This window comes from Manihot esculenta, chromosome 14 (assembly GCF_001659605.2).
Source record: "Manihot esculenta cultivar AM560-2 chromosome 14, M.esculenta_v8, whole genome shotgun sequence".
Classification (NCBI taxonomy): domain Eukaryota; kingdom Viridiplantae; phylum Streptophyta; class Magnoliopsida; order Malpighiales; family Euphorbiaceae; genus Manihot; species Manihot esculenta.
This window is the reverse complement of record NC_035174.2, coordinates 2,540,367-2,607,437: the sequence shown is the minus strand read 5'-3', so window position 1 is coordinate 2,607,437 and position 67,071 is coordinate 2,540,367. Positions and strand designations below refer to the sequence as shown.

Here is a 67,071-nt window from a genome sequence, read left to right as displayed (position 1 = left end):
GAAGACGTGGAGCTGAGTCAGCTGAAGCGCTGTCCACATATTTATTCCGTAGACATCTATAACACTTATGAGCCATAATCCAAATACTAAATAACTACAGGAGGGAACAATTCTTCAAAGATGTAGTTTGGTGGGACACAGAGTTGATAAATCATTATAGTATGCGAAAATACCTTTCAGATGGGAAGGCCCCCGCCAGTTGGGTTCAAATTTAATGTACACAAAACTGCAACAGATCCAACAAGCTAGATAAACTGATGGTACCCTTATCCATAAAATAACATAGACATTTTCCCTTTCAGAATGGGGGGATCTTATACCATTTGTCTGCTTGAATTGTCGCATATTTGTCATAATAATTGTATTATTTGGGAGGCTATCTTTGCCAAATTTTTGTAAAGACAGATTCTCTTGAAGTTTTTTTTTTATCAGAATTAAAAAACATATGAATTCAAATCAAAACCAAAGTACTCATTTGATTGCTTCTCGTGAGATTACTTGTATTCTTTTTCTTTCTTTTTTTTTTTTTCTTGAAAAAAATAAAAGGAAATGCAGGGGTCACTCGTTAATCGTCATCTCTTGATTGTTGTAGTTTTAAATAATCGCACGCTTCTAGCAACGACGTGAAAATGTTGTTGCCCGTCATAGCGTGCGTGAGATGAATTTTACCGCAAATTCTCTAATTCATAAAAACTAATCTCTCATAGAAATTTATAATTAAACATATTAAGTATCTCTTTAATAATTTATGTTGATATATTTATTTAAAATAATATCATACTGATGCAGCCTTAATGCTGTTGACTTCAGCCAGCGTTAACCAGGATAAAATACAGTAGCAATTGTACTGTGCTTCATGTTCCAAGGGACTAGCAGAAAGTTACGGACCATATAACTGGAAGCATGTGGATGGTTAAACGACGGTGTTTTACATAACAGTTCTGAAGATACGGCCATACATCACATAACGCATTTACAAGCCATCTTTGCAACGACCAAAGGACAGACTGCAACGGTAAAATGCCAGTTGATCAATCACCTCCAACTTGCCTCTTCCACGAGTCTTCCACAATCAGTTCATCTACTCCCCAGTCCTCGTAACTGGAAATTGAAAAATAAAACAGATAAGAGTCCGACCCAAGCAAGGGAAAATTATATTACATGAGCACCTCACATTCTAGAAAATACAAGTTTTAACTTTTTTACATTAAAAGATGACAACAGTTTATAACTAAGAATATTACCTTCCACCAGGGAGGTAGCGACGGATGGTGAAAGGTATTTTCCGCTGCCGGAGTTCCTTCATAGCAATCTAGACAAAATAAGAAATTAGGCATAAAAAGACACCATTCGATAATTTACATTGAGAAAAAGAAAGGATACGATAGAACTTTTATGGTCTAAGATGCACATATGGAAGGAGTTGAGCCAAATTGATAATGGCACATGTGTTGCAGAACAAAAGGCTGTCACATACACAGTCGAAGATTAATGCATTTTTCAACCAAAAAACATGGACCAAAAAAGACACAGGTGCAGGTTCCAGTGTTCTACTGCACTTCAGCATTCTATCCTTACCCTCTATTATTGCTACAGTAATTTGGGTTTTTCTCTACAGCTACAAGAAGACCAGCAATCTCTCTCCTTCTCTCTCCCTAATCAGCTCTAGTTCAAAATCTTAACGCTAGCTTCCAGCCTCCCTCGATCAGAATCCTAGAAATAAAAGATTGCTTTCAATTTGACACCATAAAAGCATCAGTAGGCTAGTATCTCAACGTATCCTACATCACAACAGTGACACATTGCGCAATGTAGGACACTAATTAAACTATTTAATAAAGATGCTTCCTTGAAGACAAGATGAGCTATGCAATATGAAGTTCCAGAATCTAAGAAAACGTAAAAAGACTTATAATAAAGCAATTTCTGCAGCATATGACTTGTCGTCAGTTAAATACACATGTCCACTAGTAATGCTCTCAACAATCTCACCTCAAGTGGGTCTGTCTCACCCTCCAATTCAACCATTACTGGTGCATTCATGCTGCAAAGCCAAAGAGGGAAAATTTCTGAACCCGTCAATTCAATTCAATCAGCATAGTTATAAAATGATAAGGTTTATATACAGAAAATTGAGGAAAAAAATAACCTAATCTGCAGAGCGCGTGTCCCCAAAATTCTGGCACGCTCATATTTTGTCATATATTTTGATGTTTTACGAGGATGTTCCACAGGTTCCTGTTCTTCTTTATCCTCAGTTTCAATGGGTTCCCCAGGAACATCCTCATTATTATTGTTATCAACATCATCCTCTGCTCCTTCCTATCCAATCATTCCAAGGACATTGAGATAATATTAAAGAATTTTCAGCCATATCACACAAATCAAATGCAATTACTGACTTCTTACTTCGATCTCAGGCTCTGGCGGCTCATCCTCGTATCTGTGGCAATAATCTAGGGAATCTTAGATAGGTTACTGAGCAACAAAAATAAATAAATAAACGAAGTAAAATAAATTTATAATGCAGAAACTGAAACCTACTTACACAAAGGCACACCCATACCTGGTACCGTTTATGAAAAAAATTCAGACCAAGTATGACAACAACACGGTATCATTATGGAATATACATTCGAGTGATTTACAGAATCTACAAGATCTATGATCCACATCAGTGAGGGAATGTATACTTCCAGAACCTAATGTTTTATCTCAGGAAACTAGGACACCTTTAAGGAAATTTCCAATTCAGAGCTTTTGATTTTGATTACGAAATAAACCATATGCTTGAAATATCAAATAAACTTGTTAGATGTGTAGGCCTTATCAGTTGTTGAGAAGCAAAAACTTAAAATTTCCCACTGTATCGTTCCATTAAATTAATTTTCTCAGCAAATCAGAAGAATGTCACAAAATATAAGATTATCTTAAAAACTTAAAAGATAAACCCTAAACTCGTCTGTGGTATCGAGCATGGACGTCTACGAGTGCAACGCACACAGAAACACACACACACACACACACACACAGATCAAACTAACCCCATATCCATATCATTGAAATCGTCGTCCGCCATAGTTGATCGTTGAAGACGAATAAAGCTTTATTCCTTTCACTCGGTCTGAGTCCAAAGCCCTAAGCAGGGAAAGTGTAGCAAAAAAAAAAAACCTTCTCTAATTTATCCCGCTTTGATTTAGTTGGAACGCCGCCGTTCACTATCGGTTCATCACAGACGTCCGCACCGGTAACCCTCCTGCGCAATGTTCTTATAAGATTGGGCTTTCGGGCTCAATAACTTTATTTCTTCGGTGCTGGAACTTCATCACCCGTGGCCTAATCTTTTGTCGTGGGCTCGTGCACATACTTTGAAGTCATGGCCCTCTAATTTCATGGAGGCTCGGCACTCAAGTCCTTCTTGATGGGTCTTTTCCAATAGCAGCTGAAATTCTCAAAAGCAAATCAACATTGATGGAGATGGAGGGACAGTCGATTACAATGAGTTTTAGTGAACATATAGATTAGTTTCAATGTTTTTTCAAAAATCATCTATTTAATTATTATAATTTAAAAAATTAATACATTAGTCCCTACAATTATTTATTTCATTCGCAATTTAATTTTTACAATTTTATATATTTTAATATTTTATTCTAGTTTAAATACACCTAAAAATAAAGTATTCAGAATTCACTCATATATAATTATACACAATCAATTCATACGTGATATTCTGAGATTCAGATAATAGAATTTTAGTGTGTGTGTAAGTCTCTCCTTTTCTTTTTGGGGTCCTCCATTCCTTTTATTCTTTTCTTTTCGCTTGTCAGTGACGCTCGATAGCTTTTCTAATACAGGACGTCTATCTTTGTCAGGTGGGCCCGTACCATCAGGTGCCATACCTATGTCAGACGGCCATTTAATTTCTCCCAGTGCGCATGCGGATAGGGCTGCGAAAGGATGGGACCTGTCCATTTCTCTCTGTCTCCTTCTTGGGCCAGTCTCCTCCTTACTGGGCTTGGACCTGCGAACGACCCGGCCTATCGTTCACGCTGGATCCTGGATCGAAATTACTGGGTAGGCCGGCTTAGGGACACTCCGAGCTCAGGGCCTGGTCTATTCCCGTGGGCCTTGATTTAGCCCAAAGGGGGGCGCGAGACCCGTCAGTTATCAAATGCCCCTTTACCTCCTCAGCAGTTATTGCATGAGTGATGAGAGGGTAAATACCGAGGACCCATTATGAATGCTTGGCCCGAGGACAGTTCCCATCAAAACGTCTCTTCTTCACCTTACTATTCTCAAAATTCAAATCTTCCTTATCTTCACAGAACCCTTAGTCTCCTTCTGCTTTCTGCGTGCTCCGTTCGTCCTGCCTTTTTGCCCCAATCATCTTTAAGGTATGCTTCTTATATTGCTATGGATAGTCCAAAGCTTCCTAATGTAATAAACCTTGAGTCTAATGTCACCCCTTCTATCTTGAGAAATTTCTTCTCCCGAGAGTACCTGGATACTCCTCTTTTCCGTATCCGGGCTCCCTTCGCGATGAGAGGATCGTTCTTCCCGATTCTCCTCCTTCTGGTTTAATCGACCCTCAAAAAGATCGTAGTTTAGTTTTTTTTGTCAAACAGCGCGAATATGGCTTAACCTTCCCCTTTTCACTTTTCTTCATCGAGGTTTTCCAGTATTTTGGAATAACTCCCCGGATGCTTGCTCTCAATTTAATTCTTTTTATGTGTTCCTTTGAGTCTGTCAGTCTGAGTTGGGGTATCTCACCCACAGCTCGTTTGTTCGTCACCTTCTTCTGGCTGGTTCGGGCGGTATAAGATTTTTACTATTTTGCCCCCCGATGAGGGTTGTATATTTTTTCGGGTCATAAGGACTCAATCAAAGGCTGGGCAAAGGGGTTCGCTGTGGTGGAGCTAAAAGGGGATCCCGAGCTGTCTTGGCAGGTGGACCTCCCTTAGAGGGAGGTTCCTCTGGGTTGTCATGACCTTCCCCAACTGAGCCTCTCTGAACAGATCAGCTTTCTTCGACTGACTTTCGTTGATCAGAAGTATGATGTCGAGAAATGTATATTCGTGTCCAGTCTTCAAGACTTCAAGAACGCTAGTATTTTACTCTGTTTTGGCTGTCTTGTGTTTTCTTTCTTTTTCTTTTTTAATTTTTGTTAAATACCTTTCTCACTTTATTGATATTTGCTTCTTGTAGCTTCGGAGATTCCCATGGACAAGATCAAGCCCCCGAAGAACTTTGTTTTGTCTCGAGAGAGCATGAGGGCCACTCTAGATGCTTTCCGGGCTGGGCGGCCAGTTGCTGACATGACTCGGGAGGTCGCCCAAATCATTTCTCCTAGGTCGGTGAACTGTACTGTTCCTCTTGCTCCAGTCTCCTCCCATGCTTCCACACCGAGCTCCAAAGATTGTAGAGCTTCCAAAGCTTTCGGCCGCAGCAGGTCTAGCTCCTCTCCTCAATCTCCCAAAGTTTCTAAATCCAAACAGGCCCCCGCTCCGACTTTTTAGGGTTTCAAGGCTATTGAGGAGTCAGTCGAGGACGTGCAGCTTGCGAGGGCTGAAGCTGCTCCTATTTTCGAGGGTGCTTCTGAGGGGAGAATCGAGGTCGTTCCAGCCGAAGAGGGGGCTCCTGAGGGTGGAGATGAAGTCGTCTTGGTGTGCAAAGGGGCCCTAGAAGTTGGAGTTGAGGTCGTTCCTATTGTTAAGGGTGCCTCTATGGAGGGGGCTAAGCCCAAGTCTGTTGCCGCTGCTCCTTGCAGGAAGAAGACCTCAGAGGGTAGTGACATTACTGTCAAGGGAGTTACTGGAAAATGAGCTCCCTCCTCAGAAGCTCCCGCGGTGGCTCCAGCTCCCAAGAGGGTTCATACTTCCAAGTAGTTGGCCCCAGCGCTGCCTCCCCTCGAGAAAGCAAAGACTTATGTGGAGCCACTGTTCTCTGCCCCTAATAATGAGGTCTTGAACGCAGAAGACATCACCCCCATCAGTCTTCAGCGAGCATTGTTGCTGAATTATTGCAGAAGAGAATGTTTGGTGGGATCACCGAGGCTTCAGACCCACGTCTGCTTGCTCTTACTGGCCTTTTAGCCAACTCTACTAGGGAGCAAGTAGCGTTCTGCTCTCGGACTCGGGCGGAGCTCGGAGACACAATCAGGGAGATGCTCCTCATGGTGAGTTGTCATTTTTATTTTTCAGGTTGCACTTTATGTTCGTTGCTTTTTATTTCGACAATTTCTCTCTTCTTGCTAGGTGATGGGTCTCTTTATGGAGATTGATACCAGTGGCCAGTCTCTTCTGAGCTCGATGGACAGCCGGATTGAGGAGGCTCGCCATGAAGAGAACCTTGCAGCCACTAGTGATGCCCGGGGTCATCTTGCTGCAGCCCAAGAACATTTAAAGACTCTGTAAGAGGAGCTGGCTTGGACCCGGGATGCTGTCAAGAGGGCCAGTGAGAGGGCAGCTACCGCGGAGGCTCATCGTGACAAAGTTTTGGAGCAACTGTCGTCCCTGGAGGAAGCCAGGCGGGAGAGGAACGAAGCCGTGGGTCAAAGGGATGAGGTCTGGCGTGAATGTGAAGTAGTTAGGGCAGATCGCGACAACGCCCAGGCCCATTTTGAGACAATGAAGTCCCAAAGGGAAGAGGCCCTAGCTCGGGTTGTTGTCCTCGAGTAGGAGCTTGGCAAGCGCACTGAAAGTTTAAAGGACCTGACCTTGGCAGCAGAGGAGTCAAAACTTCAAAATCAGCAGCTCTGCCAAGAAGTCAAGGCTCTGGAAAGAAGATGTTCTGCCCTGCTTGAGGACGCTAAACTCACTGAATGTAATACCTGGCTAGACCCCGGTATCGAAATTCATACCTTCCGGCGGAATCTCTATTGGAATCCGGAATTCCTCGGATATTGGAAGCCTTCTAGAAGGGTAAAATAAAAGTTTTCTAAAATGTTTTTACATGTTTTTATGGTTTGATCAAGAAAGAAAATTGAGTTTTGAAAGAAAAGAAAGTTTTGAGGGAAATGCCAGGTTCGGCCGCCGAAGGTGGCTCCCTTTTGCTGCCGCCGAACCTCAAGTTCAACCGCCGAACATGCTGGAGTTGTGGAAGCACCTTTGGCCTCCGAAGGTGGTCTGGCCAGCCACCTATAAAAGGCCCCATGTCCGAAAATGGGCGTCTCCATTTTCGGGCAAAGGTGAGTTCTTGACCCTCAATGGTTGATTTTATGTTTTTCTTCAAATCTCCCAGAGTTTTTATGAGTTTTTACCATGTTTTGAAGATTTTAAGCTAAGATCAAGGTTTTAGAAGCTTGGAGACCTTCAGAGTTCGTTTCCTCCACATCTCCAAGTTTGGGATCGCATCTCCTCTCGATCTTCAAGAGGTAAGTGTAGATCCTCCTTTTCTTTCATGTTTTAAGTTTTAAGAAGGGGTTAAGGGTTTTAATGCATGTTTAGAGTAGATCTAAAATGTTAGGGTTTATGTACCCTTTATGTTAAATGTATGCTTAATGTGATGTTTGTTGGGGTATAGGCTAATTTTAAGCCCCTAAATGCTTGAAAATATGTTTATGCATGCTTTTGTGTGAGTTGGTATGAGTTGAGAGGCTTTGGGGTGGCTGGATGTGCAGGTGAGGCTCGGGTTCTGCCCTTTGGGAGAGCCCAGGTACGGCTGCCGAAGCTAGTTTCGGCTGCCGAACCTGCCTGGAGGCAGTTTAGGCCGCCTAAACTCGCCCTCGAAAGTTTGGACTTTCGGCTCTGGAGGGGAGTTTCGGCCGCCGAACCTGCCCCCAAAAGTGGGTGACTTTCGGCTCTGGAAGGACTTTCGGCCGCCGAACCCTGCCCCTGAAAGTGCCTGACTTTCGGCCACCGAACCTGCCGCCGAAAGTGCCCTGTCCAGTCTTCCTTTGCATGTATTCTAAGAATGTTTTGTGATGTTTTAGGGGGTTTTTGGGGAGATGTTTAGAGTTATGTTAGAGTATGTTTGGTCCCTCATTTGAGTCCACCTGTGTAGGATCGGACCTGAGAGACCGAGGAGGTCAGCTGTAATACCCGGCTAGATTCCGGCATCGGAATCCCTACCTTCCGGCGGAAGCTCCGTTGGAACTTGGAATTTTTGAAGATGCCAGAGTCTTCTAGAGGGGTAAAATGTGTTTCTAAAATGTTTTCATATGATTTTATAGTTTTAATACAAAAGAAACTGATTTTTAAAAAGAAAAGACCAAGGAGGCATTTGCCAGGTTCAGCCGCCGAACATGGGGTTGTTTCGGGAGTGCTTTAGGCTTCCGAAGGCTTTGAGTGAAGTAAACCAAGTTTGGCCGCCGAAAGTCAAGTTCAGCCGCCGAATATGGGATAGTTTAGGAGGCACGTTAGGCTTCCGAAGGTGGCTTCCTTTCGGCCACCGAACCCTAGGTTCGGCCGCTGAACGTGGTGAAGTTTTGGCAGCAGCTTTGGCTGCCGAAAGAGGTTTAGCCGGCCACCTATAAAAGGCCCCGTGTCCGAAAAATGGGCGAGTTTTCTCTCTCTTTTCGGGCATAGGTGAGTTCATGCTCTCCTTTGGTTGTTTTTATGCTTTTTCTTCAGATCCCTCAAGTTTTCATGAGTTGTATCTTTGCTTTGAAGAGTTTTAAGCTTTGATCAAGGTTTTGAGAGCTTGGAGACTTTTGGAGCTTGGACTCTCCATACCTTCAAGCTTGGGTCGCACCAACCCTCAATCTTCAAGAGGTAAGTGTAGATCCTTATCTTTTGTGATGTTTTAAGTGAGTTTTATGAAGGGTTATAGGTTAGGAATGCATGGGTAGTATGGATGTGCATGTTAAGGGTTTTGATACCCTTTTATGATAAAAGTATGTTAATGCATGTTTATGTGATGTTTGTTGGGAGTTTAGGCTAGCTTGAGACCCCTATATGCTTGTTGTATGAGTTGTGCATGTTTTGGAAGTGTTGGATGTGAGTGAGGGAGGTTTTGGAGGCGGATTTCATGAGGCGGAAACGGGTTCTGCCTTGCTGGGGAACCCAGGTTCGGCCGCCGAAAGTGGTTTCGGTTCCCGAACCTGCCTGTGGACGCAATCTTTGGCCGCCAAACCTTGCCCCCGAAAATGGACTTTCGGCTCTGGAAAGGACTTTCGGCCGCCGAAAGTGCCTGACTTTCATCTCTGGAGGAGACTTTCGGTTGCCGAACCTGCCGCAGAAAGTGTCTGACTTTCGGATCTGTGGGAGCATTCGGCTGCCGAATGTGCCGCCGAAGGTGCCCTGTCCAGCCTTCCTTTGCCTATTTTGCATGCATGTTTTGAGGTGTTTTAGAGGGGTTTTTGGGGAGATGTTTAGTGTTATGTTAGAGTTGTTTGGTCCCTCATTTGAGTCCACCTGTGTAGGATCGGACCTGAGGAACCGAGGTGGTCAGTAGTGTTAGCTGCTTTAGAGTTATTTCAGAGCTAGCCAGAGGTGAGTAGGACTGAACTTTATGTTTTAAAGTAAATTAAATGTTTTAAGCATGTTCATGCATCATGAATGCCATGTTATGTAATAGGTTGTTTGCATTAGAATTCACGAATATGGTGCATTGCATAATACGATGAAAATGATGTGGATGAATATTGAATGATCCTCTAGCCCGCAGTACGATATGATATGACATGATGTGACATGAGATAGAAAGACCAGGTGTAATACCCGGCTAGACACCGGCATCAAAATTCTGACTTTCCGACGGTATCTCCATTGGAATCTGGAATTCGAGGATGTCGGAGGTTCTTTGAAGGGTACGAGGAAGGTTTTCAAAATGTTTTTAAGTGTTTTATGGGTTTGAATGCAAAGGAATTGGGTTTTGAAAGGGAAAAGACCAAGGGGAAAAATTGCAGGTTCGACCGCCGAAGGATAAGTTCGGCCACCGAACATTGCTTGGTTTCGCCCGCCGAAGGTGAAGTTCGGCTGCCGAATGTTGCATGGTTTTCCATGCAGCTTAGGCCGCCGAAGGAGAGGTGGTTGGGCCACCTATAAAAGCCCCGTTGACCAGAAATGGAGTGTGTTTCACTCTCTTTTCGTGCAAGGGTAGGTTCATGCTCTCCTTGGGTTGTTTTCATGATGTTTCTTCAAATCTTTCAAGGTTTTCATGAGTTTTCTCCTTGTTTGAAGAGGTGTGAGCTTTGAGCAAGATTTTGAAGCTTGGAGACTTGTGGAGCTTGGATCTCCATATCTTCACGTTTGGGGTCACACCAACTCTTGTTCTTCAAGAGGTAAGTGTAGATCCTTAGGTTTTATGAAGTTTTAAGTGAGTTTTATGGAGGTTTATGGGTAGAGATGCATGTTTAGGGTAAAGTGGGTTTTTGGTTGATTTGTGGTCAAAGCATGCTTATGTGTTGTTTGTTGGGGTTGTAAGTTAGTTTTGGACCCCTTTGTGCCTATACTTGAGTATATGCAGGTTGTGGAATTGTGGTTTGCATGTTTTGGGTGTTGGAAGGTTTGGGTGGCTTATTGGTGCATGAAGCTGAGTTCTGGATGAACTCAGGTTCGGCCGCCGATGCAAGGTTCGGCCGCCGAACCCCTTAGGAAGGCTGTGATGGCCGCCTAACCTTGCCCCCGAAAGTTGAGTTTTGGCTTGAAAGCAGACTTTCGGCCGCCGAAGGAAGGTTCGGCCGCCGAAAGTGCCTGACTTTTGTCTCTGGAAAGGGACTTTCGGCTGCCGAAGGTGCCGCCGAAAGTACCCGAGTTTCGTCTCTGGAAAGGGGGTTCGGCCGCCGAAAGTGCCGCCGAAGGTGCCCTGTCCAGCTTTTCTTTGCTTGTTTTTCCATGCATGCTTAAGGAGGTTTTAAGGGGTTTTTGGGGAGTTGTTTATGAGTTGTTTAGAGTGTGTTTGGCACCTCATTCGAGTCCACCTGTGTAGGATCGGACCCGAGGGACCGAGGGGGCCATCAGTGTTAGCTGTTGCAGAGTCCGTCCAGCGTCTATCAGAGGTGAGTAGAACTAAACTTAATGTTTTAAATTGAGAAAGTAAATGCTTTTAGCATGTTTCATGCACCATGAGTATGCAATAGGTTGATTGCATTAGTAGTCACGAATATGATGCATTGTATTATTTATTAATGATGTGGATGGACCAAGGCGACCTCAATAGCCCACGATCTGTTAAGTAAGGAAAGACCTGTGTGAGCTCCCAGGGGGGCCGGGCGCTAACGGAGGGAGTTTTGAGGTCATGTCCAATCCGAGATGTGAAATGTTTGTGTTGTGACGCATTTCATGAAAGCATGTTATTAATGAATTGTTTTCATTGTTTCTACTCACTGGGCTTTTTAACTCACCCCTCTCCCCTAACCCCAGTTTTGCAGGGCCAGAGTTAGCTATGGAGAGTCAGAGTCAGCAAAGTGTTGAGTATGAGTTGGTTATGTAATAGCATAGTGGACATGATGTAAATTAAAGGATTAGTATGTAATGTATCGAGATATAATGTCATGTAACGGATAGAGTTGTGCTTTGCCCTAGTGTATGATTTATCCCTTATTATGCATGATCTTTATTGCATGTTTTATGTTTTAAGATGAGAAATGTGTTGCACCAAGGCTGACTTGTGATATGCTGACCCTATGAGAGTGGGTTCTATGTTTTCAGACATAGTGCATGCAGGTCAAGCTTGGCAAGGGAAAGGAAAGTGTTTTCAGTTTTTATGTTAATGTTTGATCATGTATGGAATTTATCAGGTACACAGAGTTCAGGATAGGCTTGCTACGGGTCCCGGCGGCCTTAGGCCGATCTGGATCCGAGCGCCGGTAGCGGTCCGGGCCGTTACAGAGGGGTATCGGATTTCGGGCTGTTACACCAGGTGTGGCCTAATCGTCCCTGGCAATATGTTATAAGTAAGAAAAGACCAGGCGTGGCCTAATCGCCCCTGGCATAGTTGGACATGTTATGATATGAGCTATGTAAGAGGAGACTAGGCGTGGCCTTATCGCCCCTGGCACAGTTGGACATGTTACGATAGGTAGAGGGCTATTGGTGACAAGTTCATCCTTGATGTGATATGTTTGTGATGTGATGCATTTCATGAAAGCATATGTTTAAATGATTTTATTATTGTTCTGCTCACTGGGCTTTATAGCTCACCCTTCTCTCCTAACCCCAGGCTTGCAGGGTCAGAGATAGTCCAGGAGGTCAGCAGGTTATGGCTATGGTTATGTTATGTAATAGAATAGTAGTGGACATGATGTAATGTAAAATTATGTAATGATGTAAAAGAGATGTATTGTAAACTAATGTATTGAGGTTTAGTATTGTGCTTAGCCCTAATGTTTATGGTTTGTCCCTGGTATACATGATCTTTATGTATGTTTAAAATGAGATATGATGAACCAAGCTTGACGTATGATATGTGGACCTAACTGGAGCATTTGATGAGGGCTCCAATAAGGGGGTTTTATGTTTTCAGCTTTTATGCATGTTCAGGTTAAGCTTGGTAGATGTGAAAAATTAAAGTTTTATGCTATGTTTGATCATGTATGGGATTATACCAGCTGTACAGGATGTATGTTAGGCTTGCTACAGGTCCCGGCGGCCTTATGCCGATCTGGATCCTAGCGCCGGTAGCGGTTCGGTTTCCGGATCATTACAGATTGGTATTAGAGCCTGGGCCTCATGAATACGGTGTGCTGAGCGAGGACGCTCAGGCCTGTAAGGGGGGTAGAAGCCCTATGCAGGTGGGTCAAAGGTATCCCACATCGGAAAGAGGTAAGAAGGGGGGGAAGCCTTATAAGGGCAAGCCCCAGAAGACCCAGTGGACGCGTTTTGGGAAGACAGGGTATCAAATCCCTTGACCCAGAAACAAAACCGTGAGGGGAAGGACGCTGGGCGTGAACCCAAAGCGGACAATATTCACTGGTGTGGGCCCAGAGGATGTTACAGATTGGTATCAAAGCCCTAGGTTCATATGGTCGGACCTATAGTGTGTCGGGCTCATAGAGGTTATAGAAGGGCAAGCACAATAGGAAAAATCATGTCCACTAGGATAGGATGTGGAGTCCTGTCTTGTATGATGACGTGAAATGCCATAATGAGATGCATGTGCATGAATGATATGTTATGTATGTGATGGGGATTCATGTGTTCCCACATGGATCATATGATGTTATGTTTAAATGTATGCGTTGTGCTTTCAGATAGCAGGATGAGAGGAACTCATCGATCTGCTAGATTGACTGGAGCTCCACCAGAGAATGAGGGCATGGATGCCCATTCCCTTGTTCTGCAAAGGGCAAGATCTTGTAGGACAAGCAGAGAAGGAACATCAAGGGACCCTAGGAGGTCTTTTGATGCAAGCAGGAGGAGATCAGTTCTGGGCAGAATGTCAGATGATGTGAGGGAATCAACAGAGGAGGATCAGAGAAGAGATAGTAGTCTGGACATGAGTATGTCAGTAGAGGGTATGGAAGTGTCCCAAAGAGGCGCTCAGGCCTTGGGTTTTGTTTACCCACCCCAGTACCAACCCTATCCTCAGGGCCCAGGGTATCCGATGGGGAGTACATCGGATTACTCCAGTTACCACCCATACCCTACCTTCATGCCCTATCCTCCCTTTTACCCACAGTATTCACAGTACCCCATGTTTCCACCCTCATCATTTTACCCAGGTCCAGCAAACCCTAACCCAGGGAATGCTGCACCTCCTCCACCACCATCAGAACCAATAGTCCCTAATGTCCAAACACCCAGATCTAGCTCATCAGTTGGGGGTAAGGTAAAGATGACCGATTACCTAAAGTTGGATGCTCCCAAGTTTGAAACAGGCGATGACCCTTTTGAGTATCTCAGAACGGTAAAGATGATAACTGATGAGTTGGGAGCAAGTGACAGTAGAGCCATTCAGATGGCAGGGTTCACATTGAAATGCAAGAAGGCAAGGGAATGGTTCAAAAACTATGTGGACCCAAGGTTGGAAAGCTTATCCTGGGAGCAGTTTGCCAATGAGTTTGCAGGATGGGCTTTTCCAGACAGTTCAAGGGAGCTTAAGATGATTGAGTTTGAACAATTGAGGCAGACAGAAAAGATGAGTGTGGATGAGTTTACAGATAAGTTTCTGGAGCTGTTACCGTTTGCAGGACAAGTTTTTGATACAGACCAGAAGAAGGCTAGGAGGTATACCATGAGGCTCCAATCCAGGTATTCCTCCTTGATACAATCAGCAGAAAGGGAGAGTTTCCATGCTATAGTGGATATGGCTTGGAAGATGGAGGCTAGTGCCATCATCCAAGGGACAGTTAAGCAGTACGTGGCACAGTCTTCGAGTGCCAAAATCCCGGGGACAAGTGATGTTAATCTCTCCCCTCTGAGCGAGGCTGTCACAAAGAGTAAGAAGGGAGGCAAAGGCCTCAGAAGATCGAAGAAGAACAAGTTCTAGAGCCGGATAAAGTCTGGTCTGGGAATAGGTGATGGTTCGAGCTCTGGTTTGGATGACTCCAGATGTACGAGGTGTGGTAGGCCGCACAAGGGAGTCTGTCTGGTGGGGACAACGACATGTTTTAGGTGCGAACAGGAGGGGCACATGGCACGTGAATGTCCCACTGCGACCTTAGTGATGCAGTCCCAACAGACAGCTTCAGGTAGAGTGGCTCAACCAGGAGCTTCAGCCATGGCGCAAGGCAGAGGCGGAGGGAGAGGGATAGCTCCTTCTTCAGCAGGTTCCCCAAGTGAAGGTCCATCAGCTCCAGCATGGATCTTCACTATGACTCAGCAAGAGGCTGACACGTCAGACATGGTGGTGACAGGTAATTTTCACTCCCTTATGTTTTGATATGTATGCTTTTATGAACCCTGATGTTTCTCTTTCCTCGCTGCTTAGAGAGCCGTAGAGAGTTTGGGTTTGATAGCTTCTGGGATTAGAGTGTCCTCTTTGGGTCAATGGACCCAAGTGTGATCCATCAGTGGTAGAGTCAGTCTGCCAATATAGTTCAGAGTATGTTGAGAGTAGATACCTTCCAGCCGACCTCATGGTTCTAGATTGGACTAAGTCTGATGTCATTCTAGGGGTGGATTGGCTATCTGCTCATAGTACTGCTTTGGATAGTAGAGACAAGGTAGTCATGTTCAGAGATTAGGATGGATCAAGGTAGTCTTTTGAGGGGACAGAGTAGAGATACCTAGAGGTTTGATATCAGCCCTACAGGCTCATGAGCTATTCAGGAAAGGTTGTCAGGGGTTTCTTGCTCGTGTTAGGGAGCGTAGTAGTCAGATCGGGGGAACCAGCTTCAGTGCCTGCAGTCAGAGAGTTCTTAGATGTTCTCCCAGACAAACTGCCAGGTTTACCACCGGCTAGGGAGATAGAGTTTGGAATTGAAGTGATGATGGGAACCAGACCCGTCTTTATCACTCCCTACAGGATGGCACTTGCAGAGTTAAAGAAGTAGGAAGAGTAGCTGCAAGAGTTGGTAGACAAGGGTTTCATTCGACCGGGTACCTCACCTTGGAGTGCTCTAGAGTTGTTAATGAGAATAAAGGATGAATCCTTAAGGCTTTGTATCGACCGCAAGTCGTTGGACAAAGTCACTACCAAGAGTAAGTATCTGTTACGATCTATTTTAGACCAGCTAGTAGTAGTCGGTTGTCTTTCCAAGATGGATCTGAGATCCAGGTACTATCAGTTAAGAATGAGGGTAGAGGATGTGCCGAAGACGGCGTTCAGGACCAGATGTGGCACTATAGGTTCTTAGTAAGGCTGTTCGGGTTAATAAATGCCCCTACAGCATTCGTGGATCTCATAAGCAGAGTTTTGAGTGAGTTCCTGGACCACTTCGGTATTGACAATACCGTGGTGAGTTCCAGAAACTCAGAGGAGAGTGCCCATTATCTGAAGATAGTGTTGCAGACCTTGAGAGAACATGGCGTGCATGCCAAGTTCTTCAGGTGTGAAAGCTGTAGCAACTGGCCTAGACCCACTACAGTGACAAAGATTAGCAGTTTTCAGGGTTTGGCAAGTTACTACAGGGGGTCAGTCCAAGACATCTATAGAAATTGCATCTCCTATGACCAGATTGACCAAGAAGGACCAGAGGTTGTATGGTCTGATCAGTGTAAAAAGAGTTTTGAAGAACTGAAGAGAAGGTTGACGTTAGCACCAATGGTAGCTCTGCCTACCAGTAATGAAGATTTCACAGTGTCCTATAATGCGTCCCTTGTGGGACTAAATTGTGTGTTAATGCAAAGTGGCAGGGTAATTGCTTATGTTTCTAAGCAGCTGAAGAAGCATGAGTTGAATTATCCTACACATGATCTAGAGATGGCAGTTGTAATCTTTGTGCTCAAGATGTGGAGGCAATACCCGTTTGGGGTAAGATGTGAGATCCTTATAGATCAAAGGAGCTTGATGTACATCTTGAGTCAAAAGAGATGAATCTGAGGCAGAGGAAATGGGTAGAACTGCTTAGTGACTATGATTTCAAGCTTCAGTATCTTCCGGGTGAGGCAAATATGATGTTTGCTGCCCTCAGCAGGAAGTCGCTTGGCAGTTTATCCTGTATTACAGTAGAGACAAGGTCGGTTGTAACAGCCCGGCCCCGTATGACCGGCCCTGTTACCGCTCACAGCCCGTGACCTTCCTCTGGGCCCAGCCACTGTGAGCAGCTCTTAACATCCCTTCACCCTCACGGGTTCCAGGCAGGATTTGTCCCTCGGGGGAGCCATTACGGCCCGCCCTAGCCCGAGTGGATTTGGCCCAATTCCTTCCTCTGGGAATTAGGTCGCCTCCCCCACTGCTCGAACCCTTGACCTCCCACTTTAAGGGAATACTCCAGTGATACCGTGTTTCTTTTTAGGCTAGAATTATGTGTTATTATGTGTATGTTTATGTTATGTGTATGCATGTGCTAGTTGAGGAACATTCGGGGATAAATGTTCTTAAGGGGGGAAGAATGTAATACCCGGCTAGATTCCAGCATCGGAATCCCTACCTTCCGACGGAAGCTCCGTTGGAACTTGGAATTTCTGAAGATTCCAGAGTCTTCTACAGGGATAAAATGTGTTTCTAAAATGTTTTCATATGATTTTATAGTTTTAATGCAAAAGAAACTGAGTTTTGAAAAGAAAAGACCAAGGAGGCATTTGCCAGGTTCGGCCGCCGAAAGTCAAGTTCGGCCGCCGAACATGGAGTTGTTTCGGGAGTGCTTTAGGCTTCCGAAGGCTTTGAGTGAAGTAAACCAAGTTCGGCCGCCGAAAGTCAAGTTCGGCCGCCGAACATGGGATAGTTTAGGAGGCACGTTAGGCTTCCGAAGGTGGCTTCCTTTCGGCCGCCGAACGTGGTGAAGTTTTGGCAGCAGCTTTGGCTGCCGAAAGAGGTTTAGCCGGCCACTTATAAAAGGCCCCGTGTCTGAAAAATCGGTGAGTTTTCTCTCTCTTTTCGGGCATAGGTGAGTTCATGCTCTCCTTTGGTTGTTTTTATGCTTTTTCTTCAGATCCCTCAAGTTTTCATGAGTTGTATCTTTGCTTTGAAGAGTTTTAAGCTTTGATCAAGGTTTTAAGAGCTTGGAGACTTTTGGAGCTTGGACTCTCCATACCTTCAAGCTTGGGTCGCACCAACCCTCAATCTTCAAGAGGTAAGTGTAGATCCTTATCTTTTGTGATGTTTTAAGTGAGTTTTATGAAGGGTTATGGGTTAGGAATGCATGGGTAGTATGGATGTGCATGTTAAGGGTTTTGATACCTTTTTATGATAAAAGTATGTTAATGCATGTTTATGTGATGTTTGTTGGGGGTTTAGGCTAGCTTGAGACCCCTATATGCTTGTTGTATGAGTTGTGCATGTTTTGGAAGTGTTGGATGTGAGTGAGGGAGGTTTTGGAGGTGGATTGCATGAGGCAAAAACGGGTTCTGCCTTACTGGGAACCCAGGTTCGGCCGCCGAAAGTGGTTTCGGCTTCCGAACCTGCCTATGGACGCAATCTTTGGCCGCCAAACCTTGCCCCCGAAAATGGACTTTCGGCTCTGGAAAGGACTTTCGGCCGCCGAAGGTGCCGCCGAAAGTGCCTGACTTTCGTCTCTGGAGGAGACTTTTTGCTGCCGAACTTGCCGCCGAAAGTGCCTGACTTTCGGATCTGTGGGAGCATTCGGCCGCCGAATGTGCCGTCGAAAGTGCCATGTCCAGCCTTCCTTTGCCTGTTTTGCATGCATGTTTTGAGGTGTTTTAGAGGGATTTTTGGGGAGATGTTTAGTGTTATGTTAGAGTTGTTTGGTCCCTCATTTGAGTCCACCTGTGTGGGATCGGATCTGAGGAACCGAGGTGATCAGCAGTGTTAGCTGCTTCAGAGTTAGTTTAGAGCTAGCCAGAGGTGAGTAGGACTGAACTTTATGTTTTAAAGTAAATTAAATGTTTTAAGCATGTTCATGCATCATGAATACCATGTTATGTAATAGGTTGTTTGCATTAAAATTCACGAATATGGTGCATTGCATAATACGATGAAAATGATGTGGATGAATATTGAATGATCCTCTAGCCCACAGTACGATATGATATGACATGATGTGACATGAGATAGAAAGACCAGGTGTGGCCTAATCGCCCCTGGCAATATGTTATAAGTAAGAAAATACCAGGCGTGGCCTAATCGCCCCTGGCATAGTTGGACATGTTATGATATGAGCTATGTAAGAGGAGACCAGGCATGGCCTTATCGCCCCTGGCACAGTTGGACATGTTACGATAGGTAGAGGGCTATTGGTGACAAGTTCATCCTTGATGTGATATGTTTGTGATGTGATGCATTTCATGAAAGCATATGTTTAAATGATTTTATTATTGTTCTGCTCACTGAGCTTTATAGCTCACCCTTCTCCCCTAACCCCATGCTTGCAGGGTCAGAGATAGTCCAGGAGGTCAGCAGGTTATGGCTATGGTTATGTTATGTAATAGAATAGTAGTGGACATGATGTAATGTAAAATTATGTAATGATGTAAAAGAGATGTATTGTAAACTAATGTATTGAGGTTTAGTATTGTGCTTAGCCCTAATGTTTATGGTTTGTCCCTGGTATACATGATCTTTATGTATGTTTAAAATGAGATATGATGAACCAAGCTTGACGTATGATATGTGGACCTAACTGGAGCATTTGATGAGAGCTCCAGTAAGGGGGTTTTATGTTTTCAGCTTTTATGCATGTTCAGGTCAAGCTTGGTAGATGTGAAAAGTTAAAGTTTTATGCTATGTTTGATCATGTATGGGATTATACCAGCTGTACAGGATGTATGTTAGGCTTGCTACGGGTCCCGGCGGCCTTATGCCGATCTGGATCCTAGCGCCGGTAGCGGTCCAGTTTTCGGGTCATTACATCAGCAGTGAGCTAGCTGCTACAGAGTCAGTAAAGCGTCAGCCAGAGGTGAGTAGAACTGAACTATGTTTTAAAGTAAATGAAATTTTTTAGCATGTTCATGCATCATGAATGCCATGTATATGTATTAGGCTGTTTGCATTAGAGTTCACGAATATGGTGCATTGCATAATATGATGTTGATGTGGATGGATATTAGATGACCCACTGGCCCTTGATATGATATGTTATGATACGATATGGAAGTCCAGTGAGGCCTATTCTACGCCCCTGGCACGATGTGAGAGAAAGACCAGTGAGGCCCATTCTACGCCCCTGGCACAATTAGACTATGTAGAGGGTTAGTGGTGACAAATCCGTCCGTGATGTGAATTGTTTGTGATGTGATGCATTTCATGAAAGCATGTGTTTAATTAACTGTTTTACCGTTCTGCTCACTGGGCTTTAGTAGCTCACCCCTTCCCCTAACTCTCAGGTTTGCAGGACCAGAGTTAGCATAGGGAGTCAACAAGGGTAATGGCCATGGTTATGTCATGTAATAGAGTGTTAGTGGACATGTAATGTAATGAAATGTAAAATGATGCAATGTAAAGTAATGTAATGAGGATTAGTATTGTGCTTGGCCCTAGTGTTTATTGTAAATCCCTGTTGTACATGATATTGATGTAAATGTTTAATGATGAGACATGTTGAACCAGGCTTGACATATGAGATGTTGACCCAACTGGAGCATTTGATGAGGGCTCCAGTAAGGGGTTTTACGTTTACAGTTATGGTGCATGCACAGGTCAAGCTTAGTATATGTGAAAAGTTTAAAGTTTTTATGAATATGTATGATCATGTATGGGATTTGACAGGATGTATAGTAGGCTTGCTATGGGTCCCGGTGACCTTAAGTCGATCTGGATCCTAGCGCCGGTGGCGGTCCAGTTTTCGGGTCGTTACACTGAGGACAGGGTCCGATTGGCGTGCAAGGAGCGCCTGCGGGAGTACAAAGAGTCTGCTGAGCTGAAAGTAGAGATCAATCAGGCCTGCCATAAGTTCTTGCAGGAATATAAGGGCTATATAACGACCCGAAAATCGGACCGCTACCGGCGCTAGGATCCAGGTCGGCTTAAGGCCGCCGGGACCCGTAGCAAGCCTGACATAACCTGATAAACCTGTTTAATCCCATACATGATCAACAACATACATAAAAATTTAAAACTTTTCTTTTATTCATTCATTCATACACCAAACTCAACCTGTGCATGCACTGAACAAAGTCATAATCATAAACTTGACCCCTCTGTGGGATCTCATCAATGCCCCCAATGGGTGGCATAACATGTGTTGAGTTGGTTTACCTCTACATCATAAAACATCTAAGATCATGTAATAAAAGGGATAACAACATCCATAGGGTCAAGCACAACTTCTATTCCTCAATATCATAATACATAACATGACTATTCAAACTTTACATCATTTTACAATTTATTATGTCCACTTTCTATCTATTACAAACACACGACTTTACTCTTCTTGACTTCTCAACCTAGTCCGTACCTGCAATCCTGGGGGATTAGGGAAAAGGGGTGAGCTACTAGAGCCCAGTGAGCAGAATAATTAAAACATTTAAAATATATGATAACATGAAATGCATCACATCACAGCTAATCACATCGAGGATGAATTTGTCACCAATAGTCCTCTACATAGTCCAACTGTGCCAGGGGCGTAGAATGGACCTCACTGGTCTTTCTCTTACATAATCATAACATAGCATAACATAACATTCCAACTATGCCAGGGGCGTAGAATGGGCCTTACTGATCTTTCTCTTACATGGTGCCAGGGGCGTAGAATGGGCCTCACTGGTCTTCCGTACCGTATCATCATCATATCGTAACATATGAGGACTAAAGGATCATTCAACATTCATCCGCATCATCAACATATTATGCAATGCAACATATTCGTGAATTCTAATGCAAGCACCCTATTATATCTCATGGCATTCATGATGCGTGAATCATGCTAAAACTGATTTATTTATTTAAAAGTATAAGAGTTATTCCACTCACCTCTGGGTAGCTCTGACTAGACACTGGAGTAGCTGAACTCACTGCTGGGGTCCTCGGTTCCTCGGGTCCGAACCTACACAGGTGGACTCAAATGAGGGACCAAACAACTAGAACATAACTCTAAAAACATCCCCCAAAAACTCCCAAAAACATCTCAAAACAATCATGCAAAAACATGCAAAGGAAGGCTGAACAGGGCAGGTTCGGCGGCACCTTCGGCGGCCGAAAGTCCCTCCAGAGCCGAAACCTAGGCAAGTTCGGCGGCACCTTCGGCGGCCGAAAGTCCCAGACAGAGACGAAAGTCTCTTTTCGGGGGCAACTTCGGCAGCCGAAAGGCCTGCTTCCCAGGCAGGTTCGGCGGCCGAAAGTCCTTCGGCTGCCGAACCTGGTTTCTGCCAAAGGGCAGAAACTTGGTTCCCTTTGCACAAAAACCTCTCCTTCCCATTTCAACATGCATATAACTCATTCAAATCATGCAAATATACATACATTGGCTCCTAGGGGCTTCAAACTACCTTAAGCCCCAACTACAACACACAACAACAACACAAAACCAACATACATTTCCCATAATCCAACAAAACCCAAAAACTCATAAAATCCTACACATGCATTTCTACTTCGAGAATCAACTTAAAACTTGTTAAAAATATGTAGTGAGCTCAAGATCGGCCCTTACCTCTTGAAGATCGAGAGGAAAATGACCCTAGCTCGAAGATGGGAGAGATTTGAGTTCTTGAACCTCAAAGCTCCAAAACTTGCTTTAAACTCGAAAATCTTCAAAACAAGGTGAAAACTCATAAGAAAAACATGAAAACTCGAAGGGAGAAGCTCAAAACAGAGGAGGGGCGGTGGAGAACTCACCTTGGCCGAAAACGGGAAGAAAAGCTTGCCCGTTTCAGCCATGGGGTCCTTTTATAGGGCTGTCCTTGCCACCTTTCGGCGGCCTAACGTGCCCCCACAGCGCATGCAAGTTCGGCGGCCGAACATGAGGTTCGGTGGCCGAACCTTGGCTGATTTAAACAAGGCTTTCGGAGGCCTAAAGCGCTCCCAAAACCTCCCCACGTTCGGCGGCCGAACATGACTTTCGGCGGCCGAACCTGGCAAAGTCTCCAAAGCCTTCTCCACTCAAAGCTTGAATTTATTTTCATTAAAAACCATAAAATACATCAAAACATTTTAAGAAAACATGGTTTTACCCTTCTAGAGGTCTCCGACATCCGAGATTCCACCAGACGGTAGGAATTTCGATACCGGAGCGGGTATTATAGGCTCTGCGGAATTGAAGTCTGAAATCGAGTAGGCTTGTGAGGATCGTCTTCAATGTTATAAAAAATCTCCTGAGCTGAAAGCTAAAATTGAGGAGGCCTGTGAGGCGTGGATTGCGGACTTCGAATCTTCTAATGCAATGAAGCACGAAATATGGAATAGAGGCTTCTGCATGTTTGCCTCCGGGTTTAATTAAGGTCTGAAAGAAGCCAGGGATTCCCCCTCCACCCCACTAGCTCTGGTCCGAGCTCCTGAAGTGGACTCTGATGGCGAGGAGGTGTGCTACGGGGAGGATGACAAACCTTTGCCCAAAGGAGCTCCTCGTTCGACAATCGAACCCCAAGAAGAGGACGTTGGTTCTGAAGTAGAGGGTGTTGAGCCTCAGAGAGAAGGTGCTGGGCCTCGGGGAGGTGAGATTGTGCCCTTCGTGGGTGTTGAGGGACAGGAGCCTGAAGGCGTTGGGCTCCCAAGTAGTATAGGTAATAATGTAAATAATGATAACGATAATTTAATCACTAATGTCAATCCTTTAAGGACGGTCTTTCCTCCTGTAATTTTGGATGATTGAATAAAATAGCGTGTTGTTCCCCCTTTTAGCTTCTGTGACTGAGGTCTTACCTTTGTTTATATTTATACGTAGGTTATTCCTTGTTTCTTATCCGTGTTGTAGGTTTTATTGACTTATTATTACTCCTTTTAAGATTTATTTAGTTTCCTTCTTTCTGACTTGGCTTAATTTAAGCATAAGAGTTTTTAAGCTATATGTTTGTTCAACTTTTTGTCTTACAAGTTTTTCTAATTTTGTGAAGATGTTCTTGGTTTTTATTTTTATAGCTTTATCAACTCGAGCTTGGACATATATAGAAACGTCTTATTGGCTCCAGGCGCTTCCTTCTCTTTGAGAATGACCTTATAAGTATTAGAGTGGTTTGGATCACATGCCCTATTGAGAAAATGAGCTCGGACTTTTGATGTCTTTTCTACTTAGCTGATCTTATTTTGTTTTCACGCACTGGACATGGTCTAGACTGGGAGCTCGTCTCCCTGACCTCTTTTACTTCATCTCTTGTTTTTTCCAGACGTCTTGGGTTAGGTGACGAGGTCAGTCCCTTGACTTTATTTCTACTCATCCCTTTGGGTAAGGAGGAACTTATAGCTTTTACTTCGATATTTGGCTTCTCTTTTTTTTTTTTAAGCTCGATCCTTCTTTAATTCGATTTTTCCAAGCTCAGTCTCATGTAACTCCATTCGGGACTCAGCCTTTTCGGGCCTGCTTTATCCCCTTCCTGTTTCTTAGACTTGGTCAAGATTTGTGCCTTTAGACTTTACTGTCGTTTCATTATTCCAGCCGGTTTTGTGGTGCCGGGGTCACTTGGGGAGCCCGGTCACCTACCTTACTGAGGTCTTTAGTAAGATTCAGGCTCTTTGGCCTTACTGTCGCTTCATCATCATAGCCGGTTTTATGGTGCCGGGGTCACTTGGGGAGCTCGATCACCTACCTTACTAAGGTCTTGAGCAAGATTCAGGCTCTTTGGCCTTACTGTCGCTTCATCATCCTAACCGGTTTTGTGGTGCCGGGGTCACTTGTGGAGCCCGGTCACCTACCTCACTGAGGTCTTGAGCAAGATTCAGGCTCTTTGGCCTTATTGTCGCTTTATCATCCCAACTGGTTTTATGGTGCCGGGGTCACTTGGGGAGCCCGGTCACCTACCTCACTGAGGTCTTGAGCAAGATTAAGGCTCTTTTGCCTTACTGTTGCTTCATCATCCCAACCAGTTTTGTGGTGTCGGGGTTACTTGGAGAGCCCAGTCACCTACCTCACTGAGGTCTTGAGCAAGATTCATGCTCTTTGGCCTTACTGTAGCTTCATCATCCCAGCCGGTTTTGTGGTGCCGGGGTCACTTGGGGAGCCCAACCATCTACCTCATTGAGGTCTTGAGCAAGATTCAGGCTCTTTGGCCTTACTGTCGCTTCATCATCCCAGCCGGTTTTGTGGTGCCGGGGTCACTTGCAGAGCCCGGTCACCTACCTCACTGAGGTCTTGAACAAGATTCAGGCTCTCTGGCCTTACTGTCGCTTCATCATCCCAGCCGGTTTTGTGGTGCCGGGGTCACTTGCAGAGCCCGGTCACCTACCTCACTGAGGTCTTGAACAAGATTCAGGCTCTCTGGCCTTACTGTCGCTTCATCATCCCAGCCGGTTTTGTGGTGCCAGGGTCACTTGGGGAGCCCGGTCACCTACCTCACTGAGGTCTTGAGTAAGATTCAAATTCTTTGGCCTTACTGTCGCTTCATCATCCCAGCCGGTTTTGTGGTGCCAGGGTCACTTGGGGAGCCCGGCCACCTACCTCACTGAGGTCTTTGAGCAAGATCTGTTCTGTTTTTTCTTTTAAGGGAAAATAAGGCAAGCCATAAAACAACATTGTTCGATTTGAATTTGCATGGTCTACTTCATTCATATCGTTTCAGAATATAAGTGTTCGTATTTACATTATTTATATTTTAAAGAAAGTACCTCTTTAGGTGCTGAATGTTCCACGCGTGAGGCTCTAGATTCCCTTGCATGTCTTCAATTCGATATACGCCTGGTCTGACCACTTTGATTATTCTGAAGGGGCCCTCCCAGATAGGTGCTAACTTTCCTATCGCAGCTCTTTTTCCCGTGGCTTCCAGCTTTCTTAGCGCTAGGTCTCCTATCTTCAGGCTCCTTTATTTGACTCTTTAATTGTAGTAACGAGCTGTCCTCTGTTGATAAGCGGTGGTGCAGAGTTGAGCTTCTTCTCTGACTTCCTCTAAGGCATCCAGATTGCTCATCAGCTTATCATCGTTAGTGTTTCCGTTATTAAATTGAACTCGGTGAGTGGGAACTTGTAACTCGACGGGACCACGGCTTCAGTGTCAAATGCCAACGCAAAAGGTGTTTCTTTTGTGGGCGCTCGGGGAGTGGCTCGAAATGCCCACAAGATGCTATTAAGTTCATCTGCCCAATTCTTGTTTGCACCATCTAGTCGCTTTTTCAATCCCTGGAGAATGGCTCGGTTTGTTACCTCTGTTTGGCTGTTAGTTTGAGGATGGGCTACCGAGGAGAACTTGTGCCAGATGTCCATGTTTTTCGTGAACTCTTTAAATGTCTTGCAGTCAAATTGCTTGCCGTTGTCTGATATGAGTACCCTCGGTATTCCAAATCTGTAGATAATGTTCCTCCAGATGAAATCTATTATTTTTCTTGCTGTGATGGTGGGGACAGCTTCAGCTTCCGGCCACTTAGAGAAATATTCCACAGCTACTATTACGAACTTCTTCTGCCCCGTGGTTTTAGGAAAAGGTCCCAGAATGTCTATGCCCCATTGGGAGAATGGCCACGGGCTGGATATGCTGGATATGCTGGATTGAGGGGTGGCTGGAATGTTGATTGCATTGGCGAACCTTTAACACACATCACATCTTCTAACAAATTCTTCTGTCTCCTTCTTGACTAGAGGCCAGTAGTATCCTTGCTTGAAAATTTTATTCGCCAGCGTTCCTGCTCCTTCATGAGCCCCGCATATTCCCTGATGAATTTCTTCCATAACCCTGGTTGCTTCTTCTGGCCCTACACATCGGAGCCACGGGCTAGATTTCCCCCTTCTGTATAGCGTGCCTCTTATCGCTTGATAATTAGGAGCTCGGGTTGCTATTTTCTTTGGTTTAGCTTTGTCTTCTGGAAGCTTTCCTTTCTCTAAGTATTCCAGGTATGGGGTCATCCAACTTTGTCCTTCTTCAACCGGCATTATAGCATTCGTTTTGTCAAAGGCGGGAGTATTAATATGTTGTATGTATACCTCGTTTGGGAGTTGTTCCAACTCCTCTTCAGATAATCGGCTAAGCAGGTCTACTTCCTCATTTTCTTCTCGAGGTATTTTCTGATATTTTACAGTGACTCTCTGCTCGCTGAGTTCTGCTTTGATGGCTTTTACTTTCGTTAGGTATTTCTGCATAATGGGGTCTCTCGCCTGGTATGCCCCCGTTATTTGGTTGACCACCAACTGAGAATCACTGTTTATTTTGAGGTCGGTTGCCCCAATTTCCATTGCTATCAACATTTCGTTTATCAGGGCTTCGTACTCCGCTATATTATTGGAAGCACCGAACTCTAATCGCAGGGCATAACAAACTTTGAACCCTTCTGGTCCTTTCAACATTACTCCTGCACCACTACCTGCAGTGCTTGATGCTCCGTCACATATAGCTTCCAATTGAATTCTCACAAGGGCTGTTGTTCGCTCTTTTCCTCCGTTGCTTCTGTGGGTTTTTCGTTGAGCTCTGCCTGCTCTTTGTTAAAGGAGCATTCCGCTATAAAGTTGGCAAGGGCTTATGCTTTGATGGTTGTTCGAGGTCGGTATTCCAAACAATACAAGCCGATCTCAACAGACCAAGCCAGCATCCGTCCTGACGTTTCGGGCCTGTGGAGAATCTTCTTTAGAGGCTGGTCCGTCATCACTACTCCTTGATGGCTCTCGAGATATACTCTGAATTTCCTTACTGCTAATAATAAAGTATATGCTAACTTTTCTATGTTTAAATACCTGACCTCAGCATCTTTAAGTACTTTGCTCACGTAGAATATTGGCTTCTGCTCTCCCCCTTCTTCTCTTACTAACACGGCATTGACGGCTTGTTCTGAGGCGGGCAAATAGATCAAGAGTTCTTCCCCAGTTAGGGGACTGCTGAGTTGGTGTGGCGAACTAAGGTACTGCTTAAGCTCTTTGAAGGCTCTCTAGCAGTCCTTGGTTCACTCAAAGTTTGGGACTTTCCTTAGCTTCTTGAAGAATGGCAGGCACCTTTCTGCGGATTTTGACATAAATCTGTTAAGTGCTACCACTCTTCCTGTAAGTCTCTGCACATCTCTTATGTAGGTTGGTTCAGGCATTTTTAATATGGCTTCTACCTTCTCTAGATTTGGCTCGATTCCTTTTCCGTTGACCATGTATCCCAGGAATTTTCCCCTGATGAAGAAAGCGCATTTATCTGGGTTTAACCTCATTCTGTACTGCATCAATACTCCGAATACTTCTTTTAAATCTGCCACGTGTTGCTGAAAGGTCTGGCTTTTTACCATCATATCATCTATATATACCTCCACATTTCTTCCTATCTGCCCCCTGAAGATCTTATTCATCAGCCTTTGGTATGTCGCTCCAGCATTTTTTAGCCCAAAGGGCATAGCCCTGTAACAATAAGTCCCATCTTCCGTTATGAACGAGGTCTTCTCCTCGTCTAACCTGTCCATGGGTATTTGGTGATAACCAGACATAGCATCTAGAGACGACATATAATCAAAGCCGGCTGTAGAATCGACCATTTTATTAATGTCGAGGAGGGGATAACAATCTTTGGGACAAGCCTGATTCAGGTAAGTGAAGTCTATACACATCCTCTACTTGCCATTGGCTTTTTTCACTAGTACAGGATTTGCTAACCATTGTGGGTACATGACCTCCCTAATGAACCCTGCTTCTTCTAACTTTTGAACCTCCTCCCTGGGGGCCTGTTGCTTTTCTTTTCACACTACCCTCTTCTTCTGCTTGATTGGTTTGGCTTTGGGGAGGACGTTTAGTTTATGAGTCATTACTTCAGGGTCTATTCCCGGCATGTCTGATGGCTTCCAGGAGAAACTGGAGGCATGGCCTCGGATTAAAGCCATCGCTGTCATTTTCTGTTCTCTAGTCAAGTCGACGTTAAGGTTAAAAACTTTGTCTGCTTCTTCTTCTGACAGGGGGAAGGTTTCTAGTTCTCCCATAGGCTCTGTTCTCACCTCTTTCTTCTCATCTCTGACTTCCATGATTTCTGAATCGATTCCTTCACTCGCCGAGCTCGGCTCTGTTACCGTGGTCAAGTATACTGCTCTGGCTTCTTCTTAACACCCCCGAACTACTCCCACTCCTGCTTCAGTCGGGAATTTCATGGTCAAGTACCTAATGCTGATCACTACCTCAAAGTCGTACAGCATAGGCCTTCCCAATATTGCATTGTAGTTCAAAAGGAGCTTCACTACCAAGAACACCGCGTAGTGAGTTCGAGATAGGGGTGGCTCGCCCACAGTCAAGGCCATTTTTATCTTCCCTTCTACTGCTACTGGAGTTTCCCCTATCCCTTTCACTAGAGTTTGATCCCTTACTAGTTGTTCTTCCGGTATCCCCATTTGCTGGAAGACCCTATACGCCAGCAGATTCACCTTGCTTCCATCATCAACCAGGATCTTTCAAACTCGAAAGTTGTGAATGATAGCTTCGATAACCAAGGCGTCATCATGCGGCATCTGGATGCCGTGGGCGTCCTCCGGAGAGAAAGAGATGGTGGTTGAGGAGTGTTCTATCACCTGCAGAACTTCGCTGCTGCTTCCCTCCCCATCCCGGCTTCTTTTCTTTCCCCTTTTGCTCATCCTGCCTCCAGTCCCTCCGACAATCATATTGATGGTTCCGCTGGAACCATCATTAACTGGTCCTGCCCCCGATCTTCGAGGCCTCTTTGTCGCAGGGTTTAATGGAGGCCTCTCCCCTTCTGGTTTCCTTACAAAGTTTCAGAGATGCCCCTTTTTTTATCAACCTTTCAATTTCACTGATCAGTTGGTAACAATTATTGGTGTCATGACTATGTGTGCGGTGATACTGACAGTATTTGTCAGGATCTCTCTGGCTCGCTTCGGTTCTCATGGGCTTGGGCCATTAAAGGAACTCTTTGTCTTGGACAACTATGAGCACTTCAGCTCGAGAGGCATTGAGAGGGGTCACGGTTTCAAGGACCCGAGGGGGAAATGGTCTTTGCTCCCTCTGGTCCCAGGGCTGTCTATACGTCTCAGGTTTTTTGTTCTGCCTCTTTTCATATCTTTCCAACCTCCTTTCTTCCCGGGCTTTTCCTCTGTCTGCTGCCTCCTTGGAGAATCTGCTTGTCATCAAGGCATCATCTTGCCTTATGTATTTTTCTGTCCTCTTCATCAACTCTGCCAGCGAGGTGGGGGGCTTTCTGCACAACGAGCCAAAGAACTCGGGGGAGGTAGTTCCTTTCTACATGGCTTCCACTGCCCTGCTTTCATTTAGTTCAGGGATTTGTAGGGCCTCCGTATTAAAACGGGCCACATATTCTCTTAGAGAATCGTTCGTCCTCTGCTTCACTGTTTTCAGGTAGCTGGTTTTTCTATCAACCGGTACCCCTGCTATAAATCGACTGATGAAAATATTGGCGAGGTCGCCAAAACTCCTGATGCTTCCGGCTTCCAGACCATTAAACTAGGCTCTCACTGGTTCTATGAGTGTAGTAGAGAATACCTTGCACATTAAGGCATCCGATAGGGTTTGCAGCTCCATAAATGTTTTGTAGTTGAGGATGTGCTCCCTCGGGTTTCCTGTTCCATCATACACTACCATGGAAGGCATCATGAACTTTTTGGGAATGGTTTCTTGTTGGATCTACCCCAAGAAAGGTGAGAAAGTGGGTAAAAAGGTCTGGCTCTGGTCCTTCGCTCCCAGATCGGCTAGAAGTTGTTTTCTCATCTCCCGGAGCTTTCGGTCCACGTCTTCCTCTTCTTGTCTTGGTTTCTTCTCCTGGCAGTATTCTTCCCTCCATTATTCACTTCTGGTTTTTTCGGTTGCTCCTGTGAAATAGCTTTCTGCTTCATCGTGTTCTATAAGCTCTCTCACCCTTCTTCCATGAGCTCTGACAATCGATTCTTCTTCCCTATTGGCTCTTCTATCTCCTTCTCCTGTCTCTCCACTATTTTGCTGGTGGATTGGTTGGTTGAAAGTTGGCTGAGGTTCGTTGGTTTGAATCCCTTCGACTATGGGTGACACGTTTGACGGGGTATTGAGGCCCCTTTGCTGTATTATTTGCCCTAGCCATTGGACAGTGTTTTGTAACTGAAGGGCGATGGTTTGACGGTCTTGTTTAGACATAGTGGCTACGGGTGCATTCCCTGTCGAGCTCGACGAGGGATTAAACAGTATCGGTGGTTGATTTGTAGGGCTAGAGAAAGAGAACTGTTGCCCTTCTTGAGCAGAGTTCAGGTCATTTAGAGCGTTGGTATTGTGGTTTTCGTTGTGGTTAGTCATCGTAGATCTCAGTGGGTGTAGCAAGGATGGAACTCCGGTGACGAAAAGATCTTCTTCGTTCCCACAGACGGCGCCAATTGATATTCTGAGATCCAGAGAATAGGATTTTAGTGTGTGTAAGCCTCTCCTTTTTTTTTCGGGGATCCTCCATTTCTTTTATTCTTTTCTTTTCGCTTACCAGTGGCGCTCGATGGCTTTTCTGATACAGGGACGTCTGTCTCTGTCAGGTGGGCTCGTACCGTCAGGTGCCATACCTATGTTAGGCGGCCATTTAATTTCTTCTAATGCACATGCGGATAGGGCTGCGAAAGGACGGGACCTGCCCATTTTATGTCTCCTTCTTAGGCCGGCCTCCTCCTTACTGGGCTTGGGCCTGTGGACGACCCGACCTATTGTTCACGCTGAATCCTGAGTCGAAACTACTGGGCAGGTCGGCTTAGGGGCACTCCGAACTCATGGCCCTGGTATGCTCCCGTGGGCCCTGATTTAGTTCAAAAGGGGCATTTTCATATTTTTATTTGGTTTAAAATGAAAATTTTTGTAAGTAAAAAAATTGAATTTTACTGGGCTTGGGCCTGTGGATGACCCGGCCTATCGTTCACGCTGAATCCTGAGTCGAAACTACTGGGCAGGTCGGCTTAGGGGCACTCCGAACTCATGGCCCTGGTATGCTCCCGTGAGCCCTGATTTAGCTCAAAAGGGGCATTTTCATATTTTTATTTGGTTTAAAATGAAAATTTTTGTAAGTAAAAAAATTGAATTTTTTTATTAATATGAATATTTTTGTAAATTTTTAATTCTAAAAAGATAACGATAATCTAAATTAAGTTTTGGACTGAAGTTACGCTCAATTATTCAATTTTAGCCTTTTGTATAACGCTCAATTATTCAATTTTAGAGTTACGCTCAATTATTCAATTTTAGCCTTTTGTATAAGGATAATCTAAAAAGATAACGATAATCTAAAAAGAAGAAAGCTTCCAAATTCTGATAATATAAAAGTTTTTTTTTTTTTTTAAAATTACGAGATATTCCGATTTGAAATAATTGAATAAAATAAAAAAATATCTCTATATAAATATAAAAGTTATAGCATTATGGTGTCCGCAAGACAATGGAGCTATGCAATATAGTAGCAGAAAGCATCCTTCTCTTCATCCCCCTCCTCTTGATGCCTTATTTCTTCATCCTTTTGAAGAACATTTTCTCCAGAAATCCACCTCTACCTCCTGGTCCATTTGCATGGCCTATCATCGGAAACCTCCTTCAAATGGGAAAAGATGTTCATGTCTCATTAGCAAATCTAGCCAAGGTTCATGGTCCTCTGATGTCACTGCGGCTGGGCACCCAACTTCTCGTTGTAGGCTCCAATGCAGCAGCTGCCAGAGAAATCCTTAAGACCCATGATCGTAAATTATCCGGTCGTTTTGTTTCTCATTCGTTTGCAATTGGAAGCCCAGAGCGAAACCACTTATCACTGGGATTTGCAAAGGAGTGCACTGATCAATGGAGGTTACTTAAAACTTTTTCTGGAAGCCACTTGTTTTCCACTAAGGCCATAGAAGCTCACAAGAACGTGAGGGAGACGAAGGTATTAGAGTTGGTGAGTTTCTTGACAGTGAAGGCAGGTGAGAATAAGATGGTGGATATTGGAAGGGCAGCGTACACAACCTTCATTAATATCATGAGTAATGCAATATTTTCAGTGGATATTTTGGACTATGAAGGTAAGGGTTCAGGAAAAGAGATAAAGAAACTTTTCATGGAAATAATTGAGATGGGTGGCATCCCAAATTTATCAGATTTTTATCCCATTTTGGGTGGATTTGATTTTCAAGGTTTGTATAAGAAATCTAGTGTCACAAACTTCCTACCTTCTGGGAGCACATCATTGCAAAAAGAAGAAAAACAAGAAGTGATGTTTCAAAGAAAAATGATTTCTTGGATGCGTTACTTGATAAACAGTTCAGCGATGAGCAGATCAACCAACTAATTGCGGTATATATATCTCCGACTCCTCCTTAATTGATATTACTTACATGCACAGCATTTTCTTACTGGTTTTTCACTTTTAAATGCGTACAGGAGCTACTTACCGCTGCCTCAGACACAAGTAGCTCAACAATAGAATGGGCAATGGCAGAACTAATAAGAAATGCAGATACCATGAACAGACTGCGGGCGGAGCTGGCACTTGTGATCGGAGAAGACACCATCAAAGACTCACACTTGCACCATCTGCCATATCTGCAAGCCTGCGTCAAAGAGATACTGAGGTTGCACCCACCAGGCCCATTATTGCTCCCCCATCGTGCTGTGGAATCTTGTGAGGTAATGGGCTACAACATCCCCAAGGATACACAGGTTCTTGTGAACATGTGGGCCGTAGGTAGAGACCCCACAGCATGGGATGATCCCCTCAGCTTCAAACCAGAACGTTTTGTCGGTTCTCGACTAGATTTCAAGGGCAATGATTTTCAATATGTTCCTTTCGGTGGTGGCCGGAGAATTTGCGGTGGACTGATTTTGGCTGCGAGGCAAATTCCATTGGTTCTTGGTTCTTTGGTGCACTCGTTTGATTGGGTTGTTCCAGGCGACGTGGATCTGCTAAGGATGGATATGAGGGAGAAATTGAATCTCACAATGAGGAAGAAACATTCTCTATACCTCATCCCCAAAGTGAGAAAATAAGTATGCCTTGGTTATCTTATTTCATGAGTGTGGTTGGTTGTTACTATTTCTTATTTCATGGCACCGCCTTCATCAAATCAGTGAAATATTAGTAATTACTGAACCAAACCGCACTAACCATTTCTATTCAATGTTGACTTGATATTAAAATTAACAAGTAAATAAATTATAAAAGAAAATGAAATATTTAAATATTCAATTGCAAAGACAATTTTTATGATTACCCAATATTCTTAAATTTTATCATAAGGACTTCCAAGGTGGTATGTTGTCAACTACTATATCAAACAATTTTTCTTTAGTATATATAAAATACTTCACACAATGGTTAATAAATTCATCTTACTCACAGCATAAACAGGGGTGCCATTGCCCTCTTAAATTTATTAATATATATAAAGGAGATTTATTATTTAATTTTCGAACATTATTAATAATAAATTTTTAAAAATATAAAAATACAGCCTAATTTTATTTATATGTTTGTCATTGATCTACCTTATCCCATTTTCAGTTTAACCACTTTATCGATCCCACAAAAATAATGACGCTATTAATTAGTGCTTGACATGCATGGTTGGAAGGGATTAAAAAAAAGAGAGAGAGAAAGAAGAAGAGTTGCAGCATGAACAAGACCACTGTCGAAAACTGGCAGCCAGAAATTAACATAAATCTCTCATTTCAATGTCTCCCCGCCGTTGCCGTCAACCTTGGTTTTGACTGCCTTTTCTTTTCAGGCACAGCCGACTTCCCTTACTTGGCCTTTCGCAATATAAATATTTAAATTTAAATTAGGATTTTACAAAACTTTAAGTTAAAATTTATTATGTAAATTTAATTTATTTATTTATTATTTATTTTTTAAATAATTTATTTATTTTATTTTATTTTTTTAATTTTTTAAAATGTGAATCGAAAATTGAAGAAATAAAATCTAAAACTTATATTTATCAATACGTGTTATTATATTAATTTTATATATGTATATTTTTTAATATATAATAGGCTGAATTAGGTATTAAAAAATCTACGTATTGCATCGCAGGAGTTGACTTTTTTTTTTTTTCTTTTAAAATAGCACGGGATTCAAGATGTGGGAACCTAGGACTTGCGAAATCTGGATGAGGAGTACAAGAAGGGGTCCAGAAAGAACTAAATTGTAATATAGTAATAGAGGCAGAGATCAAAATATTACAAATGAGTGACTGAGTGAGGCAATACCCACTTTGCAGAAATACCTAGACGGGGTCTACTGGACTGGAAAATCGGCCGAATCGACCCACTAACCCACTACTTCTCAAATCATATTATCATTAATCTACAATTATTTTAATTTGGTAATCTGGAGGAGCACCATTTAATACTCTTCGATTCTCGTCCTCTGTCACTTCCTATTTCTCCAAAATTTCCAGCTCATATGCAAACTTTGCACTTTCCATTTTAAAAAACCACACCTAATTTGTATATTCTTCTATAAATAAAAACAAAACTTCCTCTTTCTCATACTCCATCCACATGATCCACTTGATTTAAACCTATTTCTCCTCAACCCTCTTTCTTTCAACCTATTCCAGACCCAAATCCAAAACCGCAGTGGATCCCCAGATTCTTAGGCAGACCAACAACAATCAGCCAGCAGCGCTAGGCAAAATCCGTATCCATGGGTAGCGCTGCTCAGAGCACACAGTACCATGCCACCTCCAAGCCCTCCAAAGGCCTTGCTGTTAATGTCCGCTTATTCTTCAAAAAGAAGAATCTTTTTTCTTTAGCTCTTATCCTCTTTCTCTGCATTTTCTCTTATCTCTTCGGCCTCTGGCAAAAAACCAGCGGCGGCTTTACACCGAGCACCACCACCACTACGATTTCAATCCCATGTAACACTGCAAACACGAAACAAGAAGAACTGCTAGACTTTGGAAGCCACCACACGGCGGACGATGTAGGAACCACAGTAGCGTCGGAGGTCAAAATCTACCCTCCATGCAACGTGAACTTCAGTGAGTACACCCCATGTGAGGACGCTCATAGATCATTGAGATTCAGTAGGCGAAGCCTGATATACAGAGAAAGGCACTGCCCAGAGAAAGATGAGAAAATAAAGTGCCGTATTCCAGCCCCTTACGGGTACAAGAACCCATTCGCATGGCCTGCGAGCAGGAGCTTCGCCTGGTACGCGAACGTGCCTCACAAACACCTTACGGTGGAGAAGGCAGTGCAGAATTGGATCAGATACGAGGGTGACCGTTTCAGATTTCCTGGGGGTGGAACTATGTTTCCTAATGGTGCCGACGCGTATATCGATGATATTGGGAGATTGATCAACGTCAAAGATGGGTCTATTAGGACCGCCATTGATACCGGCTGTGGGGTAAGCTTCAAGAATATTTCATATTCGCTAAAAAAAATTTTCTTTTATTTGGTTTCCTAATGAATATTTAATCATATATGCTAATATGTAAAAAAATCTTAGCATATATGTTTAACATATTAATAAATATTAATGTTCCTTATTAATATGTCAGTGAAGATTTGAACTTTCTTTTAACAAATCTTAAGCTTGAATCGAATAAGAAAGGTTTTAAAAATGAAGGGGTACCTACAATAAATGTATTTAATTTGTTTAGTATTTAGATGCATTATCTACTACGAAAAAAATCAAAAATTGAAGATGCGGAGTTAACTTTAGATTTTGGTTTTGGTGAGAATTTACTTTTATATTTATGGAAAGTTAGAAGAAATTCGGAAAGGTTTGAATGTTCATGTGCGTAGTCAATTGTTTTAATCGATGGATGGGATAAAAATGGTATGTGATCCTAAAGATTTTTATGAAGATTACACGTTTTAGGGAAAATGGCATTTACATACAAATTTGACTATTAAGTTTTTTTTTTTTTTTTGGAATAAGCTAGCAGGGAAAACGTGAGAAAGAGATGGAATTTATAACATGACATGTAGGATAGTATTAAAACAAAGAAAATTTTAGGTGCAAAACTAGAAAAATGGGTTCTATTTGATTTTTTTCATAGAGAAGCTCAATTGCATAGGTCTTGAGTTTATGGGATCAGATATTGATGTACATTTAGTATCTAATCAATCCCAATTAATTTAAGATTAAAATTTAATTGTTATTAATTTGATTGAAATTCAAAATTGAAACTTTTTGAAAACAATTTTTAGTCTCTCTAATAAGTTTTGATTTCTCGGATAATGCATTAAGAATATGTATACTGCAATTCGAGAAAGTCAAAGAAAAAACAAACGACTTGAGAATAGTATTATATTCGGATTTCCAAAGTATTTTATCAATGACTTGATATTTGTAACGACGCAGGTAGCAAGTTGGGGTGCCTATCTTCTCTCACGCAACATATTAACAATGTCGTTTGCACCGAGGGACACCCATGAAGCCCAAGTGCAATTTGCCCTAGAAAGAGGAGTCCCTGCTTTGATCGGAGTTCTCGCCTCCAACAGACTTCCATACCCATCTAGAGCTTTTGACATGGCTCATTGTTCTCGCTGCCTTATTCCATGGGCCGACCTCGGAGGATTATATTTAATTGAAGTTGATCGAGTTCTTCGGCCTGGTGGCTACTGGATTCTGTCTGGCCCTCCGATCCGGTGGAAGAAATATTGGAAAGGCTGGGAGAGAACAAAGGAAGACTTGAAAGCTGAACAGACTAAAATTGAGAATGTGGCTAAAAGCCTTTGCTGGAAAAAGTTGGTAGAGCAAGGTGACATTGCTATATGGCAAAAACCACTCAATCACTTAAATTGCAAAGTTAACAGGAAGATTACACAGAATCCAACCTTCTGCCCCTCAGATCAGGATCCAGATAAAGCTTGGTGTGCATTATACATAGAAGGTTTTGAATATATATTTAATTAGCTTGTTCTTAAATACAATTAAGTTGAATCACGTTTCTGCATCAGGTACACAAATATGGAGACTTGTTTGAGTAATTTGCCTGAGGTATCAAACAATGAAGAAGTTGCAGGTGGAGAATTGAAGAAGTGGCCTGAGAGACTGAATGCTATTCCACCAAGAATCAGCAGAGGAACAGTGGAAGGAGTGACAGAAGAAATTTTCCAGAACGACATAAAGTTATGGAATCGGAGATTAACATATTATAAAACTGTGAACAACCAATTTGGTCAAGCTGGAAGGTACAGAAACCTTTTGGACATGAACGCTTACCTGGGAGGATTTGCTGCTGCTCTAATAGATGACCCAGTTTGGGTAATGAATGTGGTTCCAGTTCAAGCCAAGGTCAATACTCTTGGAGTGATTTACGAACGAGGACTAATTGGAACATATCAGGACTGGTAAACTACTAAATTCACACTCATATTGATTAATCGGCTTGATCAATTTGCATAATCATTAACTTGGAGCTAGTGGCAGCCTGACAATCTTCCCCTGTTTTGTCCTTTATGTTTGACAGGTGTGAAGCCATGTCTACTTATCCAAGAACCTACGATCTGATTCATGCAGCCTCTGTGTTCAGCCTCTACCAGGACAGGTAAATTCGATTTTATCAGGTAAATTGTGTTGAAATTGATGTGAGCTAACAGCTGAGCTGGATGGGTTTAGCAGATGTGAAATGGAAGATATATTGTTAGAGATGGACAGGATTCTGAGGCCTGAAGGGAGTGTGATATTCAGAGATGATGTTGATACATTAGTGAAGATCAAGAGAATAACCGATGGATTAAACTGGGATAGCCAAATTGTTGATCATGAAGATGGACCTCTTCAAAGGGAGAAGCTTCTTTTTGCAGTGAAGTCCTACTGGACAGCTCCTGCTGCACCTGATCAAAATTAATGGCTCTGTAGGACATATTTAATTTCATCAAAATTAAATATGAAACCATTTATTACTCCTAATCGTTGTATTTTTTATTTTATTTTTAATTTATAAATTTTAAAGGCAACATGCAAACACCATATATAGGTGTTTTGAATGTGTAGAAACTGTCCAGATTATTAATTTTATACCTCCAGAATTGGACATAGATAGCCTTCTTTTTCTTCTTCATTATTTGTATTCATTAATGGCATGCATTACTGAACATAATATTCGGTTGCTTATGGATGAAAATTTCCTATGACATTAATATATTCAATTAAGGACATATGGTAATTAGATTAGTCTGGTGTAATTGGTACTAAGATTTAAAAATGATTTTTGTGGTTAATTAAATTCACATCCAACTAAAAATGAATCAATTTACCACAAATTTGAAAATAAAAAGCACAAGGCACAACAAAACGGCTTATATTTAATCTTTAATATTTATAATCTGTTTTTCAGGACTTATATTGAATGAGAATGTCTTTATATTTGATTTTTCTTGAATATTTATTGAAATGGTTAATTTTGGTTTTCAAAGTTTATAGTGACCATGAGAGTACAAATATGAATTGATAATATTTTATATTTTTATTAATCGAATTTTTTAATTATTTTTTATGATTATTTCTTTTGAAAAAAAAATATACAGATAACCATAGTAAGGTAAATATTACAGAGAGTGATTCAATTATAATTTTTATAAATTTTAGAGATGAAATCGTAAATTGTCATATAAGATTATAGTTGCTGTGAAGATGATGAAAATCATAACAAGCAATTAACTGCAAGGCACTATAATGTGAGTCTCCTCAAATTATAAATGTTTTTTTTTTTTGGAGTCCAACACAATAAAGATGAACTTGTATTAGGTGACTCACATCAAGACTCAACCTCAAATATATCTTGGCACCGACTATAAATTGAAGTAAAAAATCTTAAACTTAAAACATAACAACGAGTAAACACAAAATTGATCAATAGAAATGGCAGCTATCAAGTGCCTGACCTCTATGAGCTCGCAAGCAGCAATGCTTCTCTTGTTCATAGCAGTTGCAGCGCAGACCCACCTGAGCATGTCGCAGAGTTGCCCAAGCCAGTTGAATACCCTGAATGTGTGTGCACCATTTGTAGTACCTGGTGCCCACGGCAGCCCTAGTGCTGATTGTTGTAACGCACTCCAGTCCATGCAAAATGACTGCCTCTGCAACACTCTGGCCATTGCTGCCCGCCTTCCATCCCAATGCCATCTTCCACCTCTCAATTGCGCCGTCAACTGGTACACTCTATTTTTTCAAAATTTGGATTTGTCACGCTCATTTTGATAGCATTATAATATCTAACTTTATTATATTGTTTTTGCAATTGCAGATGCAGAGAAAGATGGAGCTAAGTAGGATGAAAGTGAGCAAGGAATATATGTCATTACGATGTCGTGTTATTCCTTTAAAATTTTCGTTTCTGCTTAGTAATGTATCTCCATCTGCTGCCTACGAAGCATAAGCTTCTTCTCATGTTTCAAAATAAATAAAAGGTGCTTCTTATCTTTATATGCTAGCAGTCATTTGCACTTACTAATATGGATTTAAACAATGATAACACAATCACATTGGAAAGCCACTGTCTAAGAATATTATCAATTGAAACTATGTAACAAATTTATTATATGGAACTGGGTACACTCAATAAAAAATTTCTTTTAAAAAAAATAATTTAATTAAAAAATAAAATTTATTAAATTTAAATTTACTTAAACTATTATGTATATTATAATTAGTTCAGTGGTGGTGTAGATTTTCAAGATTAATTTTAGATTATATAATGTATTATTATTAATTCAATGTACCACCTCAAACTTGATGAGTTGATATTTCAGAAGTATTAAATAATTTTCCTACTAACTAAATCAAAATCAATCCATGATCAAGAATAAGAAGAAAAATTCAATCCATACTCTCTTTTTTAACTTGCTTTAGACCCTAAATTTAGAGAAACATCTAGCAGTAAATAAGCATCAGTTGCCCCATTGCATCATAGCATGAGGAACCTGGCAGTGAGTCCGGTGAACCATAGCAGCTGATAAACGTTGAGGAAACTGAGAGCACCCCACGGAGATGCACTCTATATATACCTGCTGACACAGCCCATAATTGCACTATCACTATTCTCGTAGCTTCACTTCAAAGACCTTATCATTATTATGAAATTAATTTTTAATAATATTTATTGTAAATTTTTTTTACAGTAATTATAACATGCAAATTTAAAAAAAAAATAATACTATTAGAGTAACATAATTATTTAATATAATATTTAATATAATATTTATTTATTTTTAAATTAAATTATCTAACTCATTATCGGTACAAATAATATTTTCATTTTATTTTTTTAAATTTAAATAATTTAATATATTATCTATAAAAATAATACTTGATTTATATTTAAGTATTTTTAAATTATCTAATCTATTACCTATTAAATTTATATTTTTAAAATTAAATAGTCTATAAAACTCATTAATTAATAAAATATTATTCATAAAATACTTTTATTTATAAAAATTTAAAATTTATTTCTCTAGATAGTTTAATAAATAATTTTGATTATATAAATAAATTAAAAATTAATCAAGTGAGATAATTATTTTTTTATAATAAAAATAGCATATAAAATTAAATTACATAGTGAATAAATAATTTTTAAAAAAAATTTATATATTAGAGTTAAAATTTTAAATATGAAAAATAATTTTTTTAGATAAAAAAATAAAAAAATAACTAAAATTAAATAAATTAAATAGTATTAAAGATGAATATGAATTTATTTAATAAAAAATTAAAAAAAAATAATTTTATAAATAATAAAATATTTTAATCGATTAATTTTGAAATAATTAATAAATTTTTTAAATATATAGAAATTTATTGATGAATTCTTTTATTATGTATACAATTACTTAAATACCCCTACAAAATTTAAAAATTTTCAAGTGGTCGAAGCCCTTTAGCACCACCTGCGTCCGTCCCTGACGAAACTTGGGACATTAGCAACAGAGGATTGGCTGCAAGTTCCTTTTGATAAAATTTAAGAACAGGTGGTGTCGTGGTGTAGTTGGTTATCACGTCAGTCTAACACACTGAAGGTCTCCGGTTCGAGTCCGGGCGACGCCATGCATTTTGTTTTGAGGTTTTGGGTTTTCCTTTATTTTCTTTTGTTTCCGATTTGTGTTTTCCTTTATTTTCTTTTGTTTCCGATTTCTTTACAGTTTAACTTGACACAATGTTAATGGAGCATTGCTTGGGTAGAAATGTGTGTTTGGGTATGGTTTTGTCTTTCGGGATATCCAAGGGTCGAGGCTATGCCCAGGCTTGCCATCTCCAAAATCTGTTGAAGCTGCTGCTCTAAAATATGCCTTGCTATGGCTAAATGCTCATCAATATGGGTTTGTCGTTGTGGAGTAAGAGACGAAGCAGGTTCACTGATATGGATGAATCTGAGTGGGGGGGTTATCACGGCTGATTATCGGTATCTTCTAAACAGGCAGTGAGTTGTGGCTGTGTTGGGTTCCTAGGCAAGCAAAGGGTTGCCAATGCCTCAGCTGGACAGTCTTGTTTTCATGTTTGTGCTAGGGCGTGGACTGAGGTTCCACACTTCATTTCTTCTTTCTTGATCTTGGATTGCTCTTAGTTTGAATGAAATGTGGTTTGGTTTCACCCAAATAATTACAAAAAATAAAAAATTATTATTATGACTGAAAAACAATTGCAACCGTTCCTTACTGAAACACAAAATATGCGCACCCAAGCAATCAGCGAAATGGCTACATGTAAGATTTACAGATGAGAATTCTATTATATTGAATGGCCGGAATTCAAATACAAATGCAATTACAAGAACAGTTTCTCAGGTTTAGAGAAAGTTAAGTAAGCAAACCTAGTGGGGTCCTAAGCTACTGCTATGCATTTACATGAGAAACAGAAAACAAGAGAACCATGAAGCCCCCAACAAAACATCTAGAGCTGGTTTTCTTCACAGTTCCATCTGGAAGTGGGTACGCAGCTCAAGTAGTGACACCAATGGCAGTGATCATTCCCATTTTCTCCCCGGAAAAGCATCACCAGTGCAACTGTGAATCTGCATTAAATTAATTCAGGTTAGTGTTTGTTCAAGGAATAAATTAAATCTCCAAGCAACAGCAAACAAAGCGAAACTGTAATAGCATGCCCACAACCCCAAAACTTGACAACCTCAAGCAGATAGGGTATTAGAATCATCAAATGGCTGAAAGTGTTGGTTTCAGATATTGTTCCACCAAAAAATAATGATTTTTGAAGACTAAAAAAAGCAAATAACATTATTTCATTTTCTCTACTCCAAAAACATATTATTGATAGTGACTAATTTAGGCAGTGACTCACCCTGCAATTAGGAGAATCAGAGAAACCAGCCATAACAAATATTGGTATGCCTTGTACTTCGATTTCACACCAACATCGGCAGGAAGATTTCGACGCTCTAACCATCCATAATGAGGACGAGGCAGCAAAATAAAGCCAAGGAGAAACCCGGCCAAAAATCCACCAATATGAGCAAAATTATCAACATGTGGAAGAATTCCAATTGCAAGGTTGATGGCTATGATGACTAAAAGTGTAAAAAGTGCTGCAGCCTATAGAAGCAACAGAGAGCATAGCATCTCATGGTTATGGTCCAATATTATTGCAAACAGTATCAAATACTTTCAACTTACAAATGTTTACAATTGTGAACCACAAGAAGACTTTAATAAACTTAATATATGGCAACTTGAAAACAATTGAATATGTTAAAAATTCAGCACGCTGACCTTGTTAGTATAAATGGTCCAGTTTGTAATTAGTTCAGAAAGCATTGCTCCTAGAAGCCCAAAAAGTGCACCAGAGGCACCGACAGAAATGCTGTTTCTGATAAACAAAGAGGAGAGCACACTCCCAGCAAATCCAGACAACAGATAGATAATACCAATGTGAACTGCGTAATTTTGACAAGAACCATTAACTTCAAAAATAAATGTCAAGTTCAAAGAAAAAATAAAGTGCGAGTGTGTAACTGCAAAACGAACACTGATCACTACAAAATTAGAGCCTCTTCAATGGTAAGTTGTTCAAGTAGGCCAAAACATTTCCAATGCTTATTGCTTGTCAAAGTAATATTCCCACATATGGGGAGTCTTCAACGTATACCTAAGAAAGCATAGCTACATACCAAAGCCAAATTGCTGCTCAAGGCGAATACCAATGAAGACCAAGCACAGCATGTTTGCAAGAAGATGGATAATACCCACATGCAGCCAAACACAAGTAAGAAGCCTCCATCCCTGGTGCTTTTGTACAACTTTTTCCCACTCAATCTTTGATCCAAAAGAGAGAAAAAGGAAAGGGGAAAAACAAATCAATTAAACAATGCTCCTTCTACTTTCATTTAGCTTTATTATTGCGAAGACAATGACAAACTGAGAAATGAGAGCATCACTAAAATATGTAGTGTCCAACACAGCCAAAAATACAAAAATTTATGTCAGATAGCATTCACCTCAAGGAAGATTAATGAAGAACCAATAAATATGTATTTAGATTCAGTAGAAGACACCTGATACTGAAGAAATGAGTTTCACTGCCAGGCATTTGAACTATGAAAATCCATTAAGAACCACAGGTAACAGAATGTGATACAACCAAAATTATTCACAAACCGTTGAGTTTTCCACTCTGAATTTAAGATATTCAAAAGCTAACGAGACTAATTCAAAGTAATTTAGCAATACGTCAGAGCAATCCCATCATAGAAATTGTAATTAAGAGTACAAAGGTTGATGTTTTAAAACGTATAAATCCAACAAAAACTCATCCATAAAAGTCCAAAATTCCTCAGAAGCATTCAAGGAAGAGAACAGAGAAGGAAAGAAAATTAAAGCAGAGGAAGGAAGAAAATTTAGTTACGTGGCGGAAGGACCAAAGAGAGGATTGTCTCTCAAGGGCTCAAAAGAGAACCTCCCAAGAAACCTTGCAACGCAGTTCCCTTCGAACCGAGAATGAAAATGCTTAGGACAATTGTTGATGTACATGACAACAATAAAGACAGCAACATTTGCTACCACAAACATAGGCACGAGCCATGACGTCCATTGGGTTTCTCTATCTTCAATTAAATAAGATGAAGACGACGATGGATAGCTGTTATTTGTTCTGCTCTTCACTCCACCTCCTCCTCCTCCTCCTCTTTCAATATCATCCCCTGGCATGTTTGAAGCAAGATCCTTGGGCGTTTCTCCGGCCAGCAAGAACCCTCTCCCTCTCTCTCTCTCTCTCTCTCTCTCTCTCTCTCTCTAAATAGGATGGTAATTGGTGAATTGGGTGTTTATATACAGGTACAGAGAGAACAATGAAAGTGTAAGTTTTTCAATATTCATCATTCAAGTATTAAACTGCCGCAGTATGCAGAGAACCTGCTCCTGAATTTCGATCAGCTGCACCTGCAACCACTACTGCAACTGTAACCACTTAGATTTACTTGACGACGTTGACTGGATTTTACCTATTGGTGACGTGGCTATAAACGGCCAGATGGATATAGTTCAAAAAGAAGGTTGTGGAAACTGCAGATGGTCTCTCGCTGTCTGTTACTGTCGAATGCTGCGCTTGACTCCAGACAACACTTTGACTCTTTATTTGACTCCGAAAATATTTATTATTTATTTAATTTTGTTAACTCACTCGTGACATTAAATTTTTCGCATTTTAACTGTTCGACAGAATAAATTTTTTTTTTTTTACAGTCAGAATAAGAATATATTAGTATTTGAATTTTTTCTTTTATATTTATAAAACATGACAATGATATTTAAGTGTATTTTAAGAAAAGCCTAATTTCCGTTATTTTTCTTTTTCAAAATAAAAAATTTGAGTATGAGTAAACATAACTATAAGGGAGAAGAAAAAAGACAAAACTTATGAAAAGGTAAACAAGAAAACAGGGTTGTCTTTACCGCCCATTATCTTTATCCTTTCCTCATTAGCTGATAAGCTGCTTTTTCAGCAAATTTTATTGGGGAAAATTAACAAAAAGTCCTTGAGTAACTTTCATTATGAAAATTTCCCCAACAAAATGTTTTATTGGGAATTTTTATCAAAGTCCTTTTCCATTGTAGATTGAAGTCTTGTACCTATTCTTCTTATGTAATTTACATTAACTACTCATCTCCATCTCTTTTTTTATTAGTTCGATTATATAGAGATGAAGCGTTTACTTTATTTCATATCAATTTAAAAATTCTCGCTCCTCGCATTTTTTTTTATCTAATTCAGCTCTTCTCTTAATTAATGATACTGAAATACCCTCTTTTAAAATGGGTTTTAATAATATTAAAAGTAATTACCTGAGTATCATTAAAATTTTAAATTAAAATCCCAATTGGAGATAAATTAATTAAAAAATTATATTTTTTTAGCAGCATGCATGACAAAAAGTATATAATTATGAGCTAAGCGAATTACACAGGCAAATGACAAACAGATTTTGCATCATACAGCTAGCAATTCCAGAAGCGAACACGCAGAGAAGCCTTTTCTCTATTTTTTTTTCCCCTTCCTTTTCACGTTTGAACTTGTGGAGACTGTGGAGCATCTAGAATTTTGGCTTTGGTGTGAAGGAAATGATCCAACGTAGAATAAAGGCAATATTGAAACTTGCAGAAATCAGAAGATGAAAAGAGCCCACTGCCAACTTCTCCCTCTCCCTCTAGGGGGTTATGGTGGGGCTGCCCTTGTCTCTTACTTCCAAGCTACTCCCTTATTTTGCCATCTGGCTATTATCATGGTTTTGTTTCTTACATATACCGCCGGTCCCACCATTTTGGTACAATAGCTTCCTTCCTTCTGTACAGAAAAATATTTTCTCGGTGTTTCTTCCATTTCCAATGGCGACGAAGAAAGGTTGTTCTTATTCTCTTTCAAGGGACAACAACTTCCATGTTTTAAGCTTTTAGCTAAAGCTTGGAACTTATCTCTTTACACATTCATCCACTAAGGTCAACTCCATATGCCTAACCTAAACAGCAGGAGGGAGAGAGACAACTGGGCTTAGCTTGTTTGATGCCAGTGGTTTTTCTACAAAAAGACAAGCCTTTACGGTCCAGTGAACCTTCATTTACGACGAGCCAAAGTCCACTATATTGCCCTCATTCTCAATATCTATGATTTGTCATTTTAAGACCACATGCTTCGACTGTGTCTGTGTCGGTGTCGTGCCCTACCATAAATGTCCTGATACCCTTACAAGCTATATAGTTTCTTCATGGCGAAATCAACTACACATACGAAATAATAGAAAGCACACTGTCCTCTCTTCTGTAACGCGAAGTCTCCTCTTAACAGCTTCAGGAATACTTTTCAAAATTACCTCAAAGTCCACTATTAGTCTCTTTATGAACAAAACACAACCTATATATATGCTAGATGCTTAATGGGAATTCCTTGAAATGGTAAGAAAGTGCAAAAACCCACAAAATTCTAATGTTGATAGTTTAGGACTTCGAGTGGACCAACAATCTACCAAATAATTTTGTTTCTTCTCCATTTACCATTTATGCATCAAACAGGCACTGTAATGCATTCAACACTCCACAGTAAATTTAAAGTTTCTCATTGAAAAAGAACGAAATTGAGGAAATTTTGGCAAGAAGAGATATTTTGGATTGAGCCGGATATAGATGTAGTTGCTTAAAGGGCTTATAAGTGAGTTAGGCCCACAAGTCAACGTTTAAGCTTGAGAGTTTAGAGTACGAAGAATAGCCATGGCTATGTGGGTTTCAGGCCTACGAGAATGATGCCTTCTCTTAAATATCTTTTTTTTTATATATATATATATAATTTGATTTTCTTCTTAATTTAGTTTATCGATTATTTAACTTTTTTTCTTGTTCTTAAATAAAATGAATCAAATTGATCAATCCTCACCCTATAATTACTATCCCAACTTTCATTAAATTTTAAAATTAAAATTATTAATTTTTCCCATTAATTACTTTTAAAATTAATGATATCACAATCTGGACCATTGCATGCACAGATTTATAAGCAATATCAATAATAATGCATATGATATGATTAATTATGCAATGCCATATCCAAGTAAATTATTTTGAAGCACCAGATGTGAAATTTTAAAAGTAAAATCATTTCATTGTCCGTTTCAAATCTCACATTAAATTAAATTAAAAACTCTACCAAATCAATCTCTAAATATGATTCTGTTGATATTATTTTGAGAAAAAAGGACATCATTTGATATGTTGTTTTTTTATAAGGACACATTTAATATATATTTAAGCTATCATTAGAAAATAAATTTTAATCTTAATTTAATTTCTATACTTTTTATAAATGATTTTTATATTTTTTATTAATTATATTCATTTTTTTAATCAATAAATAATTGGTAACAAAATCCTATTGGGTTGATATCACGTTTTAATATTATCAAACGGTTACACTTTGGTGAGTCAAAGGATTTGCATGCCGCGATCAAAATAAGCTGATTTCCAAATTGTGTTAGGATTTTCTTCCCAAACAGTCGACTCGATAATCAAAATTACCAAAGTATCCTCCACCATTGTGGTGTCAATTTTCTACTGCAAATCTCCATCCGGCTGCAAGTACTCTATTATATCAAACACGCACCAGATCACTGACTATCAAGTCACAACGGCTTCAGAGAACGAGAGAGAGAGAGAGAGAGAGAGAGAGAGAGAGAGAGCGGGCAGAGCGGAGGCTGACATCACGAAACCAGGTATGGCAGTGAGTGGACCCACGATTTATTTATTTATTTTTATTTCTTCCTAAGTCAAGTGTGCACATTATTATTTATTATTTCCCTTTTTATTACATATATTTTTTCCTTTTTAACTCGAAAGGAAAAGGAAATAGGGAGAGAAAAGTGCATGGAAAGGCCATTGAAAACCACCAGTAAGAAATTTTATTACAGTTCATAACTAGGGTTTTTGGGTGTTGATTAAATCTATTACTTTGTGGGTTTTGGATTAGAGATTAAACAAAAAAAAAAAGAATCCTATTTGACTGGATGATATCGTCTCCCTCCTTGTAAGTCAGCTCATACCTTCAATTCAATTCCTAAATTATTCTTTATGAATATGATACACTTATATGCAATATACAATAATGTATATGCTCCAGCACTTGCATCATGATTTTGACGTTTACTCTGGACAGATCCCCACATATTAACACAGCGAGAGAGACAGGGGTCTCTGCTGAGTGAAAGAGGATCTGTTTTTCTTTATCTGATTTGTGAAAGAAGCAGGCCTCGGTTCCTGTAAACTAAATAAAAGGTAGTTTTTTTTTTTTTTTAAATTTATCCGTATTGGGTTTTGGTTTTTGGTTTTTCTAATGTGATTTCTTGCGCAGTTGTATGTCTTACAAGGAAATAGAAAAGGTCAATTGGGTGGTCTATTTGCCCTGATTTGGTTGGGTTTGAAAAGTCTTTGCACACAGTGTGAATGTGAGAGATAAGGTTTCAACGTTTTGCGGGTTGGCTTTTGGTTCTCCTTTTTTCTCTGTCATCCTTTTGAAAGCTTTTCGTTTTTTAGTGCAATTATCAATACTGCCAATACAGTGTTGGTCAAGCAATCTATGCTGTAGAGTGTAGAAGCTGGTGAAACCCTCTCTCTCTCTCTCTCTCTCTCTCCCCCCTATCTTTTGGCGGTCTTTTATGGTGTTTCAGGAATTCTCCCCTCCGTCGGTTTTGTGCTCTAGAGAGGTAAAGTAAAGGTGCGGCGGTGGATCAGAGAAAAGACTAGTTCTTTCTTGACTTCTGTTATTTCGTGTATCTGCTTTTTCTTCTAGAGAGAGTGCAACGTCATGCATGGGGCGTTGACAAATGAAACTTCCTTTTCTCTTTTCTGATGGGAATGCTGCTGCAATGACCTTGATTCAACGCTGGAGGTAGCTGAAGCTTTTAAGGCCAATATTTGATAGACAACAAAGAGGAACAAAATCTAAGCACATACTTGTGAAACTGATAGCTACTTTTCCGATAAATCAAGAGTGAGCGAGAGAGAGAAAGATCATATTCACATAGTAGAATAGAGAGATAAAAGAGAGAATAGAAAAGGGAGTTCTTTTTTGTTTTCCCAGTAGGATGAGTTTTGGGGATTTGATGATCACTAGTTGTAGTAATAATGTTAGTAGTGATGGTGCCGGGGGTTCAAAGATTGTGGCTGATATTGTTACACGCAGCAATACCATGTACAATGCTGGCATTGCTCATCAGCTGCCAGTCCTCTCTCCATCTATTCACAAATCACTCGCCCTCTCCCTGTCGCTTGTATGCTCCAGCTTACGCATATCGTTTTTCATATATTCGCTGTGTACTTGGTGTTCTTGATAGCGATTTTGGTTTTGTGCCTCTTCGTAGCTTTTGATGACTATACTAACTTTTTATGGTTTAATTCATTTTAATGGGAGTGCAGAAGGGCAAGATGGATAGTCATGGAGATATGGGTCTACTTGGGGAACATTTTGATCCTAGTATAATGGAGAGGATCAAGGAGGATGGTTATGAGAGCAGGTCAGGCAGTGATCATCTGGAAGGTGCATCTGGGGATGATCAGGAAACTGGAGAGAATAAACGGCCCCGGAAAAAGAAATACCATAGGCATACTCCTCATCAAATACAAGAACTTGAATTGTATGGTTTTATCTGCTTATTTATGGTCAAGGGATCTGCATTTGTTTTTCAAAACTTTGATCAAGGCATTTTGCTTAGGAAGCTTTTCTTTTGTACGCTTTTGTGTTAATAGTTGCTTTAAGGAATGTCCTCATCCTGATGAAAAGCAAAGAATGGAGCTTAGCAGGAGGCTTGGCTTGGAAAACAAACAAATCAAGTTTTGGTTCCAGAATAGGCGAACCCAAATGAAGGTAAATTGGTAATATGTAGTTTGCCCTTTGATTTTTTCCTTCCCTTTTTTAAGAATTTAAGATTTTGGTTGTAATTTGGAACCAGACCCAATTGGAGCGCCATGAGAATATCATACTTAGACAAGAAAATGATAAGCTCCGAGCTGAGAATGAGTTATTGAAGCAGAATATGACGGACCCAATTTGCAATAATTGTGGTGGCCTTGCGGTTCTTGGACCGGTATCATATGAGCAACAGCAATTAAGGATTGAAAATTCTCGACTCAAGGATGAGATAGGTCGTGTTTGTGCTTTAGCCAATAAGTTCCTAGGTAGGCCGCTATCTTCGTCGGCTAGTCCTACCCCTCCCTTTGGCTCAAATTCCATGTTGGACCTTTCAGTTGGGATAAATGGGTATGAAGCTTTAGCCAATATAGAGACCACATTGCCAATTGGACTTGATTACAATGATGGGATCACAATGCCGTTTATCAAACAAATGACAAGTCCTGTGGTCAATGAAATTCCTTATGACAGATCTATGTTTATAGAGCTTGCATTGGCAGCTATGGATGAATTGGTTAAAATAGCTCAGACTGATAGTCCTCTTTGGATCAAAAGCTTGGAGGGAGGGAAGGATGCCCTGAATTATGAGGGGTATACAAGGACATTTTCTCCTTGTATCGGTGTGAAACCCAGCAGCTTTGTTGCTGAAGCTACAAGAGAGACCGGTACAGTAATCATCAGCAGCTTAGCTCTCATTGAGACTTTAATGGATGTGGTATGCCCTCTAATTCATTGCATTAACTGAATCAAATACTTGTTCAGTACTATATATTGAAGTTCTCAATTCTTATTACAACTGAATTCTTAATGTTTTTGGATGAACTCAATTTTCTGAATATTGACTTGTGCCAATAATTGATTTAAAGCGTTTGAATAGCTTAGAAACTGTTTTTGTGAAAGTAGAATCGATGGACAGAAGCCTTCCCGGATCTGATTGCTAGAGCCTGCACCATTGATGTGATTTCGAGTGGCATGGCTGGAACCAAAAATGGTGCTTTGCAAGTGGTATGTTAATCTGAAACCTGTGTTTAGTCTTTAGCAGTAAAGCTGGCACTAAAAAAGGTTCTATTTCCAGATGCATGCAGAGTTTCAAGTGGTTTCACCTTTTGTCCCTGTGCGTCAAGTGAGGTTCATTCGGTTCTGCAAGCAGCTTGCAGAGGGTGTCTGGGCTATGGTTGATGTTTCAATTGATGCAAACCAAGAAAGTTCCTTTTCACTTCCATCTGCTGCTTGCAGGAGACTTCCTTCTGGCTGTATTATCCAAGATATGCCCAATGGTTGCTCCAAGGTAACTGCTTATGTAGATTTCTTTTATTTGTGTACACCACATACTATCTATATATTATCTAGTCATTGTTATTGGTACTTTTGACCATATTCTAACAATTTAACTGAGGAAAGATGCTTCCTTTATTTAAATATTTTGCTTCTTCAATTCCAATGCTAAGATTGCTTGTGGTCTGAACTTCGGTCAACTTCCACTTTTGATGTTGAGGAAATCAAGGATGCTATAATTCAATATTGTTACACATACAGAGAGATATTTAATATCATTATATGATTCCTTCAAATTTAATTTTGTATTTTCATAGTTTCTCTGTCCAAGAAATCCTTGTAATTTACGATATTTGATCTATAAACTATATATTTGATGTTTCTATTCCAATCTCTTCTGCGATGTAAGTGGTCTTTTTATTGTCACCTCGGTGATACGACCTGGATCCAGTCTTTTTATCATAATCTTAAATCCTTAGTTCCTGGAAATCATCTTTTCAACGTATAAAGAGGCCTGTATTTTGGGAATTGGTCTGGAACTTCCTCTTTCATCTTGCTAAAACTGTCCCTTTGGTTGACTTTGTTCATCCTTTTATCTGACTTCTCTACATGTAACCATATAATAATAGTAGTTAAATTATTAAGGCTATTTTCTGGGCAGTTCCTCTTGATATTGGTCTCATTTTAAATCCGTCTTCCTCTCTGATGGTCGAGAAATATGTTAGTTTTGATACATTGGATTAAGTCTCTTGCACAGCTTCTCTTCTTTTTCCACATTTAGTTGCCTCTCGCAGCATCTACTATGATCTCTTTCTTATTCCCAAGTCTCACCTGAGATGGTAAATTTTCCAGGAGTCACTTGCTTTTGCGTGTGTATCCTATAATTTTTATCCTAGAATGTTGATTGATGATCAATGCAGATTACCTGGGTGGAACATTCAGAATATGATGAGAGTGCAGTTCATCATCTCTACCGGTCAGTACTTAGTTCTGGCGTGGGCTTTGGTGCTCAGAGGTGGATTGCCACCCTACAGCGTTACTGTGAGTGTATGGCGATCCTTGCATCCCCAACCATTTCTGGTGATGATCAAACAGGTCTTGTACTGTTATCTCAACATTACTTCACTACTACTGAAAAAAAAAATGATGGCTAATACAGAATTTGTCTTGATACAGTGGTAAATATAAGTGGTAAGAAAAGCATGGTGAAGCTAGCACAGCGCATGGTGGAGAACTTCTGTTCTGGAGTCTGTGCTTCATCCGCACGCAAGTGGGATAAGCTTACAGTCGAAAATGTGGGTGAAGATGTGAGGATTTTGACCCGAAAGAATATTAATGATCCGGGCGAACCACCTGGTGTCGTGCTGAGTGCTACAACTTCTGTTTGGTTGCCAATTACGCGGCAGAGGTTATTCGACTTCTTGCGTGATGAACGGCTGAGGAGTGAGTGGGACATCTTATCACATGGTGGGATGATGCAGGAAATGGTCCACATTTCGAAGGGTCACAGCCGTGGGAATTGTGTTTCTCTCCTGCGTGCAAGTGTGAGTTATAATGAACTATGTTCTAGTGGGCTCTTCAAAATTTTCTTTAATTTTTTTATCAAGTGGAAATCTCGGGTTAATGTGGTTTATTGCAGGCTGTTAGTGCAAATGCAAATGAAAACAACATGCTGATATTGCAAGAGACATGGAATGATGCCTCAAGCTCTCTGATAGTGTATGCGCCCGTTGACGTACCATCAATGAGTGTGGTGATGAATGGTGGGGATTCTACCTACGTGGCTCTCTTACCATCAGGTTTTGTGATTCATCAAGGGGGTCCAAGTTTCTCTAATGGGACTCTGGTAGAAAGAGATAATGATGGGGGTGATGGAGGAGGATCTCTTCTTACAGTTGGATTCCAAATTTTGGTGAATAACCTTCCTACAGCTAAGCTGACAGTGGAGTCGGTGGAGACGGTGAATAATCTGATCTCATGCACGATTCAAAGGATCAACACGGTGCTTCAACTAACATAGCCTTAGCCTGAAAGGGAAATTAAATAATTCTTAGTTATTATTTTTGGGTTTTGGGTTTTGAACATATAATGTCAAAGAAAGTATTTAGCAGATAGAATGGGAAATGAAAAGGAGATGTAACTCGCAAAAATACAAGGGGTTTCGAGTCAAGAACGAACCGCAAGTGAACAAATTTTTAGCTGGGTGGTGATGCCGACTCTGGATGGCTTGTTTGAAGCAATATGAGCAACGGGTGGCGGGTTAGTGGTTCGGGTATTGACTTGGTCGGACCTGCCAGGTGCTTCGCTCTCTCTCGACAAATCTTTTGTTTGATCTTACCTATAAAAACATTAAAACAAAGAAGAATGGACAACTTCCTTTTATATTAACTGTTTTAGAATTCTAGTTGCGCTTTTTGTCAAATACTTTGCCCTCATTGTTTCCTCTTGTTCTTTTGGCAGCCTTAAAATAGATACTGCATAATTTTGAGTTAAAAAGTAATATTATTTCCTGTAAAACAAATGAAAATTCCATAAAATGTATTATTTTACTGTATTTTAATAGTCAATTATGATGAGATCTTAGTTATACATGGGTTTTCATTTGTAATTTATATCAAAATAGTAATTTATTTACTTATTTATCTATCCCTAATTAATATATATTGGAAAAATAAAATTTCATTAAAATGATTGTTTAAATTTTGATCGAGTAATATGAGTCGGAAATATATTAAGAGGAATCTAAAGAATATTTCATTATTTTTTGAATAATGTAAAATATAATAAAAAAAATCTATTTTTAAGGAGTCGGAAGAATAATAATTAAAATTTTAAGAAGAAGAGGCGCACCAATCACTGGTGGGCCACTAGATCACAATAGTTGGGCCTTGGCCTTTTTTTCTGTACACGGGCTCAGGCTTTTGCGTCTACGTCCACAGTTCATTCACTTTCTCAATATGCAAATTCTTAATTATGCCCGTTATGGCTGCATTTGCACAGTTTGCCCTCCCTGCAAAACCCTAAACCGTGGACACCTCCATCAGATCAGACACCAAAATGCGTATTTTCATTTCCTTCATTCTCCTTAAATTCAATACCAAAACCCTAAAATCTGTACAATCCACTCCCTACAACCTCACTTTCACGAAGTCAATGTCCCAGTCCACTTCCATTCCCAGAAAGCAGCAGCGAGTGCGCGACCATGGCTACGACAATTACATGGAAATCGAGAAGAAAACCCGCAAGGTCCTCAAGTTTCAGGCCCTAATTCTATCCCAAATCAACCAAACTGTACCAATTTCTCGCCTTGACAATCTCGCTCGCCGCCTCGGTTTTAAACTGTACGAGGCCGGCTCTTTTGTATTGAAATTCCCCCACGTCTTCGAAGTCTATGAGCATCCTGTTCAACGGATCCTCTACTGTCGTTTAACCCGCAAAGCCCTTCTTCAAATTCAACAAGAAAAGGAAGCCTTGATTGCCCAGATACCCGATGCTGTCACCCGCTTAAGGAAACTGATAATGATGTCGAACACTGGTCGGCTGCGATTGGAGCATGTAAGGATTGCCAGGTCTGAATTTGGATTGCCTGATGATTTTGAGTACTCGGTTGTTCTTAAAAATCCTCAGTGTTTCAGACTAATAGATGCTGATGAAACGAGGAATAAGTATATAGAGATTGTTGACAGAGACCCCAAATTAACTGTTTGCGCAATAGAGAAAGCTAGGGAGAGAGAGTACAGGGAGAAAGGGATGAATGCTGAGGATATTCGGTTTTCTTTTATCATCAATTTTCCTCCGGGGTTTAAGATAGGAAAGTATTACAGGATTGCAGTGTGGAAATGGCAAAGAACACCTTATTGGTCACCTTATGAGGATATTTCTGGATATGATTTGAGGTCAATTGAGGCTCAAAAGAGGTTGGAGAAGAGAGCAGTAGCATCTATTCATGAATTGTTATCATTGACAGTGGAGAAGAAAATCACACTGGAGAGGATAGCACATTTTAGAATGGCTATGAATTTGCCTAACAAGTTGAAGGAATTTTGCCTTCAGCATCAGGGGATATTTTATGTCTCAACGAGAGGGAATCACGGTAAGCTGCATACAGTGTTTCTTAGGGAGGCTTATAAGAAAGGGGAATTGGTAGAGCCAAATGATTTGTATTTAGCGAGGAGGAAGTTGGGTGAGTTAGTTTTGATGAGTCCAAGGAAGGCAAAAGTGGATGCAGAGTTGGTTAGCTATAGAAGGGATAGAGAAGGTGATGAATTGGAGCAACGTGGAAGAGACTACGTGGAAAATAATTTTGAGGCTAGCAAGGATGTGCAAGATGGAGAGTATGAGGATGATTTGAACTCAGACTTGGACAGCGATGTTGGCACTGATTATACTGATGATGATGATAATGTCCTTGACACTCCGAATTCGGAGAATATTCATGTAGCAAAGCCGATAAGATAAGATTAGTGATAAGAGATATAATTGAGCATTTGTAGTTCTTGTAAATGAACTATTTGTAATTATTCAAGAATTTAATATGCCACTGACGTTTTGGGTGGAAGAATGGACCTTTCTTGATTGTACAGGAGACGGAAGAACAAAGGCCTCATGTTATTGAAGGTTGAATGTTGGTGCTTCAAGTGACGGTTGAAGACTCTTTAGAGTAGAAGAGTTCTGATAGCTGTTGAAACCTTAATGTCACAGCCATTTTTACCAGAAGGTTGAATGTTGGTGCTACGCTGAATTTTGGCAGATTGTGGGTTGAGAACACTAGGACAGTGACATGAAGGAGTTGAAGTTTAACTTTTGATATTTGTTGATTTATTGTTTTTACACCTAGTCAACATTCTGGTAAGAAGAATGAACTACTACAGCCGGACATGGACATGTTTGATCAGTTTTAAATTGATGGTCATTACATTGTTGGTTATTTGCTCATGCAGTTTCCTATGAATTTCTCACTCAGAATAAATATTATTAGCACGAGCAACCAAATATATTTTTGAAGTACGATGTATGAGATTTAAGATATTTTTCTTCTGCAATTGTGCTGCTGGGAATTTCAATTTTTATGTATATGGTTTAGCTACTTTACCAGTAAACTGTAATTGAAAAATAAAAATGAGAAGAACACTTTGGTTTCTTGTTTGTAATCCATTTGATTTGATGTGATGTGACGCCGTTTTTTATCACTATTTGACAATTTCTCTTTGGTTGATAAGCAAATAGGTGTCATCTTGTTCTTCCTCCCCCCACCCTTTTTTTTCTTTTTCTTATTAGGTACTGTTGTCCACTTGATTGCTGCCTTTGCATTCAAGTAGCTCTATGTTTGATTTTTGATGAATCCTGTTTTTTCTTATTTAACTTTCCTAACCTGAAACTATGGTGCAAAGTCACTATTTGTTTTGTCGTGGAATGAACGTTTATGAAAACTCTTGTTTCTTTTTCCTTTTTTTTTTTTTGTTCTTTTATCAATTAAGTGAAACCTGCCAATCTGCTTATTGCTTTTGTGTGTGTGAAAGAGAAATTCATCGAGGCCTTAACGGGGAATCACAGACAGAGGTTTCAAGATGAATCTGGTACATGGGGCTGCATAAGAAGGTGACCATCAAGTGCCACGTGCAGTTAGACTATAACCCCTGAGACATGGGGACAATTCTCTCTCGGGGCAGAACCATGGGCCTCTCACTGAGGCTTGAATAGAATTGAAACTAGAAAGCGACACGATGTTTGACTTTCTGGCTGCAGCCTGCAGATATATGTATACCCCATCAAATAGGTTCGGAACTTGAAGGTTGGTTCATCAAACTGAAAACTGATCACAAATAAAGAACTAAGGCTAAGGTTTGATTTCATCGGTCTGTTTTGACTTGGAGAAACCAGTTGTTAATCGTCCACTTACAAACCCACTAATTTACTAAGCCAAACCATTTGCCAATGTAGGCTTCACAAATACACGTCATCAATAATTTGTTTGACTTGTTTTTCCTTTCAACGACATCAATTGTAGTATCAGCTAAGGTCACGGATTGAACACTGTGATATCTTCCAAATTGAAGTTTATTATTTGGATAAAATTAGTTATCATTAATACTCTCACCCTTTCACTCAAGATATACGTACATTTATTTTCATGATAAATTATATATATATAATTAATATAGTTAAAATAATGATTTTTATATTATTTTTTAATATTTTCTTTTCATGTTGTTAAATTATTTTTAAAATTGATAAATTTTATTAAATAATGTTACTTTATAAAATCAATTAATAAATTATTTATAAAAAAAAGCTTATAATAAAAAAAATATATATATATTTTAATGTAATGGAAGAAGAGAGTATTTTTAAGAGTATGGTGGGTGACTATGATGATATTCTTGTTTTATTTATTATTTAAGGGAGAGTGACTGATCAAATATTTAATGTAATAAAATAAGGTATGAATTTTAGATATTTTGATATAGTAAAACGACATGTTGCATAGTTTTTCAACACTTATGAACCATGGCTTATGTCTCGGTCTTTGGTTTTGATATCTCTGCTTTTTAGACCTATCCAGCTATAACATCAAACTGAATAGATGTTTGAAGTTTAATTTATATTCGCACTACTATATTATTTTATATACTATTAAATAATTAAATTATAATTTATTAAATTTATAATAATTAATTATATCATTTATGATTTATAAAAAAATAGTTAAATAAAAAAGTATAGGTGAACATCAATTTTATTATTAATTTTTCATTAAAAATTATTTAAATGGGTAAATCATTCGGTTAAAAAGAAGAATTATTTGTATAAAAGATATAAATCTAATATGTTTTTTTATAGATTGCAATAATTAATTTACAATTTACCAAAAAATGATTATCTATTTCCCACTTTGCAAGAAAACCTATGATGTGGTTCTATACTTCAGTTAAAAGAAAGAAATATTCCTACACTTGACTATAGGAGAAATAATAATAAAAAAGGGTTTTATTAATAATATATTTTTCTGATTTAAAAAAAAAAATCCACTTGATAGTATTTTTCCTATAAAAAATATCAAAGAGAAGTATACATCATTAAAATATAAAAGGTGTGGGCAAATTGGCAAATCCAAATGGATTTAGCTTCCAATGACCGGCCGTCTCAACAAACTTTACCTAATCCTCGATGCGTAGAGCCTAGACTAAAATAGATGACACTAATCTTGTGTCTCCTTACTCATACCTCTTCAACTGAAACCTTCCACGTCATCCTCATCATCAACCCTTCATTTGTGTAAAAATAATTTTATTACGAATAATTTACGTTTTAATGAGTAAATTAAGACATTAGGAATATGCATAAAATTGAATAAAAAACATATATTAATTTTATTAATTAAAAATATTACATTATTCATGCCAGTGAATGATATCTCACTGGAAACATTGTAACAGAAACCAAAAGACACGCGAGCGTGCTCGGAGCCCAAACAATGTTACTGTCTTCCTTCCTCCCATGTTTTACTCACTATGCTTGTGAATTATAATCGTCTCCCTCCACCACTTTACTGCTTACAGAGAAAAATGGCATGACACGTCACCATCTGAGCTCCATTGCATTTCCATTTTTTTTTTCTTGTGTGAATTTTTATTCCACGATTCCCGTGTACCTTTTTGAATTTTGCTTCCAAGACAGTGCACGCCCTTTTTTTTTTAAAAAAAATTAAAAAAAAATAAAAACAGACAAATAAACCAACTAGAAAGAGATAGATAGAGAGAGAGAGGGGCAAAATTAGAGAAAAGAAAAATGGGGAATTCATTTGGATGCTCTGCCTCCGGCGAAAGATTAGTATCGGCGGCCAGAGATGGCGATTTGGTCGAGGCCAAGATGCTTTTGGATTGTAATCCTTGTCTCGCCAAGTACTCCACTTTTGGTGGCCTCAATTCTCCTCTCCATTTTGCTGCCGCTAAAGGCCACAACGAGGTTGCTGCTTCCCCCACCCCGGTTTTCCCCTTTAATTTTCTTTCCTAATTTGTATAAAATTTTTTGCTTATATTAATGCGAGGATTTTTTTGCTAGATTGTCTCTTTATTGCTTGAGAATGGAGCTGACGTGAATTCAAGGAATTACTGTGGCCAGGTACCTATTTCTATGAATTTTATTTTATTTTTTTTGAGCTTTTTTTTGGGGGGGCTACAGATATGTGTCATTTGATAGAATTGAAATGTGATTTGGTCAAATTGTGGTTCTAATTGAGATTCTCAGATACATGTGAATTTCTTTTCCTTTTTCTTTTTTGGAGAATTGCATCGATTCGGGAATTTGGAATTGGAATGGAAGCCATGACTGCTTGGGAATGGGAATTAAAATTTAGTGGTCGCAAAATCACCCAGAGAATCTGATGATCTAATTTGGACTTTCCTAATTTTCTATGATTTAGAAATAGAAACCAAACACGTAAATAGGAGAGATTATTTCATTTTATAAACTGGAGGAAAAAATAAAGGACATTGATGGATATCTCTCGAACTAACTAATTCAATCATATTGTTGCTTCTCTTTGAAGACGGCATTAATGCAAGCTTGTCGGTATGGACACTGGGAAGTTGTACAGACTCTTCTGCTCTTCAGATGTAATGTAAGTTCATTTTCGTTTATCTTCAAAACCCCTTTTCTTCCCCCCCCCCCCCCCCCCCAACACACACACAAAAAAAGTATACCTTATTCACTTCCTTGGGTTTTTTTGCTAATCATAGTTTATGAGGATACAAGGCCAAATGCTTCTGTTATTTATTATATTTGTTTCATTTATCTGGTAGTCTGTTCTGGACATGTATTAATCATCCTAGCTATTTTTGTTTCTGCAGGTTACACGAGCAGATTACCTCAGTGGAAGGACTGCTCTGCATTTTGCAGCTGTAAATGGGCATGCAAGATGTATAAGACTAGTAGTTGCTGACTTTGTTCCAAGTGCTCCTTTTGAAGCTATGCATGCTCAGACAGAAGCTGACACTGGGGATGCTTCCAGTATTAGGAACAAATTTTACCAAAGGTAATAGCAGACTCGGGATTATAGAATATTTCCTGATGGTTTTTGTTGCTTCTTTTTTTTTTCCCCTTGGGAAAAATAGTAAGTAATCTAGAAAAAGATATTCCCACTTCCCATTAGCTATATTCCTTGAAGGAGAATCTGTAATATATTTGATTTTGTGCTCATTTAGAGGTGTCAAAGGCCATGGAATTATTTGATTTAAGTTATTCTAATGCAGTGCATTATCCAAGTTTGTCAATAAGGCGGCTGATGGTGGTATCACTGCTCTTCACATGGCTGCATTGAATGGATATTTTGATTGTGTGCAGCTTTTACTTGATATTCATGCTAATGTGTCAGCCGTGACATTTCATTATGGAACAACTATGGACTTGATAGGTTTGCCTTTCTGCTTGATGCATTTTAATCTGTTCAATAAATGTATATTTTTATATTTTATACTCATGACTGTAAATATATTTCTAGGAGCTGGAAGCACTCCTCTGCACTATGCTGCTTGTGGGGGGAATTTGAAGTGTTGTCAGGCAAGAATAATTCAACATCAGATTGAACCTGGAAGATTTTTACTTTTTCTAATATGAGCTTGTGGTATTTCCAATTTTGCAGATACTTCTTGCAAGAGGTGCTAGTCGAATGACATTAAACTGCAATGGGTAAATTGCTTTGGTCATCCTTGTGCTTTTTTTTCCCTGGTGCAAGTTCTCTGACATTTACATTTAAAGTGGCATATGAAATTCCTGCATCTTTCCAGGTGGCTGCCTGTTGATGTTGCCAGGATGTGGGGGCGTCATTGGCTTGAACTGTTGTTGGCACCAAATTCTGATTCCACCATACCAAGATTTCCTCACTCTAATTACTTATCCTTACCTCTTTTGAGCGTCCTTAACATAGCAAGGTATTTCTGCACCATGGTATATAAGCACATGTGAGAATATGCATTCATTTCTTGTGTATAAATAAATTAGAGTGCAAGTCAATAGGTCAGCAGAAGCATGAAACCTGGTCTTCTTCTCTAAATAATAAGTTGCCCAAGGAGGCAGCATATGATGAAAGTCGATTCTACAAGTTTCACATCAGCAAATAGCTCATTTTGTTTGGCTATCAACAGCATGGGCAGCTTGGTTTCTAATGGATTAAAACTAAACTTATATGTTTCTGGCAAAGTCAATGCCTAATGTAGAGCTTATTTCAGTGATATATGAATATAAGCTTAGGCGTCAATCTCTTGTAACATCGTGTAGAAGTAGAACACAATATGCCTATTCCATTTGCATTTTCCAGAAGAGAATTTTTTTTTCAATTTGGTGAATTGTGGAAGTCAATGAACTCTATGGTGAACCAATATACCTAAATATAATAGTAGTGATAGTTCCTTTGTGCAGTTGATCGATGCAGAAGTTTGTAGGAAAGACGAAAAAATTTGCAATATCTTTGGTGGGAAATGTATATCCTCATATTTCATGTATATGTACATTCATATGTGCAATATATGCATATATGTGTGTTTGTAAGAGTCTACCATTTCTACAACATTATGCTCCTGGAATAACATAAGGTCTTATATGTCATTTATGTGAGACTTTGATCGATCCATGCATACAATCTGGACCCAAAATTTTAGTGTTCCCTCGTAACAAGTTCATGAGATGAATCCTTGGTATATACAATTGCATATGATGACTTGTTGAGTGGGTTTTGGAAGTTTCAAAAATCCTTTTTGATGGATGGAATGTAAAGAGAACACCTTAATTTGGTATCCTTTACTCTTTGTTTGTGTTAGTTATGTAAATTAAATCATTTGACTATAAAAATTTTTCTTTTATTTTATCGAATAAAGAAAGAAATAATCGTGTATTTTTGTTATATGCATTAAATGTATTGCTTTAGTTGTTTTGAGAAAATGAAATAGATTAGGGACAGCACAAAGGGAAATAGATCTGCATTTTCTGTAAACTAGTGGAACTTTGTGACAGTGACACCATATGCCTGTGCACGTGAGTATAGGAGTGAATTATTCAAGTAATAACTATAGGGACTCAGAGGAAAACGTGTGATCTATTATGGAAATGAATTATTCAGCCATATGATGATTCCATACTTCGTATGTTAGTCCATGTGAAACATTCTCTTGTTCTGGTGCTAAATTATCCCTTTATTAACCAAACAAATCTAATCCTGTTGACATTGTTGGAATTTGGCTTATGGAGTGGAACTTCAGGATGCTTATTTAAATAATTCCAACCAATATCACTGAGTTAATAGTAAATGTGATATTTTCTGGACTGTTCTTTGTAGAGAGTATGGGATGCAGTGTTCAACGTCCTCCTCTGATGACCCTGATATTTGTGCTGTTTGTCTTGAGCGAGCATGTAATGTAGCTGCTGAAGGTTTGTTCTTCTTTCCTTGATTTGTATTTATCTTGGTTTGCCTGCCGTTGTTCCTTTCCACCCAACTTGGCCTATCTTCTTTTCAAAGTTCACATAAAATGTTAATAGTTCCATCATTCTTGAGGTTACCACCATATGGCCTTCGTCTATATCGATCACATGCTTTGCAAATATAATAGAAATTCAAAGTTCTGCACAGACCACTGAAGAGCTCTTGTCTGAAACCCTCGTAATTGATATTGTTCTTATGTTCTCTTATCATTGATGCTTTTCTTTATAGTAATTTCTCTAACTGTTTATCCTGTAATTTTTAAGTGCTGCAAAAGGATACAAAGACCATGTCATTCTAGGAACAAAATGAGTTTTCAAATGAAACCTACGATCCTTTTTAATCTCCTTGTGTAAGAAGTTATTGACCAATCTCACCCAGGTTGATTATTATATTTTTCCCGTAGTTAATGAGAAAGTGAGAACAGAGGGGAGAAAATTGGAAAATTTAGGTACCACTACATCCTCATTTGATGTAATTTATGAAGGATAAGTTTCTGCCCTTCATGTCGATCATAAACACTAACTTGGATTTGTCTCTATGATCTGCTCTATTTTATAGTTTTATTTTGCTTCCCCTATATCGTTACCATAGAAATATGAACTGAGAATTCTTGATAAATAGTACACTATTGTAAATATTGAAACAGTGAGAGATGCATACTTATTTTTTGCTGTCACTATATCATTGATGGTTAAGTTTTTAAAATTATCAATTGGGTCTTTGGTTTCATATTGTTGATGGGTAGTTCTTGTGTTCAGGTTGTGGGCATGAGCTTTGTGTAAGATGTGCTCTGTATCTTTGCTCAACAAGCAACATTCCTTCTGAAATGGTGGGTCCACCTGGCTCCATTCCATGTCCACTTTGCAGGCATGGCATTGTATCTTTTGTTAAATTGCCTGGTTCCCCAGCAAAAGAAATGAAACTTCCTTTGACCCTAGGCCTCTGTACCCCATGCATGCTTCACTCTCGTGATACAGATGAGCAATCTCCAGCATGTGTACCAGAGATTCGAAGAAACCGTGTGGCTTCAGTTTCTTCTGATTTTATCTGCCCTGTTACTTGTAGTCCATTTCCGTCTGTTGCAATCCCTTTATGCACCTGCAATGATGGCCCATGTCCATCTTTTGAACCTCGAACTGTAGAAAGTCGAGATGAATCCCCTCGTCGTTCACAAACAACACCTGTAGATCAGGATAAAATTGAAGGGCCGCGACTAGAGAAAACTAGCTGTTCAGGGATGATGTTTTGGGGCAGGAGAAGCTGCAGCAGAGAGCACCAGTGCAATTCAGAAATAAATGCATGATTACTTCTTCAGGATGTGGATTATGTAATATCAAATACTTCATCGACAATTGTGCCCAAGGTGGTGATTTTTGGTCAAACTGGTCTTGAACACTCGAATTTTCAAAATCCATGTTTGCTTCCTGTTTTTGTTTTGGCCAGCTACATGGTAAAGGATTTGGGTTGCAGAACACAGTAGGGTTTAGACGTCTTATTAAAATATTTTGTGAGGGTTGTAAAAATTGTATTTTCCTTTTTTTTTTTTTTTCTTTCTTTTGTTGGGGTGGGGGGTGGAGGAGGTGAGGTATTCTATAGATTGATTGTAAGTGAATGTCATCAAGGATCAGACTTTTTCTTCCTCTTGATTCTGCCATTTACTAGTAATCGCAATGATTTTGCTTGCTAATGATTCCTCCCCTGACCCACCCGGGCCTTTGTCTTTCACATTAGATTTGTTGCGCGCTGTTATATCAACAGCCAGCCCTTGCCGGGTTTGAAAGACTTTGGAAGTTTGAAAACTGCTAAGGTGAACTTAAATGGTGAGCGATTTACGTTTGTTCAAGTTGTCATCTCAGCAACATTAACATATTTTCAGACCTGCAATTCTGATCAATTATGCCCCATTTTTTGCTGGCTTTCTGTAATCCATGATTAAGAGAATGTTTTTTCTTTCTTTTTTTTTTATTTTTTTTTTTGTCAAAGATGATTAAGAGAATGTAAAGCCGATAATTTAGAGGATGACAAGTACTTGCAGTAATGGTCCAAGGCCGGGGATGGCAGTGTACGGAGGTAACAACCAGCCTTCCATTATCATTGTAGGTGGGTAATGGGAGGCTTTCGATCTTCCACTCGAGGTTTTCTCATAGCTTGCTACGCATTTCACCATAGACTATAGGTACTAAATTAGGTAAAATATAGCCTTACAAGCTAATGCTCATAGGTATATATAGCATCCGAAATCCTTTTCCAAATTTCCCAATACAGATACAGATAAAGACACAGGTGTAGATCCTCCTGATAGGGTGGGCCCACATTGTCTGATAGAAACAGTTTCCTATCTACATAAAGCTAAATGCTTGACAATTACAATACTACTACTGCTGCTGCTACTTTCCTTGAGAGTCGACAGAGAACACTCCCATTCGGCCATTACAAACCAAAAGGAAAACTATAGCAATCAGCCTAAAATGTGGAGATACTTCTGATAATGACACTTCCACTAAGCGTAGTATCACATGACTCAGAAGACAATCTTTATTTTCATTATAAGGAAGGAAATCTGGAAAAGGAGTTTGACATGACGGCATCATCTTCTTCTTGCAGCAGTTTCTCTCTGTGCATTGAAGTACACAGCAGCCACCGGTAGGCCCAATCCATTCTCTTCTGAGAACCTCCTGGTATTGAAATGGTCTCTTGAAGCTGGTGGACTCACCGTCTGTCTTCCTCTCTGCTTAAACAGGATGAACACGTATCGATGGATACCAACCACCGGTTTTGGAGTTTCATAGCTCACAACTTCTCTTCCTGCATTTTGGATATCAATCGAATAAGCCCTTTTCAAATCTCATTTATTTTAACCAAGCTATATGATTTAGGTGTTTCTTACTCACCAAAGGAAGCATCAGTTGTGCCAGGAATGTCGGTGACCATCCTGAAACGTATAAACTTATAAGTTTACTCGCATTACAAACGCTCCAAAGAAATATTTTAAATAAAAATAGGCATAAGGTTCGATATATAATACAAACCAATGGAGATGTTCTCTTAAGTGCGGATCACTGGGGCTTGGAGCATCAGGGTCTGTCATGATCTTCAAAAAGAAAATAAGAAGATCAATACAAGGTACCAGATTAAATATATAAATATTACAATGTTATTTTAAATATTTTGTAGATATATCCAATAACAAACACAAAGAAAAAGAGAAAGGACACTTACGAGAGTATAAGCAGTCCTCAAGTCCTCACCACCAATCTCGACTCTAGGTCTAGTGGCAACGAAAGAAGGCATGAACTCATAGCCATTGGCAACTTGCTTGTTGGAATGGTAAGTGATAACCATTCTCACACTTGGGGTGAATGAGTCCACCACTTCTCCCACAACTCTACCTACAGCAAGTGGCTCCATGGGCCTTGACATGATATTTTTTTTCAAAAAAAAAAAGAAACGAGATATGCAACGACGATAGAGAGAATTATCGTAGCTAGGGAATAAGGTGGAATGTAATGTGCGGTGCAGCGTTGTATAGAGGTGTTGGTGTGTTAGAGAGCGATACTATGAGAGTTTTTATAGGCAGAGCAAGGAGTCAAGGGTAGGAGCTTGGGCTATAAGCTCAAGGATTCGAAAATGCTTCACATCAGAAAGGGATGTCTATTTATGGAAAGGACAAGTGTCATATGATTCAAAATTATCTTCCATATCTGAAAATGTTGATTGGAGCCACTAAAGGTGGTTATCTGGGGCTTGTTCTCAGAGATCCCCTCTGAAAAATATATAAAGCTAGCTTTAAAATTATACATAAATGCAGATGGTAGCATATGTCGCAGGCTTATTGGGTAGCTGAGAATGAAGAATCTAAGCCTTTCCCACTTTAATATAATATCCCTGGGCAAATGGGAATTCAGCTTTTAAGGTGCTGCTGTCCATACACCTATACTTTTTTAATTGCATTTACAGAAAGGGTATCATGAACAAGAAGACGCCTGAGAACGTGTCAATTAAGGAGGCATATATAAGGCAACAACAAGTAGTTCCTCTTCTGCTCTCTTT

General features: G+C 40.1%; 8 protein-coding genes, 1 non-coding gene and 1 pseudogene across 12 annotated transcripts; 6 read left to right on the top strand and 4 right to left on the bottom strand.

The window, feature by feature from the left end:
• Window positions 1–733: 733 nt before the first annotated feature.
• LOC110630925 (DNA-directed RNA polymerases II, IV and V subunit 6A) lies at window positions 734–3,270 on the bottom strand. The gene is made up of 6 exons (XM_021778576.2): window positions 3,045–3,270; window positions 2,410–2,443; window positions 2,150–2,322; window positions 1,993–2,044; window positions 1,245–1,312; window positions 734–1,101 (listed from the first exon to the last, which is right to left on the bottom strand). The coding sequence occupies exons 1-6, from the start codon at window positions 3,077–3,079 to the stop codon at window positions 1,032–1,034; spliced, it is 432 nt and encodes a 143-aa protein (XP_021634268.1). The 5' UTR covers window positions 3,080–3,270; the 3' UTR covers window positions 734–1,031.
• A 22,171-nt stretch (window positions 3,271–25,441) lies between these two features.
• On the bottom strand, window positions 25,442–27,897 carry LOC110599777. The gene is made up of 4 exons (XM_021736348.1): window positions 27,449–27,897; window positions 27,194–27,334; window positions 26,081–26,939; window positions 25,442–25,930 (listed from the first exon to the last, which is right to left on the bottom strand). Exons 1-4 carry the CDS (start codon window positions 27,895–27,897, stop codon window positions 25,442–25,444), a joined length of 1,938 nt encoding a protein of 645 aa, XP_021592040.1.
• A 3,930-nt stretch (window positions 27,898–31,827) lies between these two features.
• LOC110631299 lies at window positions 31,828–33,511 on the top strand (annotated as a pseudogene).
• Window positions 33,512–34,770: 1,259 nt separating this feature from the next.
• On the top strand, window positions 34,771–38,414 carry LOC110631312 (probable methyltransferase PMT15). The gene is made up of 5 exons (XM_021779084.2): window positions 34,771–35,771; window positions 36,735–37,246; window positions 37,334–37,726; window positions 37,846–37,923; window positions 37,998–38,414. Exons 1-5 carry the CDS (start codon window positions 35,064–35,066, stop codon window positions 38,224–38,226), a joined length of 1,920 nt encoding a protein of 639 aa, XP_021634776.1. The 5' UTR covers window positions 34,771–35,063; the 3' UTR covers window positions 38,227–38,414.
• A 2,938-nt stretch (window positions 38,415–41,352) lies between these two features.
• Window positions 41,353–41,426, top strand: TRNAV-AAC. The gene has a single exon. It is a non-coding gene; the product is annotated as a tRNA-Val (tRNA).
• A 549-nt stretch (window positions 41,427–41,975) lies between these two features.
• Window positions 41,976–44,847, bottom strand: LOC110631157 (RHOMBOID-like protein 3). 2 transcript variants are annotated; one of them, XM_021778889.2, is made up of 5 exons: window positions 44,235–44,846; window positions 43,501–43,645; window positions 43,103–43,266; window positions 42,675–42,925; window positions 41,976–42,390 (listed from the first exon to the last, which is right to left on the bottom strand). In XM_021778889.2, the coding sequence occupies exons 2-5, from the start codon at window positions 43,550–43,552 to the stop codon at window positions 42,270–42,272; spliced, it is 588 nt and encodes a 195-aa protein (XP_021634581.1). In that variant the 5' UTR covers window positions 43,553–43,645; window positions 44,235–44,846; the 3' UTR covers window positions 41,976–42,269. The 2 variants fall into 2 exon arrangements, with proteins under 2 accessions (XP_021634581.1, XP_043806054.1); XM_043950119.1 differs by having other exon boundaries at window positions 43,501–44,847.
• Window positions 44,848–48,273: 3,426 nt separating this feature from the next.
• Window positions 48,274–53,932, top strand: LOC110631166 (homeobox-leucine zipper protein ANTHOCYANINLESS 2). 3 transcript variants are annotated; one of them, XM_021778901.2, is made up of 10 exons: window positions 48,274–48,392; window positions 48,522–48,640; window positions 49,781–49,998; window positions 50,111–50,228; window positions 50,314–50,988; window positions 51,177–51,278; window positions 51,349–51,561; window positions 52,469–52,643; window positions 52,725–53,092; window positions 53,188–53,932. In XM_021778901.2, the coding sequence occupies exons 3-10, from the start codon at window positions 49,790–49,792 to the stop codon at window positions 53,566–53,568; spliced, it is 2,241 nt and encodes a 746-aa protein (XP_021634593.1). In that variant the 5' UTR covers window positions 48,274–48,392; window positions 48,522–48,640; window positions 49,781–49,789; the 3' UTR covers window positions 53,569–53,932. The 3 variants fall into 3 exon arrangements, with proteins under 3 accessions (XP_021634593.1, XP_021634592.1, XP_043806061.1); XM_021778900.2 differs by lacking the exons at window positions 48,274–48,392; window positions 48,522–48,640 and adding an exon at window positions 48,766–49,635; XM_043950126.1 differs by lacking the exons at window positions 48,274–48,392; window positions 48,522–48,640 and adding an exon at window positions 48,767–49,079.
• A 550-nt stretch (window positions 53,933–54,482) lies between these two features.
• LOC110630885 (protein ROOT PRIMORDIUM DEFECTIVE 1) lies at window positions 54,483–56,475 on the top strand. The gene has a single exon (XM_021778516.2). The coding sequence runs from the start codon at window positions 54,606–54,608 to the stop codon at window positions 56,004–56,006; it is 1,401 nt and encodes a 466-aa protein (XP_021634208.1). The 5' UTR covers window positions 54,483–54,605; the 3' UTR covers window positions 56,007–56,475.
• A 2,521-nt stretch (window positions 56,476–58,996) lies between these two features.
• Window positions 58,997–64,708, top strand: LOC110600266 (E3 ubiquitin-protein ligase XBAT33). The gene is made up of 10 exons (XM_021737077.2): window positions 58,997–59,513; window positions 59,610–59,669; window positions 60,097–60,168; window positions 60,398–60,582; window positions 60,800–60,960; window positions 61,048–61,106; window positions 61,189–61,235; window positions 61,334–61,477; window positions 62,878–62,969; window positions 63,780–64,708. Exons 1-10 carry the CDS (start codon window positions 59,337–59,339, stop codon window positions 64,322–64,324), a joined length of 1,542 nt encoding a protein of 513 aa, XP_021592769.1. The 5' UTR covers window positions 58,997–59,336; the 3' UTR covers window positions 64,325–64,708.
• A 500-nt stretch (window positions 64,709–65,208) lies between these two features.
• Window positions 65,209–66,650, bottom strand: LOC110600257 (CEN-like protein 1). The gene is made up of 4 exons (XM_021737064.2): window positions 66,241–66,650; window positions 66,051–66,112; window positions 65,913–65,953; window positions 65,209–65,826 (listed from the first exon to the last, which is right to left on the bottom strand). Exons 1-4 carry the CDS (start codon window positions 66,439–66,441, stop codon window positions 65,609–65,611), a joined length of 522 nt encoding a protein of 173 aa, XP_021592756.1. The 5' UTR covers window positions 66,442–66,650; the 3' UTR covers window positions 65,209–65,608.
• Between the last annotated feature and the right edge of the window lie 421 nt (window positions 66,651–67,071).

What these genes read in the sequence shown, in the direction of transcription:
- LOC110630925 (XM_021778576.2), bottom strand. Translation starts at nt 3,079, where the DNA reads ATGGCGGACGACGATTTCAATGATATGGATATGGG. An exon ending in TTCAATGATATGGATATGGG is followed by an intron (nt 2,444 to 3,044) that starts GTTAGTTTGATC and finishes TTATTGCCACAG; the next exon opens with ATACGAGGATGAGCCGCCAG. An exon ending in CGCCAGAGCCTGAGATCGAA is followed by an intron (nt 2,323 to 2,409) that starts GTAAGAAGTCAG and finishes ATGATTGGATAG; the next exon opens with GAAGGAGCAGAGGATGATGT.
- LOC110599777 (XM_021736348.1), bottom strand. Translation starts at nt 27,897, where the DNA reads ATGGACAGGTTAGACGAGGAGAAGACCTCGTTCATAACGGAAGATGGG. An exon ending in ATGTCAAAATCCGCAGAAAG is followed by an intron (nt 27,335 to 27,448) that starts GTGCCTGCCATT and finishes ACACCAACTCAG; the next exon opens with CAGTCCCCTAACTGGGGAAG. An exon ending in AGAAGGAGACAGAAGAATTT is followed by an intron (nt 25,931 to 26,080) that starts GTTAGAAGATGT and finishes ACCACGGGGCAG; the next exon opens with AAGAAGTTCGTAATAGTAGC.
- LOC110631312 (XM_021779084.2), top strand. Translation starts at nt 35,064, where the DNA reads ATGGGTAGCGCTGCTCAGAGCACACAGTACCATGCCACCTCCAAGCCC. An exon ending in CAGGATCCAGATAAAGCTTG is followed by an intron (nt 37,247 to 37,333) that starts GTGTGCATTATA and finishes TTTCTGCATCAG; the next exon opens with GTACACAAATATGGAGACTT. An exon ending in TTCAGCCTCTACCAGGACAG is followed by an intron (nt 37,924 to 37,997) that starts GTAAATTCGATT and finishes TGGGTTTAGCAG; the next exon opens with ATGTGAAATGGAAGATATAT.
- LOC110631157 (XM_043950119.1), bottom strand. Translation starts at nt 43,552, where the DNA reads ATGCTGTGCTTGGTCTTCATTGGTATTCGCCTTGAGCAGCAATTTGGC. An exon ending in TGAGCAGCAATTTGGCTTTG is followed by an intron (nt 43,267 to 43,500) that starts GTATGTAGCTAT and finishes AAAATTACGCAG; the next exon opens with TTCACATTGGTATTATCTAT. An exon ending in CTGATTCTCCTAATTGCAGG is followed by an intron (nt 42,391 to 42,674) that starts GTGAGTCACTGC and finishes AATTTAATGCAG; the next exon opens with ATTCACAGTTGCACTGGTGA.
- LOC110631166 (XM_021778900.2), top strand. Translation starts at nt 49,450, where the DNA reads ATGAGTTTTGGGGATTTGATGATCACTAGTTGTAGTAATAATGTTAGT. An exon ending in AAAATGGTGCTTTGCAAGTG is followed by an intron (nt 51,279 to 51,348) that starts GTATGTTAATCT and finishes TTCTATTTCCAG; the next exon opens with ATGCATGCAGAGTTTCAAGT. An exon ending in TTCTGGTGATGATCAAACAG is followed by an intron (nt 52,644 to 52,724) that starts GTCTTGTACTGT and finishes GTCTTGATACAG; the next exon opens with TGGTAAATATAAGTGGTAAG.
- LOC110630885 (XM_021778516.2), top strand. Translation starts at nt 54,606, where the DNA reads ATGCGTATTTTCATTTCCTTCATTCTCCTTAAATTCAATACCAAAACC.
- LOC110600266 (XM_021737077.2), top strand. Translation starts at nt 59,337, where the DNA reads ATGGGGAATTCATTTGGATGCTCTGCCTCCGGCGAAAGATTAGTATCG. An exon ending in GGAATTTGAAGTGTTGTCAG is followed by an intron (nt 61,107 to 61,188) that starts GCAAGAATAATT and finishes CCAATTTTGCAG; the next exon opens with ATACTTCTTGCAAGAGGTGC. An exon ending in AGCGTCCTTAACATAGCAAG is followed by an intron (nt 61,478 to 62,877) that starts GTATTTCTGCAC and finishes TGTTCTTTGTAG; the next exon opens with AGAGTATGGGATGCAGTGTT.
- LOC110600257 (XM_021737064.2), bottom strand. Translation starts at nt 66,441, where the DNA reads ATGTCAAGGCCCATGGAGCCACTTGCTGTAGGTAGAGTTGTGGGAGAA. An exon ending in TGAGGACTGCTTATACTCTC is followed by an intron (nt 66,113 to 66,240) that starts GTAAGTGTCCTT and finishes TTCTTTTTGAAG; the next exon opens with ATCATGACAGACCCTGATGC. An exon ending in TTAAGAGAACATCTCCATTG is followed by an intron (nt 65,954 to 66,050) that starts GTTTGTATTATA and finishes TATACGTTTCAG; the next exon opens with GATGGTCACCGACATTCCTG.